This window comes from Pseudophryne corroboree, unplaced genomic scaffold, assembly GCF_028390025.1.
Source record: "Pseudophryne corroboree isolate aPseCor3 unplaced genomic scaffold, aPseCor3.hap2 scaffold_166, whole genome shotgun sequence".
Lineage (NCBI taxonomy): Eukaryota > Metazoa > Chordata > Amphibia > Anura > Myobatrachidae > Pseudophryne > Pseudophryne corroboree.
In genome coordinates this window covers 169,595-240,157 of record NW_026968296.1, presented here as the reverse complement: position 1 = coordinate 240,157, position 70,563 = coordinate 169,595, and the positions used below count along the sequence as shown (strand labels likewise).

The window sequence follows — 70,563 nt, the reverse complement described above, 5'->3', positions numbered from 1 at the left end:
ATATACATCTATACATACATGCGCTAACACCTGGACATACACTGATGTACCCACACCTAATATCCATACATACACGCCCTGACACCTGGACATACACCAACATTCCCACACCTGCATCTATACATACACATGCTGACACCTGGACATACACCAACATACAAGCACCTGCATCTATATATACACGCGCTGACAAATGGACATACACCGAAGTACCCACACTTGCATCTATACATACATGCACTGACATCTGGACATACAAGCACCTGCATCTATACATACATGCGCTGACACCTGAACCTACACTGACCTTCCCACACCTGCATCTATACATACACATTCTGACACCTGGACATACACAGACGTACCCACACCTGCATCTATACATACACGCGTTGACACCTGGACGTACACTGACATACACACACCTACATCTATATATGCATGGATGCAAATGTGGGTACGTCTGTATACGTCCAGGTGTTAGCATGTGTATGTATAGATGTTAGGTGTGGGTACATCAGTGTATGTCCAGGTGTCAGCACATGTATGTATAGATTCACATGTGGGTAAGCCGGTGTACGTCCACGTGTCAGCATGTGTAGGTATAGATGCAGGTGTGTGTACGTTTAGGGGTCAGCGTGTTAATGTATAGATGTTGGTGTGTGTATGTCAGTGTACGTACAGATATAGGTGTGTGTGTGTGTGTGTGTGTGTGTGTGTGTGTGAATGTATGTATGTATGTATGTATGTATATGTATAGAGGAAGGTGTGATACATACATATATCACACACACGATAGATAGATAGATAGATAGATAGATAGATAGATAGATAGATAGAACACATACATACAAGATAGATACATACATACATACATGATAGATACATATATATACACACACATACGATAGATAGATAGATAGATAGATAGATAGATAGATAGATAGATAGATAGATAGATAGATAGATAGATAGATAGATATATATATCACAAACATATATGATTCATACATATATCACACACACATACATGATACATACATGAGAAAGACCTGGGATGGTGATGAGGCCAGGGCCCCCTGCTGATGTTGCGTTGAGGAAGGCAGTGTTCCAGGGCGGATGCCAGTCGGGGAGAGCGCCGCGCAGCCCGGGAAAAATACTGCTGAGGAGCTACATCTGGAAGAGCCCCTGGGAGGGAGAGTGCCACATGCCTCATCCTGCGCGGCAGACTCTGCAGGCCTGCACATGGGAAGGGAGGTCTCTGGCCACATGTACTCACCCTTCTGCTGAAGCCCCGCTGCTGTCCCCATCAGCGCTCTCCAGCGGGGAGCGGGGCCAGGATGAACCTCAACCTGTGAGAACTATCTTCATGATCAATAGATCTCATATGCAAGATAAGTATGTGTTGGGATAGGGCTGGGGAGGGTGTCTGCTCGGGCACACCGCCGTCAAGTTAAGGAGATTTAACTGAGGAAGCACAAGGGAACTCTCGTCTGGGGACAACAACTGCAGGGAGACCACATCTTTTCAGATGAACATGGGAGGGCGGAAGGCTGCCTAATACTGAAGCACCCTCAGACATTAAACCATATGCAACAACTATTGCAAGCATTCCTGGGGGAAGGTCTGCAGCAGACGGATTTGCATACGGTGATGTCATCCAAGCAGTGGGCCAAAGTTGGCTGGAACCCTCATCTGTATATGAAAAGAGAAAAGGGGCATGCAGGGCATGGCGGCCTTTTGCGGCGCTTGGATAACCCGAAGTTTGCATTAAACACCCCCACCCTCCTTCGGTGTGGGGCTCATGTTGGCCATGCCCAAGCCCCTGAAGCATTCAAGCTGATTTCTTGCAGCAGCTGGGCACTGTAACAGCGTCAGAGCTGCTCTACAAGACAAGTAAAAGGGTGTGGGCCCTGCAGCACCACCTGTAGTTTGCATACACACATATATAGGACAGCATCTCTTATATGCCCCAGGGTCAATAAAATAGTATCCTTGTCTAGGCTATCCATCCCCTCAGATAAGGTATTTGTCCATGCCGCTACAGCACTACACACCCAGGCCGACGCAATTGCCGGTCTGAGTAAGGTACCTGAATGTGTATAAATGGACTTCAGGGTAATCTCCTGTTTGCGGTCAGCACACTTTTTGAGGGTAGCCGTATCCTGGGACGGGAGGGCTACCTTCTTGGATAAGCGTGTTAATGCTTTGTCCACCCTAGGGGAGGATTCCCATCGTAACCTATCCGTTGATGGGAAAGGATACGCCATAAGAATCCTTTTGGAAATCTGCAGTCTTTTATCTGGAGATTCCCAAGCTTTTTCACATAACTCGTTCAGCTCGTGTGAGGGGGGAAAGGTTACCTCAGGCTTCTTTCCCTTGTACATATGTACGCTCTTGTCAGCGACAGGGGGTTCCTCTGTGATGTGCAAAACATCTTTTATTGCCATAATCATAAATCGAATGGATTTTGCCAATTTTGGCTGTAACTTTGCATCATCGTAATCGACACTGGAGTCAGAATCCGTGTCGGTATCTGTGTCAACAATCTGGGATAGTGGGCGCTTATGAGACCCTGACAGTCCCTGCAACATAGGATCAGGCATGGGTTGAAACCCTGACTGTCCCAAAGCTTCTGCCTTGTCTAATCTTTTGTGCAATGAGTTTACACTAGCATTTAAAACATTCCACATATCCATCCAATCAGCTGTCGGCGGAGACACCACATTCATTTGCTCCCGCTCCTCTCTAATATAGCCTTCTTCCTCAGACATGTCGACACACGTGTACCGAGACACTTCACACACAGGGAATGCTTTTTCTGAAGACAGTTTCCCCACAAGGCCCTTTGGAGAGACAGAGAGAGAGTATGCCAGCACACCCCCCAGCGCTATATAACCCAGGAATAAAACAGTAACTTAATGTTTGCCCAGTAGTGCTGCTGTATGTAATTTGCGAATTATGTGCCCCCCCCCCTCTTTTCAACCCTCTTGTCTAACGTGGTATAAGCAGGGTAGAGTCCGGGGAGCTTCCTCTCAGCGGTGCTGTGGAGAAAAAATGGCGCTGGTGAGTGCTGAGGGAGAAGCCCCGCCCCCTCGGAGGCGGGCTTCTGTCCCGCTTAAACTGTAAAATTGGTGGGGGCTTATACATATATAAAGTGCCCAGCTGTATATATGTTATATTTTTGCGAAAGAGGTTTATATTGCTGCCCAGGGCACCCCCCCTGCGCCCTGCACCCTTACAGTGACCGGAGTATGTGAGGTGTATGGGAGCAAAGGCGCACAGCTGCAGTGCTGTGCGTTACCTCAGTGAAGATCATGAAGTCTTCTGCCGCCTCTGAAGTCTTCTTTTCTTCTCATACTCACCCGGCTTCTATCTTCCGGCTCTGCGAGGGGGACGGCGGCGCGGCTCTGGGACGGACGGCGAGGGTGAGATACTGCGTACCAATCCCACTGGAGCTAATGGTGTCCAGTAGCCTAAGAAGCAGGACCTTGCAACTCAGAGAGTAGGGCTGCTTCTCTCCCCTCAGTCCCTCGATGAGGGAGTCTGTTGCCAGCAGTGCTCCCTGAAAATTAAAAACCTAACAAAATACTTTCTGTCAGAAAGCTCAGGAGAGCTCCTGAAAAGCACCCAGTCTCCACTGGGTACAGTATCAAACTGAGGTCTGGAGGAGGGGCATAGAGGGAGGAGCCAGTGCACACCCAGAACTAAAGTCTTTCTTAAAGTGCCCATGTCTCCTGCGGAGCCCGTCTATCCCCATGGTCCTTACGGAGTCCCCAGCATCCTCTAGGACGTTAGAGAAAATAGGATTTTAATACCTACCGGTAAATCCTTTTCTCTTAGTCCGTAGAGGATGCCTGGCACCCGTCCCAGTGCGTACTGTGTCTGCAGTTATTAAATGGCCCTTAACTCCAGAACATTTATGTGGAGATGAAAACATCCAAGGAAGACTTGACCATCTTCCTTGGATGTTTTCCCCCTGTGTGACTGCTCTCCAGCCTCAGAGGGTTGCATCCGTGGTCCCTAGGATCCCGTCCTGGATCCCGAACCATCGCCCCTCTAGGTGGTGAGAACTGTGCAGCCACCAATGGAGTGAGATTCTGGTCTTGGAAGACAGGATTATCCTCCGGTGCATGTGTAGGTGGGATCCGGACCACTTGTCCAACAGGTCCCACTGGAACACTCTGTCATGGAACCTGCCAAACTGAATGGCCTCGTAGGCCGCAACCATCTTCCCCAGCAACTGAATGCATTGATGGATTAACACTCTTGCTGGTTTCAGAATTTGTTTGACCAGACTCTGGATCTCCAGAGCCTTTCCACTAGAAGAAAACCTCTTCTGTGTCCAGTATCACTCCCAAAAACAACAACCGCGTCATTGGGACCAACTGCGATTTTGGCAAGTTTAGGAGCCAACCATGTTGTTGAAGAACTGTCAGGGAGAGTAGATGTTTTGCACCAACTGGTCCCTGGATCTCGCCTTTATCAGGAGATCATCCAAGTACGGGATAATTGTGACTCCTTGCTTGCGAAGGAGAACCATCATTTCCGCCATCACCCTGGTGAAAATCCTCGGAGCCGTGGACAGACCAAACGGCAACGTCTGAAATTGGTAATGACAATCCTGAATTGCAAACCTCAGGTAGCTTGATGCAGTGGCTAAATGGGAACATATAAGTAGGCATCCTTTATGTCTACCAAAACCATGAAATCTCCTTTATCCCCCGGACTGGAAATCACTACCCTGAGAGATTCCATCTTGAAATTGAATTTCTTTAGGTAGAAATTAAGGGATTTCAGATTTAAGATTGGTCTGACTGAGCCGTCCGGCTTCGGGACCACGAAGAGGCTTGAATAAAAACCTTCTCCCTGCTGACTAAGGCTGATTTGAACAATCGGTGAGGGGGAACGTCTTGAAACCCCAGTTTGTACCCTTGGGACACTATTTGTAAAGCCCACGAGTCCAGGTCCGAATGAATCCAGAACTGACTGAAGAGTTTTAGACGTGCCCCCCACTGGTGCGGGCTCCTGCAAGAGAGCCCCAGCGTCATGCAGTGGATTTGGCAAAAGCAGAGGACGATCTCTGCTCCTGCGATCTTGAAGAGGCTACAGACCTCTTCCCTCTTTTCCTTCCTCTACCTGCAAAGAAAGGGGAAGATGTTTCTCACAAAATCGTTGCCCCAATGCATCATTGAAATTCAAGCTGGAAAGATGATTTTAATATATCACTTGTACATTTTGTATTGCTCTTCTGGTGACAATGTAGTTTGTTTTTGTCAATTACCATTTTAATAATAGGGTAAAGAAAATTAAGTGGATTTTTGAAAGAAAACAATACTGTCAATATACTATTAAACAAATTAAAATGGTAAAAGTTATTGTACTTTAAGTAAAAATAAAAGAGCTAAAATATCAATCCCAATTTTGGATTACTTTAATTAAAAAAAATGCATATAGCAGAGGATAGTTTCAATCTGCCTACCTCTGGGTTCTCGGCCCAGCATGCTTCCATTGCAGTACTCTGCTGCACATGTAAGTGCAAGAGATCCTGAAGCACTCACTCATCATGGGAAAGTACCAATGTGTTTCTTCGTTGGTTGATGGAAGAAACATCTTACAAAAACTCTCCAGATTATTGACTTTTTAAAGTTTTTCTAGGAAACGTTTTAGATGAATGCTTATTAGCCCTTGTCAGTATATACTTTCGCAATGTGTCTCTGTGGCGCAATCAGTTAGTGTGTATGGCTATTAACCAAAAGGTTGGTGGTTCAATCCCACCCAGGTACGTAATTGACCTTGTTATCAGATTTTGGTGATCTTTAAGTAGACAAGTCAAAATTTCAAACCCCCTGTTATGGTATAGGGTACCTGGCCTTCTCTGATGTAATCAGAGTTAGATTTGATTCAGTGATTTTATAAAAACAGCTAGGAAGCACAATTTAGCAGTGGGTTGCAGAGAAAAAGAAATATGCTGGCAAAAAAATCCATTTGAGTGATTAAACAGCTCTTCATTTTCTGGCTTTATTTTTATGCTAACAAATTTGTTCTCTGAAAAGTGTCCACAAAGCCAAGTCTCTGATTAACACCTTTGTAGGGATGGTTTTTCACCTATTACTAAATTAAACTTGCTTCATTGGAAAGGCAGCAAGATGCATCCTCATTTCAATGTCTACTGAAATAATACAGGTTGACACCAGGAAACATTAACGCCACTGCATCCTTGCTGCTTTCTCATGTGGAAGTCTGTTTAATGTGAAAACAAGGTGATATCTAATTAGCACACAGGTAAGGAATTAAGAAAATCTTTATTTAAGGGTGAAGATGTTTCCCACAAAATCGTTGCCCCAATGCATCATTGAAATTCAAGCTGGAAAGATGATTTTAATATATCACTTGTACATTTTGTATTGCTCTTCTGGTGACAATGTAGTTTGTTTTTGTCAATTACCATTTTAATAATAGGGTAAAGAAAATGAAGTGGATTTCTGAAAGAAAACAATACTGTCAATATACTATTAAAACAAATTAAAATGGTAAAAGTTATTGTACTTTAAGTAAAAATAAAAGAGCCAAAATATCAATCCCAGTTTTGGATTACTTTAATTAACAAAAAAAATGCATATAGCAGGGGATAGTTTCAATCTGCCTACCTCTGGCTTATGGGCCCAGCATGCTTCCATTGCATTACTCTGCTGCACATGTAAGTGCAAGAGATCCTGAAGCACTCACTCATCATGGGAAAGTACCAATGTGTTTCTTCGTTGGTTGATGGAAGAAACATCTTACAAAAACTCTCCAGATTATTGACTTTTTAAAGTTTTTCTAGGACACGTTTTAGATGAATGCTTATTAGCCTTTGTCAGTATAAACTTTTGCAAAGTGTCTCTGTGGCGCAATCAGTTAGTATGTACGGCTATTAACCAAAAGGTTGGTGGTTCAATCCCACCCAGGGACCTAATTGACCTTGTTATCAGATTTTGGTGATCTTTAAGTAGACAAGTCAAATTTCATACCCACTGTTATGGTGTAGGGTACCTGGCCTTCTCTGATGTAATCAGAGTTAGATTTGATTCAGTGATTTTATAAAAACATCTAGGAAGCACAATTTAGCAGTGGGTTGCAGAGAAAAAGAAATATGCTGGCAAAAAAATCAAATTGCGTGATTAAACAGCTCTTCATTTTCTGGCTTTATTTTTATGCTAACAAATTTGTTCTCTGAAAAGTGTCCACAAAGCCAAGTCTCTGATTAACACCTTTGTAGGGATGGTTTTTCACCTATTACTAAATTAAACTTGCTTCATTGGAAAGGCAGCAAGATGCATCCTCATTTCAATGTCTACTGAAATAATACAGGTTGACACCAGGAAACATTAACGCCACTGCATCCTTGCTGCTTTCTCATGTGGAAGTCTGTTTAATGTGAAAACAAGGTGATATCTAATTAGCACACAGTTAAGAAATTACGAAAATCTTTATTTAAGGGTGAAGATGTTTCTCACAAAATCGTTGCCCCAATGCATCATTGAAATTCAAGCTGGAAAGATGATTTTAATATATCACTTGTACATTTTGTATTGCTCTTCTGGTGACAATGTAGTTTGTTTTTGTCAATTACCATTTTAATAATAGGGTAAAGAAAATGAAGTGGATTTCTGAAAGAAAACAATACTGTCAATATACTATTAAAACAAATTAAAATGGTAAAAGTTATTGTACTTTAAGTAAAAATAAAAGAGGCAAAATATCTATCCCAGTTTTGGATTACTTTAATTAACAAAAAAAAATGCATATAGCAGAGGATAGTTTCAATCTGCCTACCTCTGGGTTATGGGCCCAGCATGCTTCCATTGCTGTACTCTGCTGCACATTTAAGTGCAAGAGATCCTGAAGCACTCACTCATCATGGGAAAGTACCAATGTGTTTCTTCGTTGGTTGATGGAAGAAACATCTTACAAAAACTCTCCAGATTATTGACTTTTTAAAGTTTTTCTAGGAAACGTTTTAGATGAATGCTTATTAGCCTTTGTCAGTATTTACTTCTGCAAAGTGTCTCTGTGGCGCAATCAGTTAGTGTGTACGGCTACTAACCAAAAGGTTGGTGGTTCAATCACACCCAGGGACGTAATTGACCTTGTGATCAGATTTTGGTGATCTTTAAGTAGACAAGTCAAAATTTCAAACCCCCTGTTATGGTGTAGGGTACCTGGCCTTCTCTGATGTAATCAGAGTTAGATTTGATTCAGTGATTTTATAAAAACAGCTAGGAAGCACAATTTAGCAGTGGGTTGCAGAGAAAAAGAAATATGCTGGCAAAAAAATCCAATTGAGTGATTAAACAGCTCTTCATTTTCTGGCTTTATTTTTATGCTAACAAATTTGTTCTCTGAAAAGTGTCCACAAAGCCAAGTCTCTGATTAACACCTTTGTAGGGATGGTTTTTCACCTATTACTAAATTAAACTTGCTTCATTGGAAAGGCAGCAAGATGCATCCTCATTTCAATGTCTACTGAAATAATACAGGTTGACACCAGGAAACATTAACGCCACTGCATCCTTGCTGCTTTCTCATGTGGAAGTCTGTTTAATGTGAAAACAAGGTGATATCTAATTAGCACACAGGTAAGGAATTAAGAAAATCTTTATTTAAGGGTGAAGATGTTTCTCACAAAATCGTTGCCCCAATGCATCATTGAAATTCAAGCTGGAAAGATGATTTTAATATATCACTTGTACATTTTGTATTGCTCTTCTGGTGACAATGTAGTTTGTTTTTGTCAATTACCATTTTAATAATAGGGTAAAGAAAATTAAGTGGATTTTTGAAAGAAAACAATACTGTCAATATACTATTAAAACAAATTACAATGGTAAAAGTTATTGTACTTTAAGTAAAAATAAAAGAGCAAAAATATCAATCCCAGTTTTGGATTACTTTAATTAACAAAAAAAAAATGCATATAGCAAAGGATAGTTTCAATCTGCCTACCTCTGGGTTATGGGCCCAGCATGCTTCCATTGCAGTACTCTGCTGCACATGTAAGCGCAAGAGATCCTGAAGCACTCACTCATCATGGGAAAGTACCAATGTGTTTCTTCGTTGGTTGATGGAAGAAACATCTTACAAAAACTCTCCAGATTATTGACTTTTTAAAGTTTTTCTAGGAAACGTTTTAGATGAATGCTTATTAGCCTTTGTCAGTATTCACTTCTGCAAAGTGTCTCTGTGGCGCAATCAGTTAGTGTGTACGGATACTAACCAAAAGGTTGGGGGTTCAATCACACCCAGGGACGTAATTGACCTTGTGATCAGATTTTGGTGATCTTTAAGTAGACAAGTCAAAATTTCAAACCCCCTCTTATTGTGTAGGGTACCTGGCCTTCTCTGATGTAATCAGAGTTAGATTTGATTCAGTGATTTTATAAAAAACAGCTAGGAAGCACAATTTAGCAGTGGGTTGCAGAGAAAAAAAATATGCTGGCAAAAAAATCCATTTGAGTGATTAAACAGCTCTTGATTTTCTGGCTTTATTTTTATGCTAACAAATGTGTTCTCTGAAAAGTGTCCACAAAGCAAAGTCTCTGATTAACACCTTTGTAGGGATGGTTTTTCACCTATTACTAAATTAAACTTGCTTCATTGGAAAGGCAGCAAGATGCATCCTCATTTCAATGTCTACTGAAATAATACAGGTTGACACCAGGAAACATTAACGCCACTGCATCCTTGCTGCTTTCTCATGTGGAAGTCTGTTTAATGTGAAAACAAGGTGATATCTAATTAGCACACAGGTAAGGAATTAAGAAAATCTTTATTTAAGGGTGAAGATGTTTCTCACAAAATCGTTGCCCCAATGCATCATTGAAATTCAAGCTGGAAAGATGATTTTAATATATCACTTGTACATTTTGTATTGCTCTTCTGGTGACAATGTAGTTTGTTTTTGTCAATTACCATTTTAATAATAGGGTAAAGAAAATTAAGTGGATTTTTGAAAGAAAACAATACTGTCAATATACTATTAAAACAAATTAAAATGGTAAAAGTTATTGTACTTTAAGTAAAAATAAAAGAGCAAAAATATCAATCCCAGTTTTGATTACTTAAATTAACAAAAAAAAATGCATATAGCAAAGGATAGTTTCAATCTGCCTACCTCTGGGTTATGGGTCCAGCATGCTTCCATTGCAGTACTCTGCTGCACATGTAAGTGCAAGAGATCCTGAAGCACTCACTCATCATGGGAAAGTACCAATGTGTTTATTCGTTGGTTGATGGAAGAAACATCTTACAAAAACTCTCCAGATTATTGATTTTTTAATGTTTTTCTAGGAAACGTTCTAGATGTATGCTTATTAGCCTTTGTCAGTATGTACTTTTTGCAAAGTGTCTCTGTGGCGCAATCGGTTAGTGTGTTCGGCTATTAACCAAAAGGTTGGTGGTTCAATTCCACCCAGGGACGTAATTGACCTTGTGATCAGATTTTGGTGATATTTAAGTAGACAAGTCAAAATTTCAAACCCCCTCTTATTGTGTAGGGTACCTGGCCTTCTCTGATGTAATCAGAGTTAGATTTGATTCAGTGATTTTATAAAAACAGGTAGGAAGCACAATTTAGCAGTGGGTTGCAGAGAAAAAAAATATGCTGGCAGAAAAATCCAATTGAGTGATTAAACAGCTCTTTATTTTCTGGCTTTATTTTTATGCTAACAAATTTGTTCTCTGAAAAGTGTCCACAAAGCCAAGTCTCTGATTAACACCTTTGTAAGGATGGTTTTTCACCTATTACTAAATTAAACTTGTTTCATTGGAAAGGCAGCAAGATGCATCCTCATTTCAATGTCTACTGAAATAATACAGGTTGACACCATGAAACATTAACGCCACTGCATCCTTGCTGCTTTCTCATGTGGAAGTCTGTTTAATGTGAAAACAAGGTGATATCTAATTAGCACACAGGTAAGGAATTAAGAAAATCTTTATTTAAGGGTGAAGATGTTTCTCACAAATTTGTTGACCCAATGCATCATTGAAATTCAAGCTGGAAAGATGATTTTAATATATCACTTGTACATTTTGTATTGCTCTTCTGGTGACAATGTAGTTTGTTTTTGTCAATTACCATTTTAATAATAGGGTAAAGAAAATGAAGTGGATTTTTGAAAGAAAACAATACTGTCAATATACTATTAAAACAAATTAAAATGGTAAAAGTTATTGTACTTTAAGTAAAAATAAAAGAGACAAAATATCAATCCCAGTTTTGGATTACTTTAATTAACAAAAAAAATGCATATAGCAGAGGATAGTTTCAATCTGCCTACCTCTGGGTTATGGGCCCAGCATGCTTCCATTGCAGTACTCTGCTGCACATGTAAGTGCAAGAGATCCTGAAGCACTCACTCATCATGGGAAAGTACCAATGTGTTTCTTCGTTGGTTGATGGAAGAAACATCTTACAAAAACTCTCCAGATTATTTAATTTTTAAAGTTTTTCTAGGAAACGTTTTAGATGAATGCTTATTAGCCTTTGTCAGTATGGACTTTTGCAAAGTGTCTCTGTGGCGCAATCAGTTAGTATGTACGGCTATTAACCAAAAGTTTGGTGGTTCAATCCCACCCAGGGACCTAATTGACCTTGTTATTAGATTTTGGTGATCTTTAAGTAGACAAGTCAAAATTTCAAACCCCCTGTTATGGTGTAGGGTACCTGGCCTTCTCTGATGTAATCAGAGTTAGATTTGATTCAGTGATTTTATAAAAACAGCTAGGAAGCACAATTTAGCAGTGGGTTGCATAGAAAAAAAATATGCTGGCAGAAAAATCCAATTGAGTGATTAAACAGCTCTTTATTTTCTGGCTTTATTTTTATGCTAACAAATTTGTTCTCTGAAAAGTGTCCACAAAGCCAAGTCTCTGATTAACACCTTTGTAAGGATGGTTTTTCACCTATTACTAAATTAAACTTGCTTCATTGGAAAGGCAGCAAGATGCATCCTCATTTCAATGTCTACTGAAATAATACAGGTTGACACCAGGAAACATTAACGCCACTGCATCCTTGCTGCTTTCTCATGTGGAAGTCTGTTTAATGTGAAAACAAGGTGATATCTAATTAGCACACAGGTAAGGAATTAAGAAAATCTTTATTTAAGGGTGAAGATGTTTCTCACAAAATCGTTGCCCCAATGCATCATTGAAATTCAAGCTGGAAAGATGATTTTAATATATCACTTGTACATTTTGTATTGCTCTTCTGGTGACAATGTAGTTTGTTTTTGTCAATTACCATTTTAATAATAGGGTAAAGAAAATTAAGTGGATTTTTGAAAGAAAACAATACTGTCAATATACTATTAAAACAAATTAAAATGGTAAAAGTTATTGTACTTTAAGTAAAAATAAAAGAGCCAAAATATCAATCCCAGTTTTGGATTACTTTAATTAACAAACAAAAAAATGCATATAGCAGAGGATAGTATCAATCTGCCTACCTCTGGGTTATGGGCCCAGCTTGCTTCCATTGCTGTATTCTACTGCACATGTAAGTGCAAGAGATCCTGAAGCACTCACTCATCATGGGAAAGTACCAATGTGTTTCTTCGTTGGTTGATAGAAGAAACATCTTACAAAAACGCTCCAGATTATTGACTTTTTTAAGTTTTTCTAGGAAACGTTTTAGATGAATGCTTATTAGCATTTGTCAGTATGTACTTTTGCAAAGTGTCTCTGTGGCGCAACCAGTTAGTGTGTACGGCTATTAACCAAAAGGTTGGTGGTTCAATCCCACCCAGGGACGTAATTGACCTTGTTATCAGATTTTGGTGATCTTTAAGTAGACAAGTCAAATTTCATACCCCCTGTTATGGTGTAGGGTACCTGGCCTTCTCTGATGTAATCAGAGTTAGATTTGATTCAGTGATTTTATAAAAACATCTAGGAAGCACAATTTAGCAGTGGGTTGCAGAGAAAAAGAAATATGCTGGCAAAAAAATCAAATTGCGTGATTAAACAGCTCTTCATTTTCTGGCTTTATTTTTATGCTAACAAATTTGTTCTCTGAAAAGTGTCCACAAAGCCAAGTCTCTGATTAACACCTTTGTAAGGATGGTTTTTCACCTATTACTAAATTAAACTTGCTTCATTGGAAAGGCAGCAAGATGGCATAGGCTACATAGGCTGGGGAGGGTGGCTGCTCGGGCACACCCCCGTCAAGTTAAGGAGATTTAACTGAGGAAGCAGAAGCACAAGGGAACTCTCGACTGGGGACAACAACTGCAGGGAGACCACATCTTTTCAGATGAACATGGGAGGGCGGAAGGCTGCCTAATACTGAAGCACCCTCAGACATTAAACCATATGCAACAACTATTGCAAGCATTCCTGGGGGAAGGTCTGCAGCAGACGGATTTGCATACGGTGATGTCATCCAAGCAGTTGGCCAAAGTTGGCTGGACTTCCCCATCTCTACCTCCTAAGGCTACCATCACTAAGCGTAACATTGAAACTATTGACACCACATTCCTTTCCTCCCTGTTTGACTCACTTCTCTCTCCTATTCTCTCTCTCTCATGCCCTGAACAAGCCACTTCCACATACAGTGCTTCCCTTACTTCTGCTCGTGACTCTGTTGCTCCACCAACCACTATTCACCCTTGCAAATTAACACCTCAACCCTGGCACACCAAATGCACCAGATATCTGCAAAAATGCTCATGTACTGCTGAGCGACACTGGAGGAAATCACGCTCTAAGGCAAAAAACACACCCTAGCGATCAGGTCTGAATTACCCACAATGTGCATATTTGCAGAGCAACAAGCTACAGGGAGCCTTCCACCCCACCCCCCACCCCCTTCCCCATGGGAAGGGGGGGGGGTTGTTTGGGTTAGCTGGACATTCCCCAAAAAAGTGACTGTCCTGCAAAAATTGGGATAGTTGGGAGGTATGTTCAAATACATTTATTGTTTTGCATGCAGGGTAAATACTGGCTTCTTTGACATTTAGCCACAAATGCTGCACAGCTGAATTACAGTATTACACTGCAATTAACAGTTATGCTAGGACATTCCCCCTCCCAAATCTACCTCTCTCTGCATGTTACATCTGTCCCACAGTGGCGTGCGGTGAGGTCAGTGGCTAGTGAGGCACTACAGCCATAATGTCCGCCGAATCCTGCCGATGACCCTTAGCCAATGCCCGCTACTGCCTCTGAGCCGATACCCGCTGCCACCGCCAATGGCTTACAAACTCGCCCACAATCAACTGACCCAGCCCTCCACCACTAATTTCTATCTCAGTCCGATGCCGCCAATGCCCGCTGCCTGCCTGCTCATTGTTCTCGTTATATATTATAAATTTTTAAAGAAAAAAAAAATGAGTGTTTGGGACTGGGAAGGGTGAGGGAGGAGGAAATGAATGCAATTTTGTTGTCTAGGGCTTCCATTAACTTAAAGGAGAAGGGTCTGAATGGGTTAAAAAAAATGCGTGAGGTCCCCCCTCCTTAGTATAACCAGCCTCGGGCTCTTTGAGCCGGTCCTGGTTATTTAAATACTGGGGGAAAAATTGGACAGGGGTTCCCCGTATTTAGACAACCAGCACCGGGCTCTTAGACCGGTCCAGGTTCCAAAAATACGTGGGACAATAGATGTAGGGGTCCCCCATATTTTTAAAACCAGCACCGGGCTCCACTAGCCAGAGAGAAAATGCCACAGCCGGGGGACACTTTTATGTAGGTCCCTGCGGCCCTGGCATTACCCCTCCAACTAGTCACCCCTGGCCGGGGTTCCCTGGAGGAGTGGGGACCCCTTAAATCAAGAGGTTCCTCCCGTTGAGGCACCCAAGGGCCAGGGTGAAGCCCGAGGCTGTCCCCAGCACCCCTGGGTGGTGGGTGCCGGGCTGATAGCCATGTGTGTAAAAAAAGAATATTGTTTTTTCGTTGTGGAACTACAAGGCCCAGCAAGCCTCCCCCGCTTGCTGGTACTTGGAGAACCTCAAGTACCAGCAGGCGGGGAAATAACGGGCTTGCTGGTACCTGTAGTTCTACAACAACAAAAAATACCCAAATAAAAACACAAACACACACAGCGTGACAGTAAAATTATTGAGACAGGCTGTAGCATGTGGGTGCATGTAACCCTATAAAAGTGATGGATTGGGTGACTATTACAATACCCACTTTTGCTGTCTGAAAAATGATGGATTTATAGATTGCTCTGCCGAGACATGTTTTTTTCTAAAATGCACCACAGGTATGGATGGATAGTATACTTGACGACACAGAGGTAGGTAGAGCAGTGGCCTACTGTACCGTACTGCTATATATTATATTATTTATTATTATTATTATCCTTTATTTATATGGCGCCACAAGGGTTCCGCAGTGCCCAATTACAGAGTACATAAACAAATAATCAAACAGGAAAACAGCAACTTACAGTTGACGACAATATAGGACAAGTACAGGGTAAATAAACATAGCTACATCAGCAGATGACACTGGAATAAGTATCAGGTGGCAGAAGACTGCTGGATTTGGTGCAGCTGAAGATTATTAAAGTAAGAAAAGAGTAAGCACATGAGGGAAGAGGGCCCTGCTCGTGAGAGCTTACATTCTAAAAGGGAGGGGTAGACAGACAGGGGTGAGACAGATGGGGTACATAGAGAGCATGGAACAGAGGTTTAGGATGAGATTTGGCTGGGTTTGGTGAAGAAGTGGGTCTTGAGAGCCCGTTTGAAGTTTTGTAGAGAGGTGGAGAGTCTGAGGGGGAGAGGTAGGGAATTCCAGAGAAGTGGTGCAGCACGTGAAAAATCTTGGAGGTAGGAGTGGGAGGAAGTAATCCGTAGGCAGGAGAGTCGGTGTGCATTAGCAGAGCGAAGAGGACGGGTGGGAGTGTAAAGCGAGATAAGATCAGAGATGTAGATGGGAGAGGAGTGGGTGAGGGCTTTGTAAGCAAGTGTGAGAAGCTTGAAATGGATTCTGAAAGGGAAGGGGAGCCAGTGAAGGACTAGTAAGAGAGGAGAGGTGGACGTAGTGCGTTTGGTGAGGAAAATGAGCCGGGCAGCAGCATTGAGGATAGATTGGAGTGGAGAGAGGTATTTGTCAGGAATGCCAGTCAGGAAGAGATTACAGCAGTCCAGTCTGGAGATGACCAGTGAGTGGATAAGAGTCTTAGTAGCATCCTGGGTCAGAAAAAGTCTGATCCTGGAAATATTTTTTAGATGAAAACGGCAGGTTTGTGAGAGGTGCTGAATGTGTGGTTTGAAGGAGAGGGAGGAGTCAAGGATTACTCCAAGACAGCGCGCTTGGGGGGTAGAGGAGATAGTAGTGCCATCAATAGATAATGAGATTGTAGGAGGTGAGATTATGCGGGAGGGAGGGAAGATGATCAGCTCGGTCTTAGACATGTTAAGTTTAAGAAAGCGCTGGGACATCCAGGAAGAGATAGCAGAGAGACAGTTGGAGATACGAGTGAGGAGAGTAGGGGAGAGGTCTGGAGAGGAAAGATAGATTTGAGTGATATTGGAAACCAAGAGATGATATTGGAAACCAAAAGAACTAATGAGCTTACCTAGTGAGGACGTATAGAGAGAGAAGAGGACCAAGGACAGAACCTTGGGGTACCCCTACAGTTAGTGGAAGTGAGGGGGAGGTGGAGTCATGAGAGGAGACAGAGAATGAACGGTCAGAAAGGTAGGACGACAACCAAGAGAGGGCAGTGTTACGCAGACCAATGGAGTGAAGGATTTGCAGTAGGAGAGGATGGTCCACAGTGTCAAAAGCAGCAGAGAGATCAAGTAGAATAAGTAGAGAGTAGTGTCCCTTAGATTTAGCAGCATGGAGGTCATTGCATACTTTTGTAAGGGCAGTTTCAGTGGAGTGGAGAGGACGGAAGCAAGACTGGAATGGGTCAAGCAGTGAGTGTGAGGAAAGAAAGGAAGTAAGGCGGTTGTAGACAATACGCTCAAGGAGTTTGGAGGCAAAAGGGAGGAGAGAGATGGGTCGGTAGTTGGAGAGAGTGTTTGGATCAAGGGTAGGTTTTTTAAGAATAGGAGAGATGAGAGCGTGCTTGAAGCCAGAGGGGACAGTGCCTGATGAGAGGGAGAGATTGAGAAGGTGGGAAAGATGGGAACAAGCAGAAGAAGAGAGGTGGCAAAGGAGGCGGGAGGGGATAGGGTCAAGTGGGGAGGTGGTGAGGGGACAGGAACGAATGAGGGCCATGACTTCCTCTCCAGATGCATGGGAGAAAGATGACAGAGTTGGTGCGAGGGATGGGGAGGGTTGGTAAGGGATGGGAGAAGGCTGGTTACTGATAGTCTGGTGTGATGTGATGTCCTGACGTATGGAGTCAATTTTGGATGTGAAGTAAGTGGCAAAGTCAAGAGCAGAGAGTGAGGAAGGGAGACGAGGTGGAGGTGGGCAGAGGAGTGAGTTGAGAGTGGCAAAGAGGCGCCGGGGGTTGGAAGACTGGGAGGAGATGAGGTTCTTGAAGTATGACTGTTTAGCAAGAGAAAGGGCAGCACTGAAGGATGAGAGCATAAGTTTGAAATGGAGGAAGTCTGCCTTAGAGCGTGATTTCCTCCAGTGTCGCTCAGCAGTACATGAGCATTTTTGCAGATATCTGGTGCATTTGGTGTGCCAGGGTTGAGGTGTTAATTTGCAAGGGTGAATAGTGGTTGGTGGAGCAACAGAGTCACGAGCAGAAGTAAGGGAAGCACTGTATGTGGAAGTGGCTTGTTCAGGGCATGAGAGAGAGAGAATAGGAGAGAGAAGTGAGTCAAACAGGGAGGAAAGGAATGTGGTGTCAATAGTTTCAATGTTACGCTTAGTGATGGTAGCCTTAGGAGGTAGAGATGGGGAAGTCCAGCCAACTTTGGCCAACTGCTTGGATGACATCACCGTATGCAAATCCGTCTGCTGCAGACCTTCCCCCAGGAATGCTTGCAATAGTTGTTGCATATGGTTTAATGTCTGAGGGTGCTTCAGTATTAGGCAGCCTTCCGCCCTCCCATGTTCATCTGAAAAGATGTGGTCCCCCTGCAGTTGTTGTCCCCAGTCGAGAGTTCCCTTGTGCTTCTGCTTCCTCAGTTAAATCTCCTTAACTTGACGGGGGTGTGCCCGAGCAGCCACCCTCCCCAGCCTATGTAGCCTATGCCATCTTGCTGCCTTTCCAATGAAGCAAGTTTAATTTAGTAATAGGTGAAAAACCATCCTTACAAAGGTGTTAATCAGAGACTTGGCTTTGTGGACACTTTTCAGAGAACAAATTTGTTAGCATAAAAATAAAGCCAGAAAATGAAGAGCTGTTTAATCACGCAATTTGATTTTTTTGCCAGCATATTTCTTTTTCTCTGCAACCCACTGCTAAATTGTGCTTCCTAGATGTTTTTATAAAATCACTGAATCAAATCTAACTCTGATTACATCAGAGAAGGCCAGGTACCCTACACCATAACAGGGGGTATGAAATTTGACTTGTCTACTTAAAGATCACCAAAATCTGATAACAAGGTCAATTACGTCCCTGGGTGGGATTGAACCACCAACCTTTTGGTTAATAGCCGTACACACTAACTGGTTGCGCCACAGAGACACTTTGCAAAAGTACATACTGACAAATGCTAATAAGCATTCATCTAAAACGTTTCCTAGAAAAACTTAAAAAAGTCAATAATCTGGAGCGTTTTTGTAAGATGTTTCTTCTATCAACCAACGAAGAAACACATTGGTACTTTCCCATGATGAGTGAGTGCTTCAGGATCTCTTGCACTTACATGTGCAGTAGAATACAGCAATGGAAGCAAGCTGGGCCCATAACCCAGAGGTAGGCAGATTGATACTATCCTCTGCTATATGCATTTTTTTGTTTGTTAATTAAAGTAATCCAAAACTGGGATTGATATTTTGGCTCTTTTATTTTTACTTAAAGTACAATAACTTTTACCATTTTAATTTGTTTTAATAGTATATTGACAGTATTGTTTTCTTTCAAAAATCCACTTAATTTTCTTTACCCTATTATTAAAATGGTAATTGACAAAAACAAACTACATTGTCACCAGAAGAGCAATACAAAATGTACAAGTGATATATTAAAATCATCTTTCCAGCTTGAATTTCAATGATGCATTGGGGCAACGATTTTGTGAGAAACATCTTCACCCTTAAATAAAGATTTTCTTAATTCCTTACCTGTGTGCTAATTAGATATCACCTTGTTTTCACATTAAACAGACTTCCACATGAGAAAGCAGCAAGGATGCAGTGGCGTTAATGTTTCCTGGTGTCAACCTGTATTATTTCAGTAGACATTGAAATGAGGATGCATCTTGCTGCCTTTCCAATGAAGCAAGTTTAATTTAGTAATAGGTGAAAAACCATCCTTACAAAGGTGTTAATCAGAGACTTGGCTTTGTGGACACTTTTCAGAGAACAAATTTGTTAGCATAAAAATAAAGCCAGAAAATAAAGAGCTGTTTAATCACTCAATTGGATTTTTCTGCCAGCATATTTTTTTTTCTATGCAACCCACTGCTAAATTGTGCTTCCTAGCTGTTTTTATAAAATCACTGAATCAAATCTAACTCTGATTACATCAGAGAAGGCCAGGTACCCTACACCATAACAGGGGGTTTGAAATTTTGACTTGTCTACTTAAAGATCACCAAAATCTAATAACAAGGTCAATTAGGTCCCTGGGTGGGATTGAACCACCAAACTTTTGGTTAATAGCCGTACATACTAACTGATTGCGCCACAGAGACACTTTGCAAAAGTCCATACTGACAAAGGCTAATAAGCATTCATCTAAAACGTTTCCTAGAAAAACTTTAAAAATTAAATAATCTGGAGAGTTTTTGTAAGATGTTTCTTCCATCAACCAACGAAGAAACACATTGGTACTTTCCCATGATGAGTGAGTGCTTCAGGATCTCTTGCACTTACATGTGCAGCAGAGTACTGCAATGGAAGCATGCTGGGCCCATAACCCAGAGGTAGGCAGATTGAAACTATCCTCTGCTATATGCATTTTTTTTGTTAATTAAAGTAATCCAAAACTGGGATTGATATTTTGTCTCTTTTATTTTTACTTAAAGTACAATAACTTTTACCATTTTAATTTGTTTTAATAGTATATTGACAGTATTGTTTTCTTTCAAAAATCCACTTCATTTTCTTTACCCTATTATTAAAATGGTAATTGACAAAAACAAACTACATTGTCACCAGAAGAGCAATACAAAATGTACAAGTGATATATTAAAATCATCTTTCCAGCTTGAATTTCAATGATGCATTGGGTCAACAAATTTGTGAGAAACATCTTCACCCTTAAATAAAGATTTTCTTAATTCCTTACCTGTGTGCTAATTAGATATCACCTTGTTTTCACATTAAACAGACTTCCACATGAGAAAGCAGCAAGGATGCAGTGGCGTTAATGTTTCCTGGTGTCAACCTGTATTATTTCAGTAGACATTGAAATGAGGATGCATCTTGCTGCCTTTCCAATGAAGCAAGTTTAATTTAGTAATAGGTGAAAAACCATCCCTACAAAGGTGTTAATCAGAGACTTGGCTTTGTGGACACTTTTCAGAGAACAAATTTGTTAGCATAAAAATAAAGCAAGAAAATTAAGAGCTGTTTAATCACGCAATTTGATTTTTTTGCCAGCATATTTCTTTTTCTCTGCAACCCACTGCTAAATTGTGCTTCCTAGATGTTTTTATAAAATCACTGAATCAAATCTAACTCTGATTACATCAGAGAAGGCCAGGTACCCTACACCATAACAGGGGGTATGAAATTTGACTTGTCTACTTAAAGATCACCAAAATCTGATAACAAGGTCAATTACGTCCCTGGGTGGGATTGAACCACCAACCTTTTGGTTAATAGCCGTACACACTAACTGATTGCGCCACAGAGACACTTTGCAAAAGTCCATACTGACAAAGGCTAATAAGCATTCATCTAAAACGTTTCCTAGAAAAACTTAAAAAAATCAATAATCTGGAGAGTTTTTGTAAGATGTTTCTTCTATCAACCAACGAAGAAACACATTGGTACTTTCCCATGATGAGTGAGTGCTTCAGGATCTCTTGCACTTACATGTGCAGCAGAGTACTGCAATGGAAGCATGCTGGGCCCATAACCCAGAGGTAGGCAGATTGAAACTATCCTCTGCTATATGCATTTTTTTGTTTGTTAATGAAAGTAATCCAAAACTGGGATTGATATTTTGGCTCTTTTATTTTTACTTAAAGTACAATAACTTTTACCATTTTAATTTGTTTTAATAGTATATTGACAGTATTGTTTTCTTTCAAAAATCTACTTAATTTTCTTTACCCTATTATTAAAATGGTAATTGACAAAAACAAACTACATTGTCACCAGAAGAGCAATACAAAATGTACAAGTGATATATTAAAATCATCTTTCCAGCTTGAATTTCAATGATGCATTGGGGCAACGATTTTGTGAGAAACATCTTCACCCTTAAATAAAGATTTTCTTAATTCCTTACCTGTGTGCTAATTAGATATAACCTTGTTTTCACATTAAACAGACTTCCACATGAGAAAGCAGCAAGGATGCAGTGGCGTTAATGTTTCATGGTGTCAACCTGTATTATTTCAGTAGACATTGAAATGAGGATGCATCTTGCTGCCTTTCCAATGAAGCAAGTTTAATTTAGTAATAGGTGAAAAACCATCCTTACAAAGGTGTTAATCAGAGACTTGGCTTTGTGGACACTTTTCAGAGAACAAATTTGTTAGCATAAAAATAAAGCCAGAAAATAAAGAGCTGTTTAATCACTCAATTGGATTTTTCTGCCAGCATATTTTTTTTCTCTGCAACCCACTGCTAAATTGTGCTTCCTACCTGTTTTTATAAAATCACTGAATCAAATCTAACTCTGATTACATCAGAGAAGGCCAGGTACCCTACACAATAAGAGGGGGTTTGAAATTTTGACTTGTCTACTTAAATATCACCAAAATCTGATCACAAGGTCAATTACGTCCCTGGGTGGAATTGAACCACCAACCTTTTGGTTAATAGCCGAACACACTAACCGATTGCGCCACAGAGACACTTTGCAAAAAGTACATACTGACAAAGGCTAATAAGCATACATCTAGAACGTTTCCTAGAAAAACATTAAAAAATCAATAATCTGGAGAGTTTTTGTAAGATGTTTCTTCCATCAACCAACGAATAAACACATTGGTACTTTCCCATGATGAGTGAGTGCTTCAGGATCTCTTGCACTTACATGTGCAGCAGAGTACTGCAATGGAAGCATGCTGGACCCATAACCCAGAGGTAGGCAGATTGAAACTATCCTTTGCTATATGCATTTTTTTTTGTTAATTTAAGTAATCAAAACTGGGATTGATATTTTTGCTCTTTTATTTTTACTTAAAGTACAATAACTTTTACCATTTTAATTTGTTTTAATAGTATATTGACAGTATAGTTTTCTTTCAAAAATCCACTTAATTTTCTTTACCCTATTATTAAAATGGTAATTGACAAAAACAAACTACATTGTCACCAGAAGAGCAATACAAAATGTACAAGTGATATATTAAAATCATCTTTCCAGCTTGAATTTCAATGATGCATTGGGGCAACGATTTTGTGAGAAACATCTTCACCCTTAAATAAAGATTTTCTTAATTCCTTACCTGTGTGCTAATTAGATATCACCTTGTTTTCACATTAAACAGACTTCCACATGAGAAAGCAGCAAGGATGCAGTGGCGTTAATGTTTCCTGGTGTCAACCTGTATTATTTCAGTAGACATTGAAATGAGGATGCATCTTGCTGCCTTTCCAATGAAGCAAGTTTAATTTAGTAATAGGTGAAAAACCATCCTTACAAAGGTGTTAATCAGAGACTTGGCTTTGTGGACACTTTTCAGAGAACAAATTTGTTAGCATAAAAATAAAGCCAGAAAATAAAGAGCTGTTTAATCACTCAATTGGATTTTTCTGCCAGCATATTTTTTTTCTCTGCAACCCACTGCTAAATTGTGCTTCCTACCTGTTTTTATAAAATCACTGAATCAAATCTAACTCTGATTACATCAGAGAAGGCCAGGTACCCTACACAATAAGAGGGGGTTTGAAATTTTGACTTGTCTACTTAAATATCACCAAAATCTGATCACAAGGTCAATTACGTCCCTGGGTGGAATTGAACCACCAACCTTTTGGTTAATAGCCGAACACACTAACCGATTGCGCCACAGAGACACTTTGCAAAAAGTACATACTGACAAAGGCTAATAAGCATACATCTAGAACGTTTCCTAGAAAAACATTAAAAAATCAATAATCTGGAGAGTTTTTGTAAGATGTTTCTTCCATCAACCAACGAATAAACACATTGGTACTTTCCCATGATGAGTGAGTGCTTCAGGATCTCTTGCACTTACATGTGCAGCAGAGTACTGCAATGGAAGCATGCTGGACCCATAACCCAGAGGTAGGCAGATTGAAACTATCCTTTGCTATATGCATTTTTTTTTGTTAATTTAAGTAATCAAAACTGGGATTGATATTTTTGCTCTTTTATTTTTACTTAAAGTACAATAACTTTTACCATTTTAATTTGTTTTAATAGTATATTGACAGTATAGTTTTCTTTCAAAAATCCACTTAATTTTCTTTACCCTATTATTAAAATGGTAATTGACAAAAACAAACTACATTGTCACCAGAAGAGCAATACAAAATGTACAAGTGATATATTAAAATCATCTTTCCAGCTTGAATTTCAATGATGCATTGGGGCAACGATTTTGTGAGAAACATCTTCACCCTTAAATAAAGATTTTCTTAATTCCTTACCTGTGTGCTAATTAGATATCACCTTGTTTTCACATTAAACAGACTTCCACATGAGAAAGCAGCAAGGATGCAGTGGCGTTAATGTTTCCTGGTGTCAACCTGTATTATTTCAGTAGACATTGAAATGAGGATGCATCTTGCTGCCTTTCCAATGAAGCAAGTTTAATTTAGTAATAGGTGAAAAACCATCCCTACAAAGGTGTTAATCAGAGACTTTGCTTTGTGGACACTTTTCAGAGAACAAATTTGTTAGCATAAAAATAAAGCCAGAAAATGAAGAGCTGTTTAATCACTCAAATGGATTTTTTTGCCAGCATATTTTTTTTCTCTGCAACCCACTGCTAAATTGTGCTTCCTAGCTGTTTTTTATAAAATCACTGAATCAAATCTAACTCTGATTACATCAGAGAAGGCCAGGTACCCTACACAATAAGAGGGGGTTTGAAATTTTGACTTGTCTACTTAAAGATCACCAAAATCTGATCACAAGGTCAATTACGTCCCTGGGTGTGATTGAACCACCAACCTTTTGGTTAGTAGCCGTACACACTAACTGATTGCGCCACAGAGACACTTTGCAGAAGTAAATACTGACAAAGGCTAATAAGCATTCATCTAAAACGTTTCCTAGAAAAACTTTAAAAAGTCAATAATCTGGAGAGTTTTTGTAAGATGTTTCTTCCATCAACCAACGAAGAAACACATTGGTACTTTCCCATGATGAGTGAGTGCTTCAGGATCTCTTGCACTTACATGTGCAGCAGAGTACTGCAATGGAAGCATGCTGGGCCCATAACCCAGAGGTAGGCAGATTGAAACTATCCTTTGCTATATGCATTTTTTTTGTTAATTAAAGTAATCCAAAACTGGGATGGATATTTTTGCTCTTTTATTTTTACTTAAAGTACAATAACTTTTACCATTTTAATTTGTTTTAATAGTATATTGACAGTATTGTTTTCTTTCAAAAATCCACTTAATTTTCTTTACCCTATTATTAAAATGGTAATTGACAAAAACAAACTACATTGTCACCAGAAGAGCAATACAAAATGTACAAGTGATATATTAAAATCATCTTTCCAGGTTGAATTTCAATGATGCATTGGGGCAACGATTTTGAGAGAAACATCTTCACCCTTAAATAAAGATTTTCTTAATTCCTTACCTGTGTGCTAATTAGATATCACCTTGTTTTCACATTAAACAGACTTCCACATGAGAAAGCAGCAAGGATGCAGTGGCGTTAATGTTTCCTGGTGTCAACCTGTATTATTTCAGTAGACATTGAAATGACGATGCATCTTGCTGCCTTTCCAATGAAGCAAGTTTAATTTAGTAATAGGTGAAAAAACATCCCTACAAAGGTGTTAATCAGATACTTGGCTTTATGGACACTTTTCAGAGAACAAATTTGTTAGCATAAAAATAAAGCCAGAAAATGAAGAGCTGTTTAATCACTCATTTGGATTTTTTTGCCAGCATATTTCTTTTTCTCTGCAACCCACTGCTAAATTGTGCTTCCTAGCTGTTTTTTTTATAAAATCACTTAATCAAATCTAACTCTGATTACATCAGAGAAGGCCAGGTACCCTACACCACAAGAGGGGGTTTGAAATTTTGACTTGTCTACTTAAAGATCACCAAAATCTGATAACAAGGTAAATTACGTCCCTGGGTGGGATTGAACCACCAACTTTTTGGATAATAACCGAACACGCTAACTGATTGCGCCACAGAGACACTTTGCAGAAGTAAATACTGACAAAGGCTAATAAGCATTCATCTAAAACGTTTCCTAGAAAAACTTTAAAAAGTCAATAATCTGGAGAGTTTTTGTAAGATGTTTCTTCCATCAACCAACGAAGAAACACATTGGTACTTTCCCATGATGAGTGAGTGCTTCAGGATCTCTTGCACTTACATGTGCAGCAGAGTACAGCAATGGAAGCATGCTGGGCCCATAACCCAGAGGTAGGCAGATTGAAACTATCCTCTGCTATATGCATTTTTTTTTGTTAATTAAAGTAATCCAAAACTGGGATTGATATTTTGCCTCTTTTATTTTTACTTAAAGTACAATAACTTTTACCATTTTAATTTGTTTTAATAGTATATTGACAGTATTGTTTTCTTTCAAAAATCCACTTAATTTTCTTTACCCTATTATTAAAATGGTAATTGACAAAAACAAACTACATTGTCACCAGAAGAGCAATACAAAATGTACAAGTGATATATTAAAATCATCTTTCCAGCTTGAATTTCAATGATGCATTGGGGCAACGATTTTGTGAGAAACATCTTCACCCTTAAATAAAGATTTTCTTAATTCCTTACCTGTGTGCTAATTAGATATAACCTTGTTTTCACATTAAACAGACTTCCACATGAGAAAGCAGCAAGGATGCAGTGGCGTTAATGTTTCCTGGTGTCAACCTGTATTATTTCAGTAGACATTGAAATGAGGATGCATCTTGCTGCCTTTCCAATGAAGCAAGTTTAATTTAGTAATAGGTGAAAAACCATCCCTACAAAGGTGTTAATCAGAGACTTGGCTTTGTGGACACTTTTCAGTGAACAAATTTGTTAGCATAAAAATAAAGCCAGAAAATGAAGAGCTGTTTAATCACTCAATTGGATTTTTTTGCCAGCATATTTCTTTTTCTCTGCAACCCACTGCTAAATTGTGCTTCCTAGCTGTTTTTATAAAATCACTGAATCAAATCTAACTCTGATTACATCAGAGAAGGCTAGGTACCCTACACAATAAGAGGGGGTTTGAAATTTTGACTTGTCTACTTAAATATCACCAAAATCTGATCACAAGGTCAATTACGTCCCTGGGTGGGATTTAACCACCAACCTTTTGGTTAATAGCCGTACACACTAACCAATTGCGCCACAGAGACACTTTGCAAAAAGTACATACTGACAAAGGCTAATAAGCATTCATCTAGAACGTTTCCTAGAAAAACTTTAAAAAGTCAATAATCTGGAGAGTTTTTGTAAGATGTTTCTTCCATCAACCAACAAAGAAACACATTGGTACTTTCCCATGATGAGTGAGTGCTTCAGGATCTCTTGCACTTACATGTGCAGCAGAGTACTGCAATGGAAGCATGCTGGGCCCATAACCCAGAGGTAGGCAGATTGAAACTATCCTTTGCTATATGCATTTTTTTTGTTAATTAAAGTAATCCAAAACTGGGATGGATATTTTCGCTCTTTTATTTTTACTTAAAGTACAATAACTTTTACCATTTTAATTTGTTATAATAGTATATTGACAGTATTGTTTTCTTTCAAAAATCCACTTAATTTTCTTTACCCTATTATTAAAATGGTAATTGACAAAAACAAACTACATTGTCACCAGAAGAGCAATACAAAATGTACAAGTGATATATTAAAATCATCTTTCCAGGTTGAATTTCAATGATGCATTGGGGCAACGATTTTGTGAGAAACATCTTCACCCTTAAATAAAGATTTTCTTAATTCCTTACCTGTGTGCTAATTAGATATCACCTTGTTTTCACATTAAACAGACTTCCACATGAGAAAGCAGCAAGGATGCAGTGGCGTTAATGTTTCCTGGTGTCAACCTGTATTATTTCAGTAGACATTGAAATGAGGATGCATCTTGCTGCCTTTCCAATGAAGCAAGTTTAATTTAGTAATAGGTGAAAAACCATCCTTACAAAGGTGTTAATCAGAGACTTGGCTTTGTGGACACTTTTCAGAGAACAAATTTGTTAGCATAAAAATAAAGCCAGAAAATAAAGAGCTGTTTAATCACTCAATTGGATTTTTCTGCCAGCATATTTTTTTTCTCTGCAACCTACTGCTAAATTGTGCTTCCTAGCTGTTTTTATAAAATCACTGAATCAAATCTAACTCTGATTACATCAGGGAAGGCCAGATACCCACACCATAACAGGGGGTTTGAAATTTTGACTTGTCTACTTAAATATCACCAAAATCCAATCACAAGGTCAATTACATCCCTTGGTGGGATTGAACCACCAACCTTTTGGTTAATAGCCAAACACACTAACCGATTGCGCCACAGAGACACTTTGCAAAAAGTACATACTGACAAAGGCTAATAAGCATTCATCTAGAACGTTTCCTAGAAAAACTTTAAAAAGTCAATAATCTGGAGAGTTTTTGTAAGATGTTTCTTCCATCAACCAACGAAGAAACACATTGGTACTTTCCCATGATGAGTGAGTGCTTCAGGATCTCTTGCACTTACATGTGCAGCAGAGTACTGCAATGGAAGCATGCTGGGCCGAGAACCCAGAGGTAGGCAGATTGAAACTATCCTCTGCTATATGCATTTTTTTTAATTAAAGTAATCCAAAATTGGGATTGATATTTTAGCTCTTTTATTTTTACTTAAAGTACAATAACTTTTACCATTTTAATTTGTTTAATAGTATATTGACAGTATTGTTTTCTTTCAAAAATCCACTTAATTTTCTTTACCCTATTATTAAAATGGTAATTGACAAAAACAAACTACATTGTCACCAGAAGAGCAATACAAAATGTACAAGTGATATATTAAAATCATCTTTCCAGCTTGAATTTCAATGATGCATTGGGGCAACGATTTTGTGAGAAACATCTTCACCCTTAAATAAAGATTTTCTTAATTCCTTACCTGTGTGCTAATTAGATATCACCTTGTTTTCACATTAAACAGACTTCCACATGAGAAAGCAGCAAGGATGCAGTGGCGTTAATGTTTCCTGGTGTCAACCTGTATTATTTCAGTAGATATTGAAATGACGATGCATCTTGCTGCCTTTCCAATGAAGCAAGTTTAATTTAGTAATAGGTGAAAAAACATCCCTACAAAGGTGTTAATCAGATACTTGGCTTTATGGACACTTTTCAGAGAACAAATTTGTTAGCATAAAAATAAAGCCAGAAAATGAAGAGCTGTTTAATCACTCAATTGGATTTTTTTGCCAGCATATTTCTTTTTCTCTGCAACCCACTGCTAAATTGTGCTTCCTAGCTGTTTTTTTTATAAAATCACTTAATCAAATCTAACTCTGATTACATCAGAGAAGGCCAGGTACCCTACACCACAAGAGGGGGTTTGAAATTTTGACTTGTCTACTTAAAGATCACCAAAATCTGATAACAAGGTAAATTACGTCCCTGGGTGGGATTGAACCACCAACCTTTTGGATAATAACCGAACACGCTAACTGATTGCGCCACAGAGACACTTTGCAAACGCACATTCTGACAAACGCTAATAAGCATTCAATTAGAACGTTTCCTAGAAAAACTTTAAAAAGTCAATAATCTGGAGAGTTTTTGTAAGATGTTTCTTCCATCAATCAACGAAGAACATTCAAGCTGATTTCTTGCAGCAGCTGGGCACTGTAACAGGTCCAGAGCTGCTCTGTAAGGCAACTAAAAGGGTGTGGGCCCTGCAGCACTACCTATAGTTCGCATTGTGCGTTGGAAGGCACAAAGTAAGCAGACGGGAGGAGTCAGGATAGTGCGCAAGGGCATAGAAGGGAGCGGCTCAAGAAAAGAGAAGTGGAAACAGACAGCAAACTAGGCTGGAGAGAGACCTGAGACAAAGAGATCTGAATTATACGAGAGCTGACCAGGGGAAACACAAATTATGCAGTCGAGTTTCCCACATTTGGGGAAATCGCTGGAGCAGCACACACAGAGTGCAATGGGTGAGCCTTGCCCTGGGAGAAGCACCTTCATGATCATAGTATCTCACCTGGCAGGTAAGTAGGAGTTGGGCAAGAGCTGAGGAGGGTCGCTGCTCGGGCACCCCCCTGTCAAGTGAAGGAGATCCAACTGAGGCAGCACAAGAGAACTCTCGAAAGAAGAACAAGGCTAGAGGAAGATCTGAGACACAGAAATCTGGCTTTTACCAGAGCTGACTAGAGGAAAGCACAAACACAGTCCCCCACTACCACAAATAATGCAGTCAAGTTTCCCACATTTGGGGAAATCACAGGGGTCAGCATACCCAGAATGCAATGAATGAACCTCACCCTGGGAGAACAATCTTCATGACCATGGTATCTCCTATGCAAAATAAGTATGATTTGGGATAGGGCTGGGGAGGGCCGCTGCTCAGGCACATCTCTGTCAAGTAAAGGAGATTCAACTGAGGCAGCACAAGGGAACTCTCATCTGGGGACAACAACTGCAGGGAGAACACATATTTTCAGATGAACATGGGAGGGCAGAAGGCTGCCTAATACTGAAGCACCCCCAAACAACAAACCAAATGCAACAACTAGTACAAGCATTCCTGGGGGAAGGCCTGCAGCAGATGGATTTGCATATGGTGATGTCATCCAAGCAGTGGGTCAAAGTTGGCTTCAACCCTCGTCTGCATATGAAAAGAGAAAAGGGGCGTGCAGGGCATGGCGGCCTTTTGCGGCGCTTGGATGACCCCTAGTTCGCATTAAACACCTCCACCCTACTTCGGTGTGGGGCTCATGTTGGCTATGCCCCAGCACCTGAAGCATTCAAGCTGATTACTTGCAGCAGCTGGGCACTGTAATAGCTCCAGAGCTGCTCTGTAAGGCAAGTAAAAGGGTGTGGGCCCTGCAGCACTACCTGTAGTTCGCATTGTGCGTTGGAAGGCACAAAGTAAGCAGATGGGAGAAGTCAAGATAGTGCGCAAGGGCATAGAAGGGAGCGGCTCAAGAAAAGAGAAGTTGAAACAGACAGCAAACTAGGCTGGAGAGAGACCTGAGACAAAGAGATCTGACGAGAGCTGACCAGGGGAAACACAAATTATGCAGTCAAGTTTCCCACATTTGGGGAAATCGCAGGAGCAGCACACCCAGAGTGCAATGGGTGAGCCTTGCCCTGGGAGAAGCACCTTCATGATCATAGTATCTCACCTGGCAGGTAAGTAGGAGTTGGGCTAGAGCTGGGGAGGGTCGCTGCTCGGGCACCCCCCTGTCAAGTGAAGGAGATCCAACTGAGGCAGCACAAGGGAACTCTCGAAAGAAGAACAAGGCTAGAGGAAGATCTGAGACAAAGAAATCTGACTTTTACCAGAGCTGACCAGAGGAAAGCACAAACACAGTCCCCCACTACCACAAATAATGCAGTCAAGTTTCCCACATTTGGGGAAATCACAGGGGTCATCATACCCAGAATGCAATGAATGAACCTCACCCTGGGAGAACAATCTTCATGACCATGGTATCTCCTATGCAAAATAAGTATGATTTGGGATAGGGCTGGGGAGGGCCGCTGCTCAGGCACATCTCTGTCAAGTAAAGGCGATTCAACTGAGGCAGCACAAGGGAACTCTCATCTGGGGACAACAACTGCAGGGAGAACACATATTTTCAGATGAACATGGGAGGGCAGAAGGCTGCCTAATACTGAAGCACCCCCAAACAACAAACCAAATGCAACAACTAGTGCAAGCATTCCTGGGGGAAGGCCTGCAGCAGATGGATTTGCATATGGTGATGTCATCCAAGCAGTGGGTCAAAGTTGGCTTCAACCCTCGTCTGCATATGAAAAGAAAAAAGGGATGTGCAGGGCATGGCGTCCTTTTGTGGCGCTTGGATGACCCTTAATTCACATTAAACATCTCCACCCTCCTTCGGTGTGGGGCTCATGTTGGCTATGCCCCAGCCCCTGAAGCATTCAAGATGATTTCTTGCAGCAGCTGGGCACTGTAACAGCTCCAGAGCTGTTCTGTAAAGCATGTAAAAGGGTGTGGGCCCTGCAGCACTACCTGTAGTATGCATTGTGCGTTGGAAGGCACAAAGTAAGCAGACGGGAGAGGTCAGGATAGTGCGCAAGGGCATAGAAGGGAGCGGCTCAAGAAAAGAGAAGTGGAAACAGACAGCAAACTAGGCTGGAGAAAGACCTGAGACAAAGAGATCTGAATTATATGAGAGCCAACCAGAGGAAACACAAATTATGCAGTCAAGTGTCCCACATTTGGGGAAATCGCAGGAGCAGCACACCCAGAGTGCAATGGGTGAGCCTTGCCCTGGGAGAAGCACCTTCATGATCATAGTATCTCACCTGGCAGGTAAGTAGGAGTTGGGCTAGAGCTGGGGAGGGTCGCTGCTCGGGCACCCCCCTGTCAAGTGAAGGAGATCCAACTGAGGCAGCACAAGGGAACTCTCGAAAGAGGAACAAGGCTAGAGGAAGATCTGAGACAAAGAAATCTGACTTTTACCAGAGCTGGCCAGAGGAAAGCACAAACACAGTCACCCACTACCACAAATAATGCAGTCGAGTTTCCCACATTTGGGGAAATCACAGGGGTCATCATACCCAGAATGCAATGAATGAACCTCACCCTGGGAGAACAATCTTCATGACCATGATATCTCCTATGCAAAATAAGTATGATTTGGGATAGGGCTGGGGAGGGCCGCTGCTCAGGCACATCTCTGTCAAGTAAAGGCGATTCAACTGAGGCAGCACAAGGGAACTCTCATCTGGGGACAACAACTGCAGGGAGAACACATATTTTCAGATGAACATGGGAGGGCAGAAGGCTGCCTAATACTGAAGCACCCCCAAACAACAAACCAAATGCAACAACTAGTGCAAGCATTCCTGGGGGAAGGCCTGCAGCAGATGGATTTGCATATGGTGATGTCATCCAAGCAGTGGGTCAAAGTTGGCTTCAACCCTCGTCTGCATATGAAAAGAAAAAAGGGATGTGCAGGGCATGGCGGCCTTTTGCGGCGCTTGCATGAACCCTAATTCGCATTAAACACCTCCACCCTCCTTAGGTGTGGGGCTCATGTTGTCTATGCCCCAGCACCTGAAGCATTCAAGCTGATTTCTTGCAGCAGCTGGGCACTGTAACAGCTCCAGAGCTGCTCTGTAAGGCAACTAAAAGGGTGTGGGCCCTGCAGCACTACCTGTAGTTCGCATTGTGCGTTGGAAGGCACAAAGTAAGCAGACGGGAGAAGTCAGGATAGTGCGCAAGGGCATAGAAGGAAGCGGCTCAAGAAAAGAGAAGTGGAAACAGACAGCAAACTAGGCTGGAGAGAGACCTGAGACAAAGAGATCTGAATTATACGAGAGCCGACCAGAGGAAACACAAATTATGCAGTCAAGTGTCCCACATTTGGGGAAATCGCAGGAGCAGCACACCCAGAGTGCAATGGGTGAGCCTTGCCCTGGGAGAAGCACCTTCCTGATCATAGTATCTCACCTGGCAGGTAAGTAGGAGTTGGGCTAGAGCTGGGGAGGGTCGCTACTCGGTCACCCCCCTGTCAAGTGAAGGAGATCCAACTGAGGCAGCACAAGGGAACTCTCGAAAGAAGAACAAGGCTAGAGGAAGATCTGAGACAAAGAAATCTGACTTTTACCAGAGCTGACCAGAGGAAAGCACAAACACAGTCCCCCACTACCACAAATAATGCAGTCGAGTTTCCCACATTTGGGGAAATCACAGGGGTCATCATACCCAGAATGCAATGAATGAACCTCACCCTGGGAGAACAATCTTCATGACCATGATATCTCCTATGCAAAATAAGTATGATTTGGGATAGGGCTGGGGAGGGCCGCTGCTCAGGCACATCTCTGTCAAGTAAAGGCGATTCAACTGAGGCAGCACAAGGGAACTCTCATCTGGGGACAACAACTGCAGGGAGAACACATATTTTCAGATGAACATGGGAGGGCAGAAGGCTGCCTAATACTGAAGCACCCCCAAACAACAAACCAAATGCAACAACTAGTGCAAGCATTCCTGGGGGAAGGCCTGCAGCAGATGGATTTGCATATGGTGATGTCATCCAAGCAGTGGGTCAAAGTTGGCTTCAACCCTCGTCTGCATATGAAAAGAAAAAAGGGATGTGCAGGGCATGGTGGCCTTTTGCGGCGCTTGCATGACCCCTAATTCGCATTAAACACCTCCACCCTCCTTAGGTGTGGGGCTCATGTTGGCTATGCCCCAGCACCTGAAGCATTCAAGCTGATTTCTTGCAGCAGCTGGGCACTGTAACAGCTCCAGAGCTGCTCTGTAAGGCAAGTAAAAGGGTGTGGGCTCTGCAGCACTACCTGTAGTTCGCATTGTGCGTTGGAAGGCACAAAGTAAGCAGATGGGAGAAGTCAGGATAGTGCGCAAGGGCATAGAAGGGAACGGCTCAAGAAAAGAGAAGTGGAAACAGACAGCAAACTAGGCTGAAGAGAGACCTGAGACAAAGAGATCTGAATTATATGAGAGCCGACCAGGGGAAACACAAATTATGCAGTCAAGTTTCCCACATTTGGGGAAATCACAGGGGCAGCACACCCAGAGTGCAATGGGTGAGCCTTGCCCTGGGAGAAGCACCTACATGATCATAGTATCTCACCTGGCAGGTAAGTAGGAGTTGGGCTAGAGCTGGGGAGGGTCGCTGCTCGGGTACCCCCCTGTCAAGTGAAGGAGATCCAACTGAGGCAGTACAAGGGAACTCTCGAAAGAGGAACAAGGCTAGAGGAAGATCTGAGACAAAGAAATCTGATTTTTACCAGAGTTGACCAGAAGAAAGCACAAACACAGTCCCCCACTACCACAAATAATGCAGTCGAGTTTCCCACATTTGGGGAAATCACAGGGGTCAGCATACCCAGAATGCAATGAATGAACCTCACCCTGTGAGAACAATCTTCATGACCATGGTATCTCCTATGCAAAATAAGTATGATTTGGGATAGGGCTGGGGAGGGCCGCTGCTCAGGCACATCTCTGTCAAGTAAAGGAGATTCAACTGAGGCAGCACAAGGGAACTCTCATCTGGGGACAACAACTGCAGGGAGAACACATATTTTCAGATGAACATGGGAGGGCAGAAGGCTGCCTAATACTGAAGCACCCCCAAACAACAAACCAAATGCAACAACTAGTGCAAGCATTCCTGGGGGAAGGCCTGCAGCAGATTGATTTGCATATGGTAATGCCATCCAAGCAGTGGGTCAAAGTTGGCTTCAACCCTCATCTGCATATGAAAAGAGAAAAGGGGCGTGCAGGGCATGGCGGCCTTTTGCGGCGCTTGGATGACCCCTAGTTCGCATTAAACACCTCCACCCTCCTTCGGTGTGGGGCTCATGTTGGCTATGCCCCAGCCCCTGAAGCATTCAAGCTGATTTCTTGCAGCAGCTGGGCACTGTAACAGCTCCAGAGCTGCTCTGTAAGGCAAGTAAAAGGGTGTGGGCCCTGCTGCACTACCTGTAGTTTGCATTGTGCATTGGAAGGCACAAAGTAAGCAGACGGGAGAAGTCAGGATAGTGCGCAAGGGCATAGAAGGGAGCGGCTCAAGAAAAGAGAAGTGGAAACAGACAGCAAACTAGGCTGGAGAGAGACCTGAGACAGAGATCTGAATTATACGAGAGCCGACCAGGGGAAACACAAATTATGCAGTCAAGTGTCCCACATTTGGGGAAATTGCAGGAGCAGCACACCCAGAGTGCAATGGGTGAGCCTTGCCCTGGGAGAAGCACCTTCCTGATCATAGTATCTCACCTGGCAGGTAAGTAGGAGTTGGACTAGAGCTGGGGAGGGTCGCTGCTCGGGCACCCCCCTGTCAAGTGAAGGAGATCCAACTGAGGCAGCACAAGGGAACTCTCGAAAGAGGAACAAGGCTAGAGGAAGATCTGAGACAAAGAAATCTGACTTTTACCAGAGCTGACCAGAGGAAAGCACAAACACAGTCCCCCTCTACCACAAATAATGCAGTCGAGTTTCCCACATTTGGGGAAATCACAGGGGTCAGCATACCCAGAAAGCAATGAATGAACCTCACCCTGGGAGAACAATCTTCATGACCATGGTATCTCCTATGCAAAATAAGTATGATTTAGGATAGGGCTGGGGAGGGCCGCTGCTCAGGCACATCTCTGTCAAGTAAAGGAGATTCAACTGAGGCAGCACAAGGGAACTCTCATCTGGGGACAACAACTGCAGGGAGAACACATATTTTCAGATGAACATGGGAGGGCAGAAGGCTGCCTAATACTGAAGCACCCCCAAACAACAAACCAAATGCAACAACTAGTACAAGCATTCCTGGGGGAAGGCCTGCAGCAGATGGATTTGCATATGGTGATGTCATCCAAGCAGTGGGTCAAAGTTGGCTTCAACCCTCATCTGCATATGAAAAGAGAAAAGGGGCGTGCAGGGCATGGCGGCCTTTTGCGGCGCTTGCATGACCCCTAATTCGCATTAAACACCTCCACCCTCCTTCGGTGTGGGGCTCATGTTGGCTATGCCCCAGCCCCTGAAGCATTCAAGCTGATTTCTTGCAGCAGCTGGGCACTGTAACAGCTCCAGAGCTGCTCTGTAAGGCAAGTAAAAGGGTGTGGGCCCTGGAGCACTACCTGTAGTTCGCATTGTGCGTTGGAAGGCACAAAGTAAGCAGACGGGAGAAGTCAGGATAGTGCGCAAGGGCATAGAAGGGAGCGGCTCAAGAAAAGAGAAGTGGAAACAGACAGCAAACTAGGCTGGAGAGAGACCTGAGACAAAGAGATCTGAATTATATGAGAGCCGACCAGGGGAAACACAAATTATGCAGTCAAGTTTCCCACATTTGGGGAAATCAAAGGGGCAGCACACCCAGAGTGCAATGGGTGAGCCTTGCCCTGGGAGAAGCACCTACATGATCATAGTATCTCACCTGGCAGGTAAGTAGGAGTTGGGCTAGAGCTGGGGAGGGTCGCTGCTCGGGCACCCCCCTGTCAAGTGAAGGAGATCCAACTGAGGCAGCACAAGGGAACTCTCGAAAGAAGAACAAGGCTAGAGGAAGATCTGAGACAAAAAAATCTGACTTTTACCAGAGCTGACCAGAGGAAAGCACAAACACAGTCCCCCACTACCACAAATAATGCAGTCGAGTTTCCCACATTTGGGGAAATCACAGGGGTCATCATACCCAGAATGCAATGAATGAACCTCACCCTGGGAGAACAATCTTCATGACCATGATATCTCCTATGCAAAATAAGTATGATTTGGGATAGGGCTGGGGAGGGCCGCTGCTCAGGCACATCTCTGTCAAGTAAAGGCGATTCAACTGAGGCAGCACAAGGGAACTCTCATCTGGGGACAACAACTGCAGGGAGAACACATATTTTCAGATGAACATGGGAGGGCAGAAGGCTGCCTAATACTGAAGCACCCCCAAACAACAAACCAAATGCAACAACTAGTGCAAGCATTCCTGGGGGAAGGACTGCAGCAGATGGATTTGCATATGGTGATGTCATCCAAGCAGTGGGTCAAAATTGGCTTCAACCCTCGTCTGCATATGAAAAGAAAAAAGGGATGTGCAGGGCATGGCGGCCTTTTGCGGCGCTTGCATGACCCCTAATTCGCATTAAACACCTCCACCCTCCTTAGGTGTGGGGCTCATGTTGGCTATGCCCCAGCACCTGAAGCATTCAAGCTGATTTCTTGCAGCAGCTGGGCACTGTAACAGCTCCAGAGCTGCTCTGTAAGGCAAGTAAAAGGGTGTGGGCCCTGCAGCACTACCTGTAGTTCGCATTGTGCGTTGGAAGGCACAAAGTAAGCAGATGGGAGAAGTCAGGATAGTGCGCAAGGGCATAGAAGGGAGCGGCTCAAGAAAAGAGAAGTGGAAACAGACAGCAAACTAGGCTGAAGAGAGACCTGAGACAAAGAGATCTGAATTATATGAGAGCCGACCAGGGGAAACACAAATTATGCAGTCAAGTTTCCCACATTTGGGGAAATCAAAGGGGCAGCACACCCAGAGTGCAATGGGTGAGGCTTGCCCTGGGAGAAGCACCTACATGATCATAGTATCTCACCTGGCAGGTAAGTAGGAGTTGGGCTAGAGCTGGGGAGGGTCGCTGCTCGGGCACCCCCCTGTCAAGTGAAGGAGATCCAACTGAGGCAGCACAAGGGAACTCTCATCTGGGGACAACAACTGCAGGGAGAACACATATTTTCAGATGAACATGGGAGGGCAGAAGGCTGCCTAATACTGAAGCACCCCCAAACAACAAACCAAATGCAACAACTAGTGCAAGCATTCCTGGGGGAAGGCCTGCAGCAGATGGATTTGCATATGGTGATGTCATCCAAGCAGTGGGTCAAAGTTGGCTTCAACCCTCGTCTGCATATGAAAAGAAAAAAGGGATGTGCAGGGCATGGCGGCCTTTTGCGGCGCTTGCATGACCCCTAATTCGCATTAAACACCTCCACCCTCCTTAGGTGTGGGGCTCATGTTGTCTATGCCCCAGCACCTGAAGCATTCAAGCTGATTTCTTGCAGCAGCTGGGCACTGTAACAGCTCCAGAGCTGCTCTGTAAGGCAAGTAAAAGGGTGTGGGCCCTGCAGCACTACCTGTAGTTCGCATTGTGCGTTGGAAGGCACAAAGTAAGCAGACGGGAGAAGTCAGGATAGTGCGCAAAGGCATAGAAGGGAGCGGCTCAAGAAAAGAGAAGTGGAAACAGACAGCAAACTAGGCTGGAGAGAGACCTGAGACAAAGAGATCTGAATTATACGAGAGCCGACCAGAGGAAACACAAATTATGCAGTCAAGTGTCCCACATTTGGGGAAATCGCAGGAGCAGCACACCCAAAGTGCAATGGGTGAGCTTTGCCCTGGGAGAAGCACCTTCCTGATCATAGTATCTCACCTGGCAGGTAAGTAGGAGTTGGGCTAGAGCTGGGGAGGGTCGCTGCTCGGGCACCCCCCTGTCAAGTGAAGGAGATCCAACTGAGGCAGCACAAGGGAACTCTCGAAAGAAGAACAAGGCTAGAGGAAGATCTGAGACAAAGAAATCTGACTTTTACCAGAGTTGACCAGAAGAAAGCACAAACACAGTCCCCCACTACCACAAATAATGCAGTCGAGTTTCCCACATTTGGGGAAATCACAGGGGTCAGCATACCCAGAATGCAATGAATGAACCTCACCCTGGGAGAACAATCTTCATGACCATGGTATCTCCTATGCAAAATAAGTATGATTTGGGATAGGGCTGGGGAGGGCCGCTGCTCAGGCACATCTCTGTCAAGTAAAGGAGATTCAACTGAGGCAGCACAAGGGAACTCTCATCTGGGGACAACAACTGCAGGGAGAACACATATTTTCAGATGAACATGGGAGGGCAGAAGGCTGCCTAATACTGAAGCACCCCCAAACAACAAACCAAATGCAACAACTAGTGCAAGCATTCCTGGGGGAAGGCCTGCAGCAGATGGATTTGCATATGGTGATGTCATCCAAGCAGTGGGTCAAAGTTGGCTTCAACCCTCGTCTGCATATGAAAAGAAAAAAGGGATGTGCAGGGCATGGCGTCCTTTTGTGGCGCTTGGATGAACCCTCCTTCGGTGTGGGGCTCATGTTGGCTATGCCCCAGCCCCTGAAGCATTCAAGCTGATTTCTTGCAGCAGCTGGGCACTGTAACAGCTCCAGAGCTGCTCTGTAAGGCAAGTAAAAGGGTGTGGGCCCTGCAGCACTACCTGTAGTTTGCATTGTGCATTGGAAGGCACAAAGTAAGCAGACGGGAGAAGTCAGGATAGTGTGCAAGGGCATAGAAGGGAGCGGCTCAAGAAAAGAGAAGTGGAAACAGACAGCAAACTAGGCTGGAGAGAGACCTGAGACAAAGAGATCTGAATTATACGAGAGCCGACAAGGGGAAACACAAATTATGCAGTCAAGTGTCCCACATTTGGGGAAATTGCAGGAGCAGCACACCAAGAGTGCAATGGGTGAGCCTTGCCCTGGGAGAAGCACCTTCATGATCATAGTATCTCACCTGGCAGGTAAGTAGGAGTTGGGCTAGAGCTGGGGAGGGTCGCTGCTCGGGCACCCCCCTGTCAAGTGAAGGAGATCCAACTGAGGCAGCACAAGGGAACTCTCGAAAGAGGAACAAGGCTAGAGGAAGATCTGAGACAAAGAAATCTGACTTTTACCAGAGCTGACCAGAGGAAAGCACAAACACAGTCCCCCTCTACCACAAATAATGCAGTCGAGTTTCCCACATTTGGGGAAATCACAGGGGTCAGCATACCCAGAATGCAATGAATGAACCTCACCCTGGGAGAACAATCTTCATGACCATGGTATCTCCTATGCAAAATAAGTATGATTTGGGATAGGGCTGGGGAGGGCCGCTGCTCAGGCACATCTCTGTCAAGTAAAGGAGATTCAACTGAGGCAGCACAAGGGAACTCTCATCTGGGGACAACAACTGCAGGGAGAACACATATTTTCAGATGAACATGGGAGGGCAGAAGGCTGCCTAATACTGAAGCACCCCCAAACAACAAACCAAATGCAACTACTAGTACAAGCATTCCTGGGGGAAGGCCTGCAGCAGATGGATTTGCATATGGTGATGTCATCCAAGCAGTGGGTCAAAGTTGGCTTCAACCCTCATCTGCATATGAAAAGAGAAAAGGGGCGTGCAGGGCATGGCGGCCTTTTGCGGCGCTTGGATGACCCCTAGTTCGCATTAAACACCTCCACCCTCCTTCGGTGTGGGGCTCATGTTGGCTATGCCCCAGCCCCTGAAGCATTCAAGCTGATTTCTTGCAGCAGCTGGGCACTGTAACAGCTCCAGAGCTGCTCTGTAAGGCAAGTAAAAGGGTGTGGGCCCTGCAGCACTACCTGTAGTTCGCATTGTGCGTTGGAAGGCACAAAGTAAGCAGATGGGAGAAGTCAGGATAGTGCGCAAGGGCATAGAAGGGAGCGGCTCAAGAAAAGAGAAGTGGAAACAGACAGCAAACTAGGCTGAAGAGAGACCTGAGACAAAGAGATCTGAATTATATGAGAGCCGACCAGGGGAAACACAAATTATGCAGTCAAGTTTCCCACATTTGGGGAAATCAAAGGGGCAGCACACCCAGAGTGCAATGGGTGAGGCTTGCCCTGGGAGAAGCACCTACATGATCATAGTATCTCACCTGGCAGGTAAGTAGGAGTTGGGCTAGAGCTGGGGAGGGTCGCTGCTCGGGCACCCCCCTGTCAAGTGAAGGAGATCCAACTGAGGCAGCACAAGGGAACTCTCGAAAGAAGAACAAGGCTAGAGGAAGATCTGAGACAAAGAAATCTGACTTTTACCAGAGCTGACCAGAGGAAAGCACAACACAGTCCCCCACTACCACAAATAATGCAGTCGAGTTTCCCACATTTGGGGAAATCACAGGGGTCATCATACCCAGAATGCAATGAATGAACCTCACCCTGGGAGAACAATCTTCATGACCATGATATCTCCTATGCAAAATAAGTATGATTTGGGATAGGGCTGGGGAGGGCCGCTGCTCAGGCACATCTCTGTCAAGTAAAGGCGATTCAACTGAGGCAGCACAAGGGAACTCTCATCTGGGGACAACAACTGCAGGGAGAACACATATTTTCAGATGAACATGGGAGGGCAGAAGGCTGCCTAATACTGAAGCCCCCCCAAACAACAAACCAAATGCAACAACTAGTGCAAGCATTCCTGGGGGAAGGCCTGCAGCAGATGGATTTGCATATGGTGATGCCATCCAAGCAGTGGGTCAAAGTTGGCTTCAACCCTCGTCTGCATATGAAAAGAAAAAAGGGATGTGCAGGGCATGGCGGCCTTTTGCGGCCCTTGGATGACCCCTAATTCGCATTAAACACCTCCACCCTCCTTCGGTGTGGGGCTCATGTTGGCTATGCCCCAGCACCTGAAGCATTCCAGCTGATTTCTTGCAGCAGCTGGGCACTGTAACAGCTCCAGAGCTGCTCTGTAAGGTAACTAAAAGGGTGTGGGCCCTGCAGCACTACCTGTAGTTCGCATTGTGCGTTGGAAGGCACAAAGTAAGCAGACGGGAGAAGTCAGGATAGTGCGCAAGGGCATAGAAGGGAGCGGCTGAAGAAAAGAGAAGTGGAAACAGACAGCAAACTAGGCTGGAGAGAGACCTGAGACAAAGAGATCTGAATTATACGAGAGCCGACCAGAGGAAACACAAATTATGCAGTCAAGTGTCCCACATTTGGGGAAATCGCAGGAGCAGCACACCCAGAGTGCAATGGGTGAGCCTTGCCCTGGGAGAAGCGTGTACATTTTCGGTATCGCCTGCCTAGAGAAATGGAACCTAGATGGCATTTGGTACCGGGGACACAGTACCTCAATCAAGTCTCTAGTTGCCTCTGAATTAACGATGGATACCGGAACCACGTTTCTCACCACCCAGGCTGACAAGACCTGAGTTATCCGCTTTGCAGCAGGATGACTGCTGTGATATTTCATCTTCCTCGCAAAGGACTGCTGGACAGTCAATTGCCTACTGGAAGTAGTACAAGTGGTCTTCCGACTTCCCCTCTGGGATGACGATCGACTCCCAGCAGCAACAACAGCAGCGCCAGCAGCAGTAGGCGTTACACTCAAGGATGCATCGGAGGAATCCCAGGCAGGAGAGGACTCGTCAGACTTGCCAGTGACATGGCCTGCAGGACTATTGGCTCTCCTGTCTAAGGAGGAAATTGACACTGAGGGAGTTGGTGGTGTGGTTTGCAGGAGCTTGGTTACAAGAGGAAGGGATTTAGTGGTCAGTGGACTGCTTCCGCTGTCACCCAAAGTTTTTGAACTTGTCACTGACTTATGATTAATGCGCTGCAGGTGACGTATAAGGGAGGATGTTCTGAGGTGGTTAACGTCCTTACCCCTACTTATTACAGCTTGACAAAGGCAACACACGGCTTGACACCTGTTGTCCGCATTTGTGTACAGGATGCATACCTTCATGTCCAAATTTATCCATCTCATCAGTCGTACCTCAGATTTGCGGTACAGGACTGTCATTGCCAATTTCAGACGTTGCTGTTTGGTCTCTCCACGGCCCAGAGAATTTTCACCAAGGTAATGGTGGAAATGATGGTTCTCCTGCTCAAGCAATGTGTCACAATTATCCCGTACTTGAGCGATCTCATAAAAGCGAGATCAAGAGAGCCGTTGCTGAACAGCGTATCACTTTCACTGAAAGTGTTACAGCAACACGGCTGGATTTTCAATATCCCAAAGTCGCAGTTGGTTCCTACGACTCGTCTGTCTTTCTTGGGCATGATTCTGGACACAGACCAGAAGAGGGTTTATCTCCCGATAGAAAAGGCCCAGGAACTCATGACTCTTGTCAGGAACCTATTGAAACCAAAACTTGTGTCAGTGCATCACTGCACTCGAGTCCTGGGAAAGATGGTGGCATCATACAAAGCCATTCCATTCGGCAGGTTCCATGCGAGGACTTTCCAATGGGACCTACTGGACAAGTGGTCTGGGTCACATTTACAGATGCATTGGTTGATCACCCTGTCCCCCAGGGTCAGGGTATCACTCCTGTGGTGGCTGCAGAGTGCTCACCTTCTCGAGTGACGCAGATTCGGCATTCAGGACTGGATCCTGGTGACCACAGGTGCAAGCCTCCAAGGTTGGGGAGCAGTCACACAGGGAAGAAATTTCCAAGGTCTTTGGTCAAGTCAAGAGACTTGTCTTCACATCAACATCCTGAAACTAGGGGCCATATACAATGCCCTACGTCAAGCGGAGACCTTACTTTGCGACCAACCGGTTCTGATCCAGTCAGACAACGTCACCGCAGTGGCTCATGTAAACCGCCAAGGTGGCACAAGGAGCAGAGTGGCGATGGCACAAGCTACCTTTGCATTTTTCTCCCAAACGAAGGACACTAGAATGAAAATTTTAAAGCCTCCTGTTAGTGCTTCATCTACACGGTATAGCCCTGAATTTTCCAATGCGTAGCTCTTTGCAAAAGAGAGATATTGGCAAGGAAAAGCTGTCTTGTACCTTTGCATTTTTCTCCCAAACGAAGGACACTAGAAAGAAAATTTTAAAGCCTCCTGTTAGGCCATCATCTACACGGCATAGCCCTGAATTTTCCAATGCGTAGCTCTTTGCAAAAGAGAGATATTGGCAAGGAAAAGCTGTCTTGTACCTTTGCATTTTTCTCCCAAACGAAGGACACTAGAAAGAAAATTTTAAAGCCTCCTGTTAGGCCATCATCTACACGGCATAGCCCTGAATTTTCCAATGTGCAGCTCTTTGCAAAAGAGAGATATTGGCAAGGAAAAGCTGTCTTGTACCTTTGCATTTTTCTCCCAAACGAAGGAAACTAGAATGAAAATTTTAAAGCCTCCTGTTAGTGCTTCATCTACACAGTATAGCCCTGAATTTTCCAATGAGTAGCTCTTTGCAAAAGAGAGATATTGGCAAGGAAAAGCTGTCTTTCAACTCTTCCACAACTGAAAAACAGATAGTGTTCCCAAGCCTTCCATCCTGTAATATCTTCAGTCTTTCGTCAATGAAGAAAACAATCCCTCCAGCAGACTCTTCAACCACGATACAAGATCACAGCCAAAAGGGCGAGAAGCAACTACACTTGCGTTTAACCAAAATGGCTAAAACTTAGTGGAGGAAAGTGCAGTGCACCAAAACATAAGCTGACACAATCATGGAGAATGCGCCAGCATATATGCTCTTCTATCTATATTTTGCAAACCTGCTCTTGTCCCCTCCAGCTGCTCCATGTAGATTTGACGCCTGGCAAGGTGCATAACCCACTGACAAGCAGGCACACTCCTGCATGAGTTTTCACTCTCACTAGCAGGATGATACACATTCATTTGCATGTGCTCCACCTCTGACACACCGCCCACCCAACCACCCAGTCACCAGAGCCACCCACAAGCCAACTGGCTCCGTGATTTAATTTGCACAGTGCAGTCATCCAGGCAGCATGTCCTTCTCAATGGAATAATCTCTGGTTCCATGGAATCTTCCGCATTGGAATGCTGCGGAACAAAAAGGATTTAAACATTCAGCTTGCTAGCATTCAATGTACCTGCGGCTTGGCTCTAGCACATGGGTCTTCATCCTGTGGCCCTCCAGCTGCTGTGAAACTACACATCCCAGCATGCCCTGCCACAGTTTTGCTATTAAGGTATGCTAAAACTGAGGCAGGGCATGCTGGTATATGTAGTTCCACAGCAGCTGGAGGGTCGCAGGTTGAAGACCCATATTCTAGCATGCCTGTTCTATGATGCATGTTCCGTGATGTCACAATCAGCTTGGAATGGGGTGTCTAGCATGCATTTGCTGACAGCCACTTGAGGGAGACACACATCAGGAGATGCAGCATATCGGAGGTCTTCGATGCCTTTCCAGCAAATGCACACCACCAGCTGCTGGTCTGGACACAAAACAATACCCACAATTGAAGGCTCAAAATGCCCAACTACAGGATTAATGTAAGTAGTGAATTTAGGAATGAATTTAGAAGTAGGAAATTAAGTTAGTTCACAAGTACATTCAAATTCCGATCTAAAGTCTAGGTAGGCCTCACGTCCTGGCAGCCCCCAGCATTTAAAAATGCCTTGATTAGAGGTAGGGAATTAAATGTAGATAAGAAGTAGACACAAAATAACACTCCACAGAGCAATTATCAGGTGTCTTTATCAATTGTTGCATTTAAAAAATCAAGCAATTAGGGAACACAATGTTGCGACAATGTAACCCTATTTGCAAAATAGTACTAAATAAGTTTGTCGATGTAAGACATTTGCAAAGGCGCAAACAAAACACGCTGGAAAATGCAACCGAATCTGTTTTTGGAGGTTAGAATAGATGCAGGATCAAGTAGCTCAATGGGTAGGGTGTTTGATTAGAATTCAACAGGTTATAGATTTGAATCCTGGGTATGATAGTTTGAGGTGTTATTTAATAAAGTATGTTTATATATTAGTCACACATGGCTTACTTGTACAAATGGCATGTCACCAGTTAGTGCTGACTGCTGATATGCCATTTGCACAAACACGCCATGTGTGACTGTATATGCATTTAAGGAGGGCACCCCGGCAATACCACAAACCATTGAGTGTCAAGTATACTAGATATATCTTCATATCTCATGTGCTTTCTCTGAGACCAATCTTGTTATGCCCCTTCCCCACAAGGCATGCGCCTTTTGTCCATATTGCAAAAATGGGGAGGGGAGGGGGGGGGCATATAATTCTCTGTCACAGGGCACCAAAAAGTCTAGTTATGGCTCTGGTATGCATTATGTAATCTGGCAGACCATATCTCCAACACTGGCTGGTTGGAATAGAAATCCGGTTATCTATGTGAGCAAATGACCATCAACGATTTACTCTCAAACACTAGAAAATGGACAAACATGGTCCCCTAAACAAATTGGTTAAATTTTGGGTTTAACCAATTTGTGTAATGACCATTTTTGACCACTTTTCTAGTGTTTGGGAGCAAATGGTTAATTGACATTTGCTACTATACATTACCAGATTTTCATTCCATCCATCCAGACTGGATAGATAGCCTGACAGATAATTGTGTAGTGTACGCCCAGGATAACTGTCAGTTGTGCTTTCTTTTATGACGGCACATAAATGGGTGGGCAGATCCAGAGCAAGCACTGCCCACTCATGCATAGTTGTCAACTGATGTGAAGTTCCAGGGGGCAATCTCAGTTATAAAGAAAAGTATCTGGAAATTGTCCCTAGTTTAAAAAAAAAATAAAAAAAAAATTGATCAACTCCATTTATTTAGTATGATATCCCAGCAGTCAGAACAACATACTTTATTAAATAACACATCTCAAACTACCATACCCAGGATTCAAACCTATAACCTGTTGAATTCTAATCAAACACCCTACCTATTGAGCTATTTGATCCTGCATAAAAATTGTGAACATTATATGAAGCTATTGGTACTTTGCAAAAAAAAAGTATCAGCATTACAACGCAGCAGATCCATGCAGTTTGCAGCCACACACTACATGTATCTGCTCAGCCACAATGCTGATTATTTCTTCACAAAGTACAAGGTGAGCTCCAAACAGAATTCTCTAGCTTAGAATTATACCTTTCTATGCCAAACCTAGAAGTCGGGCCCCCCACCCTGGGATCCCCCAGAGGGAGGCCTGCACCGTCATGCGGCAGGCTTGTCCGTTTTGGAAGCAGGCTGATGGGCAGCCCAGGCTTGCTTCAGTCTGGGCTTGGCAGGTATGGAAGCATGAGCTTGCTTTGGGTATGCCTGACCTTGGGTACGCTTTACCTGAGGGATGAAAGGGCCAAGGGAAAGTACTTTTAGCCTTCTGCGTGGTAGGAGTCATACGAGGTAGGCAAGCTGTTTTAGCAGTAGCCAGATCAGCTACAATCTTATTGAGGTCTTCTCCAAAGAGAGTGTCTCCCTTGAAAGGAAGCACCTCCAGGGTTTTCTTGGAATCCATATCCACCGACCAGGATCTCAACCAGCTGTATAAAGTATTACCTTGGAACTGGCTCTCCACTCCCCATTATCATGGCTTCCTCCGCCAGTGTCCAGACTCGCTTGCTGAAGCTCGGCCACTTCTTCCTAGCAGCAGGCTCCTGGATCACTGGGCAGCAGAGGTGCTTGGGAGCCGGAAGGGGGCGGAGCAATCAGGCAGGCAGTTGCAGTGCTGCCCAGCTATCTGTGGTGTGAGAAGAAGCAGGGGCACCCCACCGCTGGCAGTGCTGCAGCTAGCGGTGGTGGCAGCGGCGAGGCTGCTGGGCTGGGTCTTGAAAAAGGTGGAAAGAAGGGTGTTACGGCATGGAATGTACAAACTGCGAGACCCTGCTGGTAGCGCCTTTGTCTATTTAGTAGGAAGGGCACGTAACAGCCGGGGGGCAATGGAGGAAGCCCCTTTAGGGCTGGAGCCCCTTCAGGGCTGGAGCCCGGCGGCAACTGACTCCGTTGTCTCTGGCAGTTCTGCCCCTGGACTAGAGGAATGGTCAAGAACATGGCAACATTTAATGCCAAAAAATGCAAAATCATACACGTCTCAAAAATGCAAAGGCTAACTATAATATTAAGGGCATTATAATGGCAAGAGGAAAGCTATCTAAGTATTACTATTTCAGGTGAGCAATGTAACAAAGCAATAGGAAAGGCAAGTCAGATGCTTGTTTGCATAGGTTAAAGAACCAGTAGCAGAAAAAAGTAATACAGGTTGAGTATCCCATATCCAAATATTCCGAAATACGGAATATTCCGAAATACGGACTTTTTTGAGTGAGACTGAGATAGTGAAACCTTTGTTTTTTGATGGCTCAGTGTACACAAACTTTGTTTAATACTCAAAGTTATTAAAAATATTGTATTAAATGAACTTCAGACTGTGTGTATAAGGTGTATATGACACATGAATGAATTCTGTGAATGTACACACACTTTGTTTAATGCACAAAGTTATAAAAAATATTGGCTAAAATGACCTTCAGGCTGTGTGTATAAGGTGTATATGAAACATAAATGCATTCTGTGCTTAGATTTAGGTCCCATCACCATAATATCTCGTTATGGTATGCAATTATTCCAAAATACAGAAAAATCCGATATCCAAAATTCCTCTGGTCCCAAGCATTTTGGATAAGGGATACTCAACCTGTAATGCCACTGTATAGGTCCTTGGTACAGCCACATTTAGAATCCTGTGTTCAGTTCCAGAAGCCATATCTCCAGAAGGCTGTAAATACATTAGGGCAACTAAAATTGTGCATGGCCTACATCACAAAACTTACCTGGAAATACAAAAAAATGTTGATGTGTATAGTTTGGAGAAGGGAAGAGGGAACATACAGTAATAGAAACATTTAAATATATAGGGAGGAATGTAATAGGGTGTGAGAATCAGAAAGTGAGAGATTTTGTGTTTTTTCCTGTTTTTTTTTTTTTTTATTGTTTGTTTTTTAAAGTGGCAATCCTTTACATGGCAAAACCAGGTTGATATTTGCCATGTAAAGGATTGCCACCGTGGGCATGTGTAGAAGGGGCACTGCTACTGTTGGCATTATGTGTGTAAGCTGCACTGATATGGTGGTTATGTGTATAAAGGGCACTGCGACTGTGGGTATTATTATTATTATTATTATTATTATTACATGCGGTGTAATGACAATAAGATAGTGCTACTGTGTGGCGTATTTTGATTTGGGGTGCTATTGTGTGGCCATGCCCCTTCCTTGTGATACCACACCTTCTTTTTTTAAGGAGCGCACTGTCCCTTTATTAAGTATTGGAGAGAGGGCCCAAATTAATAGTTTGCAGGGAGGCGCCAAACACCCTAGCACTGGCCCTTTGGTAGGGGACAGGATTTGCTTCTGCTTGTGCACATATGTTATGATTGCCAGCCAACAGCACTGGTTTTGCCTATAACACTAACTATAAATATTTTGAATTGGTCCTGGACCACCAATCCAAGGCACCCCTGCAAGTGTCCTGAGGCACCCCAGGGTGCAGTTTGAGAACCACTGGTCTAGTGAGTACCCAGGATAATTATTGTAGCTGGTCTGCGGGTAACAGCTCTCAGATCCACTTCTAGAAAAAATGCAGCAATGTAATTTGAGTGACAAACTGCAGAGATGAACCCTTTCTGTGACTGCTGCACAGGGATCACACAAACTCTATTCATAGGGCTGACTTCACTTAGGGGAGATGTTCTCACCCCGCAAAGAAGTGCGAGTATATACCGCACTTACGGTACCATTGGATTTACAGATATTTTCTTGCAATACACTATGGGGGTCATTCTGAGTTGATTGCTCGCTAGCAGTTTTTAGCAGCCATGCAAACGCATTGTCGCTGCCCACTGGAGAGTGTATATTCACTTTGGAGAAGTGCGAACACTTGAGCAGCAGAGCGCCTGCAAAATCGTTTCAAAATAAGACCAGCACTGTAGTTACACTTCGTGTGCGTTGATTCTAACAACCGAGGGACGGCTTTTGATGTCACACACCCATCCAGCGAATGCCCAGCCACGTCTGCATTTCTTCTGCCACGCCTGCATTTTTCCAAGCACTCCCTGAAAACGGTCAGTTGACACCCAGAAACGCCCTCTTTCTGTCAATCTCCTTGTGGCCTGTTCTGTGATTGGAATAATCGCTAGAACTAGTGCAAAACCGCAATGGACTTTGTACCCGTACGATGCGCATGCACATTACGGAGCATGCGCATGCACAGATTAGCCATTTTTTTTCAACTGATTGCTACGCAGCGAACAACGGCAGCAAGCGATCAACTCGGAATGACCCCCTATATACATAGAAACATGGATTTTTACTGCAGGAATTATGGTTAGTTTAGGGGTATCGGTTAGGGTCAACAGAGGTGTAGCTAGGGGTCCAAGCGCCCCTGGCAAAGTAAGGGACTGGCGCCCCCCCTTTCGATAAAGCATTGCAGTCCATTGGCGGTTACCATGTTGGAGCCACAGCAACTGACCCCCTCCCCCACACGCTGCCCTACATCATCGGCTGGGATTCACTGTTGGTGTGAAGCCACTGGGAACATTCTGGTAGCATTAGCAGCAGTCTGTGTCATAGATAGGGAAGGCAGAAGGTTAACTAGCTAATAGCAGTCTGTTGGCAGCAGAGGCTGGGCGGGGGGCTGAGAATGAGCCAATGCTGATCAGTGTCCAGTCTGCTCAGACAAAAATATTTTGTGATCAGGGCTGGTTCTAGACCAAAGGAGCCAATGGCAAAAATTTCCTTTGGCACCCCCCCCCCCCACACACACACATACACACACACACACACACACACACACACACACACACCAAAAAAGAACATATCCCAGTTTAACATAACGCTATGTGGTGCAAGGTGTGGAGCTGGTCACTTGTATCAGACCTCTGACATTTGCCTTTTCACCCATATTGCATACTTTTTCTTGCAGGTTGTGTCTTAATTCAAGAAGTGTTCTAAGTACTTCAGCTTAGTATCTTTACTGACCCCTCTTTACCCCACACTACATAACTGACCCCTCTATACCCTACACTACATCACTGACCTTTCTATAACCATCACTGCATTACTGACCCCTCTATACAGTACACTGACCTCTATATACCTGCTAGTACATCCCTGATGCCTATATTCCCTAAGCTAAATCCCTGACGCCTCTATTCCCTACGCTACATCCCTGACGCCTCTATTCCCTATGCTACATCCCTGACGCCTCTATACCCTACGCTACATCCCTGATGCCTCTATTCCCTACGCTACATTCCTGATGCCTCTATAACCTACGCTACAACCCTGACGCCTCTATACCCTACGCTACATCCCTGACGCCTCTATACAGTACAATGCATTACTGATCCCTCTAGACCATACATCCTCATTACATCAGAGAGATAGTGAAACACTGGAAAAAATAAGGATAAAGTGGACTACAGAAACTGATGCTCTAAACAAAGGAGAGAGAGAGAAAAGCACAAGGGAAAGTGGGCAATCGGAACACCATAGAGAGAGGAGAGATAGAAATGCCTGAAAAAGTAAAGGGGGTTGGGTATGGCATCCGGCGCTCGGGATTCCAGCAGTCACATGATACCTAATCCTAATCCTAACCCTCTGGGGGGGTGGCGGATAGGGCTAACCCTCAGGGGGTGGCAGCTAGGACTAACCCCCCCCCCCCTCCTAGTGCCTTCCCTAACACCCCCTCCCCCGGTCCTAACCCTCCCTCCAATACTCGCCTTCGGGATGTTGGCTGTCTGTGTGCCGGCACCAGTCTCCCAAGTGGTGTCAGGATTCCAACATCGGTCAAATGACCGCCGGTATACCGTCTGCCGGGATGGTAAATGTATCCTGAGGACAGGTAGTGAGTGTGGAGGGATAGGTGGTTCAGTAAAATGTAACAGCTCAAACTGCGATCATTCACTGATAAATTGATTTATAGCTCTCCCTTTTTAACCATTGCAGTCATAAAAGCAATGTTTTTTAAACTTTTAAATAAAGCTTGTTAGCATCCCCAGCACACTGTATATGCTGGGAGATGTAGTTCTCAATATGAAAACATTTAATTACTGTATGAACTCTAATTCCCCAACTGAAACCTCTCACAAACACACACTCCTAAATCTAGTACACACACACACACACACACACACACACACACACACACACACACACACACACACACACACACACATTTCCCCAGTACTGACAACTCTCATCACTTCCACACACTGACAACTCCCTCCTGCTCCTCTCCCCACTGACACTGACAGCTCCCTCACAGTCACACACATCCTCCACCCCCCCACCCCCCCCCCCCCACACACACACTGATAGCACACATGCACAAATCCCCCCCTCCTCGACACTAACTGTCACGGACTGCTTGGGCAGCAGGGGGCAGGCTCTGACTTGAAGTGCTGAAATTCAACAGCTCTCTCGAACTTGCAAGGCATGGCTGTGCAGCTGTCTCCAGCCATCTCCTTGCCCACTGTGTAATTTGTGGCGTTCTCTGATGTTCCCCGCTCTGCCTCTACAACCGGCACATAATGTACAGCAGTGGTGACTCCTGAGTATGGGCCTGGAGAACTCCGCCTACCGGGGGGTAGGGATTAATAATTTCAAAGGGGCAGAGCTAGGAGTGAAGCAGTGGACAGCAGTTGAGGGGCGTTTCAAACTGTAACAGGGTTGGGACAATTTCAGTATCCTTCCCTCACCGTCTAATTGGTCAGTCCCACGCTGATTGCCATAGCGCCCTTTCGAGACTGCAGAACTCTATCCCTTAGCCACGGTTGGCACAGCTGGATGGTGCCCCTGGCAAGTGCCATCCTGGCCAAGGGGTAGATACGCCCCTGAGGGTCAGGGCCAGAAACAGAAATCTCGGGGCCCAGTACACTGATATCTCTGGGGCCCCCTCAACCCCCCCTTAACTTGGCAGAGGGATCTTTAAAAAAAAAATGGAGCCTTTGACTCGGACCGTCAGTGAGGCCGGCAGGTGGTTTTCATACTGGGCTATCCAGCTCTTCGGTGGCGGTGGCAGGGACATTCAGAAAAGGGCCAGCACAGCAACATGCATAATAATGGCAATACAGTATGGACCACAGGGACTGGACAAAGTGATGGGGTAAAAGGAGGGGGGAGGGTTTAGTTGGCCTGTTAATTGTTTTCCTGCTTAAATTGAGCAGTTGGTGGATACACTTTAAAAAGCAATATTGGCACTGTGGCCCCATTATTTCTGTTCTTAATACTTGGAGCCCTGAACAAGTGTCCCCTTTGTCCCCCCTGTCACCGGGCCTGTTCAGGCGTTACCTATGGAGAAGCTGCGACATGACATCCTAGGACACGATACTGCACCATGCATCACCATTATATTTCAGTGTGCCTTGTCAATATTTAAATCTTGTTCTGTGTGACGTGAGTTGTAAATGGTTGAAAATCTCTGTGCTACAGTATCGTCACCATGTAGTTATAACAACACCGCAAAACCACCAAAAGACGTGTTTTGGTAGAGGGACTGCTGGAGGGGCCCATTGGGGCCCCCAGTTTGCTACCCCACCCCAGTATACCTGTGCTGTAGCCAGTGGAAGGGGCACTATCTTCCCGGTGATCTCTTCGGGAAGATGGTGCCGCACATAGAAAGCAAAGACTCTGGCTGCACTCTCCTGCCCTCGCTCTAAGCAAGGTGATCGGGCCACAAAAGGACCCCTGTCGGACCCCTGCCGGACCCCGGCCTGTGGGCCACAAAAGGATGCATTGGGGGCGGCATGCGGCCCATGGGTTTGACACCCCTGCCCTAGAGTATCAAAATTTGTTTCACGGCACCCCTAGGCCAAAGTTTTTTTTATTGAGAAATTCAGAAAAAAATATAAAATTAAGTAAATTGTGTTTATAGCATGTCATCCTCAGGTTCAGTTATGTTGTGAGGGAATGGTTTTGCCAATTTAATAAAGTATAAATAATTTTAATTGGTCCTGGACCACCAAACTATGCTACCAGTGCAAGAACCCCAGTTTGGAAACTACTGCAATAAAATAAACCTTTTTTGTTTTTTTTAAACTACATGTAATACACCTTAGAGCTCAGTTCCTAAAAGGTTTTAAACCCTTGCATACAGTAAACTACACATATTTAAAAATCCTACACCGGGCACAAGTGCTCACGGGCCAATTTCATGGCAGTCTCGGATAGGAGGGCATTGTGGATTCACCAAGGGAATGCTGATGCTGACTCCAAGAAGAAAGGGAGTCTCTTCCCTATGAAGGTGAAGCCTTGTTTGGCGACGGCCTAGTTAATTTGATCTCGGCAGCTCCCGCAGGTAAGTCATCCTTCTTGCCCTATGTTCCCTCTCAACGGATGAAGACGCATCATTATCTGACGCAGTCATTTCGGCCCAATAGATATGCAAGAAGTTAAGATTCCCCTTTCTTTGCAGGTAGAGGAAGGAAAAGAGGGAAGAGGTCTGTAGCCTCTTCAAGATCGCAGGAGCAGAGATCGTCCTCTGCTTCTGCCAAATCCACTGCATGACGCTGGGGCTCTCTTGCAGGAGCCCGCACCAGTGGGGGGCACGTCTAAAACTCTTCTGTCAGTTCTAGATTCATTCGGACCTGGACTCGTGGGTTTTACAAATAGTGTCCCAAGGGTACAAACTGGGGTTTCAAGACGTTCCCCCTCACCGATTGTTCAAATCAGCCTTAGTCAGCAGGGAGAAGGTTTTTATTCAAGCCTCTTCGTGGTCCCGAAGCCGGACGGCTCAGTCAGACCAATCTTAAATCTGAAATCCCTTAATTTCTACCTAAAGAAATTCAATTTCAAGATGGAATCTCTCAGGGTAGTGATCTCCAGTCCGGGGGATAAAGGAGATTTCATGGTTTTGGTAGACATAAAGGATGCCTACTTATATGTTCCCATTTAGCCACTGCATCAAGCTACCTGAGGTTTGCAATTCAGGATTGTCATTACCAATTTCAGACGTTGCCGTTTGGTCTGTCCACGGCTCCGAGGATTTTCACCAGGGTGATGGCGGAAATGATGGTCCTCCTTCGCAAGCAAGGAGTCACAATTATCCCGTACTTGGATGATCTCCTGATAAAGGCGAGATCCAGGGACCAGTTGGTGCAAAACATCTACTCTCCCTGACAGTTCTTCAACAACATGGTTGGCTCCTAAACTTGCCAAAATCGCAGTTGGTCCCAATGACGCGGTTGTTGTTTTTGGGAGTGATACTGGACACAGAAGAGGTTTTCTTCTAGTGGAAAGGCTCTGGAGATCCAGAGTCTGGTCAAACAAATTCTGAAACCAGCAAGAGTGTTAATCCATCAATGCATTCAGTTGCTGGGGAAGATGGTTGCGGCCTACGAGGCCATTCAGTTTGGCAGGTTCCATGCCAGAGTGTTCCAGTGGGACCTGTTGGACAAGTGGTCCGGATCCCACCTACACATGCACCGGAGGATAATCCTGTCTTCCAAGACCAGAATCTCACTCCATTGGTGGCTGCACAGTTCTCACCACCTAGAGGGGCGATGGTTCGGGATCCAGGACGGGATCCTAGGGACCACGGATGCAACCCTCCGAGGCTGGAGAGCAGTCACACAGGGGGAAAACATCCAAGGAAGATGGTCAAGTCTTCCTTGGATGTTTTCATCTCCACATAAATGTTCTGGAGTTAAGGGCCATTTAATAACTGCAGACACAGTGCGCACTGGGACGGGTGCCCAGCATCCTCTACAGACTAAGAGAAAAGGATTTACCGGTAGGTATTAAAATCCTATTTTCTCTAACGTCCTAGAGGATGCTGGGGACTCCGTAAGGACCATGGGGATAGACGGGCTCCGCAGGAGACATGGGCACTTTAAGAAAGACTTTAGTTCTGGGTGTGCACTGGCTCCTCCCTCTATGCCCCTCCTCCAGACCTCAGTTTGATACTGTACCCAGTGGAGACTGGGTGCTTTTCAGGAGCTCGCCTGAGCTTTCTGACAGAAAGTATTTTGTTAGGTTTTTAATTTTCAGGGAGCACTGCTGGCAACAGACTCCCTCATCGAGGGACTGAGGGGAGAGAAGCAGCCCTACTCTCTGAGTTGCAAGGTCCTGCTTCTTAGGCTACTGGACACCATTAGCTCCAGTGGGATTGGTACGCAGGATCTCACCCTCGCCGTCCGTCCCAGAGCCGCGCCGCCGTCCCCCTCGCAGAGCCGGAAGATAGAAGCCGGGTGAGTATGAGAAGAAAAGAAGACTTCAGAGGCGGCAGAAGACTTCATGATCTTCACTGAGGTAACGCACAGCACTGCAGCTGTGCGCCTTTGCTCCCATACACCTCACATACTCCGGTCACTGTAAGGGTGCAGGGCGCAGGGGGGGCGCCCTGGGCAGCAATATAAACCTCTTTCGCAAAAATATAACATATATACAGCTGGGCACTTTATATATGTATAAGCCCCCACCAATTTTACAGTTTAAGCGGGACAGAAGCCCGCCTCCGAGGGGGCGGGGCTTCTCCCTCAGCACTCACCAGCGCCATTTTTTCTCCACAGCACCGCTGAAAGGAAGCTCCCCGGACTCTACCCTGCTTATACCACGTTAGACAAGAGGGTTGAAAAGAGGGGTGGGGGGGGCACATAATTCGCAAATTACATACAGCAGCACTACTGGGCAAACATTAAGTTACTGTTTTATTCCTGGGTTATATAGCGCTGGGGGGTGTGCTGGCATACTCTCTCTCTGTCTCTCCAAAGGGCCTTGTGGGGAAACTGTCTTCAGAAAAAGCATTCCCTGTGTGTGTAGTGTGTCGGTACACGTGTGTCGACATGTCTGAGGAAGAAGGCTATATTAGAGAGGAGCGGGAGCAAATGAATGTGGTGTCTCCGCCGACAGCTGATTGGATGGATATGTGGAATGTTTTAAATGCTAGTGTAAACTCATTGCACAAAAGATTAGACAAGGCAGAAGCTTTGGGACAGTCAGGGTTTAAACCCATGCCTGATCCTATGTTGCAGGGACTGTCAGGGTCTCATAAGCGCCCACTATCCCAGATTGTTGACACAGATACCGACACGGATTCTGACTCCAGTGTCGATTACGATGATGCAAAGTTACAGCCAAAATTGGCAAAATCCATTCGATTTATGATTATGGCAATAAAAGATGTTTTGCACATCACAGAGGAACCCCCTGTCGCTGACAAGAGGGTACATATGTACAAGGGTAAGAAGCCTGAGGTAACCTTTCCCCCCTCACACGAGCTGAACGAGTTATGTGAAAAAGCTTGGGAATCTCCAGATAAAAGACTGCAGATTTCCAAAAGGATTCTTATGGCGTATCCTTTCCCATCAACGGATAGGTTACGATGGGAATCCTCCCCTAGGGTGGACAAAGCATTAACACGCTTATCCAAGAAGGTAGCCCTCCCGTCCCAGGATACGGCTACCCTCAAAGAGTGTGCTGACCGCAAACAGGAGATTACCCTGAAGTCCATTTATACACATTCAGGTACCTTACTCAGACCGGCAATTGCGTCGGCCTGGGTGTGTAGTGCTGTAGCGGCATGGACAAATACCTTATCTGAGGGGATGGATAGCCTAGACAAGGATACTATTTTATTGACCCTGGGGCATATAAGAGATGCTGTCCTATATATGTGTGTATGCAAACTACAGGTGGTGCTGCAGGGCCCACACCCTTTTACTTGTCTTGTAGAGCAGCTCTGAAGCTGTTACAGTGCCCAGCTGCTGCAAGAAATCAGCTTGAATGCTTCAGGGGCTTGGGCATGGCTAACATGAGCCCCACACCGAAGGAGGGTGGGGGTGTTTAATGCAAACTTGGGGTTATCCAAGCGCCGCAAAAGGCCGCCATGCCCTGCATGCCCCTTTTCTCTTTTCATATACAGATGAGGGTTCCAGCCAACTTTGGCCCACTGCTTGGATGACATCACCGTATGCAAATCCGTCTGCTGCAGACCTTCCCCCAGGAATGCTTGCAATAGTTGTTGCATATGGTTTAATGTCTGAGGGTGCTTCAGTATTAGGCAGCCTTCCGCCCTCCCATGTTCATCTGAAAAGATGTGGTCTCCCTGCAGTTGTTGTCCCCAGACGAGAGTTCCCTTGTGCTTCCTCAGTTAAATCTCCTTAACTTGACGGGGCTGTGCCCGAGCAGCCGCCCTCCCCAGCCCTATCCCAAAACATACTTATCTTGCATATGAGATCTCTTGATCATGAAGATAGTTCTCTCAGGTTGAGGTTCATCCTGGCCACGCTCCCCGCTGGAGATCGCTGATGGGGACAGCAGCGGGGCTTCAGCAGAAGGGTGAGTATGTGTGGCCAGAGACCTCCCTTCCCATGTGCAGGCTTGCAGAGTCTGCCGCGCAGGATGGGGCATGTGGCACTCTCCCTCCCAGGGGCTCTTCCAGATGTAGCTCCTCAGCAGTATTTTTCCCGGGCTGTGCGGCGCTCTCCCCGACTGGCATCCGCCCTGGAACACTGCCTTCCTCAACGCAACATCAGCAGGGGGCCCTGGCCTCATCACCATCCCAGGTCTTTCTCATGTATGTATCATGTATGTGTGTGTGATATATGTATGAATCATATATGTTTGTGATACATATATATATTCCATAGACAAAAAACCTTACGGTTTCACATGTCCCATTAAGGCTTCTTAGACATGATCGAAATTTCAGAAACCTGTTGTAACTCTTCCACTCAAACTCCAAAAAGCAATGAAATTCCGATCATTAAGGCTGACGCCTTAATGGACGTGTTCCTTGCGCAATACAGATATGGTATGCCATCACAGCCTGTGGGTAAGTGCAGATTCAGCACTCTCACAGAGTGAGATTGCTGTCACTCACACAATGGTGGAGCTGCTAATTCACAGATTTGTGTGCTCATTGGAATACACACATGCAGTCTATGCAACTGAAGGTCTGAGCAGTTTTGTGGTGCTCCCATCCCACACAGTGCCCACAACCATCCCATTCAGTCAACACAACAAAGCCACCTTGTTACAACATCCTTCTAACTCCATACATCCATCTCACTTAGTATACACATTTAGCTCCCTCAAACATCTTGGTTAATTGCTAAACTATAATACCCCATCTACGGTCTATGCATCTACACTTACTTCCCCTATACACCCCCATGCTGCCCGGTCTTCCCCAATCCCTACTGCTGTGTTCTCCCATCTGTGCTAGTCTGTACTAACTTATCTGTACCATCTGTCTTTCCCCACCTGTGCATTGTCTGTACCACCGTTTCCTTCTCTCTGTGCTGCTCAGTGTTTCCTTCTTCAACGTCACTCTGCCTCCTCCAGTACATGGCACACTGTCTTCTCTCCCATCTGCACCAGTTTTCTACCCATCCATGCCAGTGTTTTCAACCCATCTGCACCATTTCCCCCATCTGCACCGCTCTGTCTCCCTTCCCATACTTGCTGCTTAATCTACCCCCTATCCACACCACTCTTACCCTATTCATGTAGCTGACATCCTGAAGGTAAATTTAGTGGATCCTGCGCTCTTGGCAGGGGGATAACCGCCACAGCCCACCCCCCAGTGGTCCGGAAACGCCTCCGTTGTGCAGACCATGCCCTGCCAATGGCATTCTAACGCTGTTTGCACGCCCCCCTCCTTCCCCGCAACCACATCTGCCAATCAATCAGGCAGGGTGATAGCATCTCACTGGGCTCCTGGGGTACGCACGCGCAGTGCGGCCATTGCACGTGCGCACCTCACAAACTAATTCAGACTGCAATCGCTGCTGCTGCTGCGGTCTGAATTACCCCCTGTGTTTCTCTGTCCCCCCCATTAGTGCTGCTTAGTGTTCCCTCTATCCACACACTTCTGTTCCCCCATCCACACCGCTCTCCTCCCTCCAATCAACAACACTCTTACCTCATCTGAGTAGCTTTGTCTTCCGCTCAGACCTTCAGTTGCATAGACTGCATGTGTGTATTCCAATGAGCACACAAATCTGTGAATTAGCAGCTCCACCATTGTGTGAGTGACAGCAATCTCACTCTGTGAGAGTGCTGAATCTGCACTTACCCACAGGCTGTGAAGGCATACCATATCTGTATTACGCAAGGAACACGTCCATTAAGGCGTCAGCCTTAATGATCGGAATTTCATTGCTTTTTGGAGTTTGAGTGGAAGAGTTACAACAGGTTTCTGAAATTTCGATCATGTCTAAGAAGCCTTAATGGGACATGTGAAACCGTAAGGTTTTTTGTCTATGGAATTTCATCGCTTTTTAAAAAAAAAAAAATTTTTATTCAGAAATGTAAAATTTCACTGTAAGAATAAACATTTGATTTTTTAAATGTTTAATGAAAATGTTCGTATAACATCACTGTTCTGTGCAAAATTATTTTATTAACCAAACCAAATTGTTTAAGGTCCGTACACACTTAACGATTTAATGAGCGACGTCGCTCATTTTATCGTTAAGTGTGTATGCAGCCAGCGACAAACGATGCGCGGCCCCGCGGGTCGGCAACAATCTTCGCTGTCGGTAGGGCATGCAGGAAGGATGTGGACTGTCGTCCACGACCTTCATGCAGGGCTGGCGGGGGCGTGACGTCACTGAGCGATATGAGCGGTCATATCGCTCAGTGTGTACAGTCGGCCGCCGGCCGGCCCGGGAGGGGAAACATTAGACGATGTAGCTCACAGAGCGACATCGTTTAATGTGTACGGGCCTTTAGACTTTGGTCAAAATATTTTGCTGCCTTTGCAGCTGATGCAGGGAGGGGGGTAGGCGGCAGCAGCCTGTAACTGAGGCTGGAGGTAGGCGTGAAATGCATTGCTTGTACGTGTGAGTGCGTGGTGTCAGGTGCTGCGCGTGTATATGTGTGTGTGTGTCAGGTGCTGCCTGTGTATGTGTGTGTCAGCTCCTGTGTGTATGTGTGTGTCAGGTGCTGCGTGTATATATGAGTGTGTCTGATGGTGCGTGTGTATGCGTCAGCTGCCGCACGTGTGTGTGTGTGTGTCAGGTGTTGCGGGTGTATATGTGTGTGAGTATCAGGTGCTCCGCGTGTGTACAAGTGTATGTCTGGTGCTGTGCATGAATACGTATGTCTGTGTCAGGTGATGCGCGTGTACATGAGTGTGCGTCAGGTGCTGCACGTGTACATGAGTGTGCATTAGGTGCTGCGCGTGTACATGAGTGTGCGTCAGGTGCTGCGTGTGTACATGAGTGTGCGTCAGGTGCTGCGCGTGTACATGTGTGTGCGTCAGGTGCTGCGCGTGTACATGTGTGTGCCTCAGGTGCTGCACGTGTCTATGTGTGTGTGAGTAAGACACTGCGTGTGTATGTGTGTGTCTGATGGTGTGCGTGTATATGTATGTGTCAGGTGCTGCGTGTATATGCATGTGTCAGGTGCTGCGTGTATATGCATGTGTCAGGTGCTGCGTGTATATGCATGTGTCAGGTACTGCGTGTATATGCATGTGTCAGGTGCTGCGTGTATATGCATGTGTCAGGTGCTGCGTGTATATGCATGTGTCAGGTGCTGCGTGTATATGCATGTGTCAGGTGCTGCATGTTTATTTTATTGTGTCTGATGGTACATGTGTGTGTCAGGTGCCGCACGTGTATATGTGTGTGTGTCAGGTGTTGCGCGTGTATGTGTGGGTCAGGTGCTGCATGTTTATTTTATTGTGTCTGATGCTACGTGTGTGTGTGTCAGGTGCCGCACGTGTATGTGTGTGTGTCAGGTGTTGCGCGTGTATGTGTGGGTCAGGTGCTGCATGTTTATTTTATTGTGTCTGATGCTACGTGTGTGTGTGTCAGGTGCCGCACGTGTATGTGTGTGTGTCAGGTGTTGCGCGTGTATGTGTGTGTCAGGTGCCGCGCGTGTATGTGTGTGTCAGGTGCCGTTCCCCTTCTTCCCATCCCAGCTCTCTCTGTAGAATACAGCTCTGCACCCAGAGAGAGGGAAAGACTAGGGGGCTGATCACTGCACTGCTCACTTTTTGGTCATGAGTTCGGCCTCCTGTTTCTTCCAGTGCTGTGTTCCTGCAGCCTAGCCCTCCCTGTTGTGCCAGAGAATCAGCCCTTCCTTCCCCTGACAGAGAGAGAGAGCCCGAGGCAGAGACACTCTTCCCGTAGCTGGCCTACCCCCAGTACTTCAGCACTGGCCATGCGGCAGTCAACAAAGGAGACCAGCAGGGGGTTCTGGCAGCATCAGCTGTGGCCGCAGCTGGATCGGGGAGGCCTGCAGTGTCTGAGGTGGGCAACACTTCCTCCGCCGCTGTCACCTTCCCCTGCCGGAGAGAAAGCCAGAGACATACCCTTCCCGCAGCTGGGATACCCCTAGTACCTCAGCGCTGGACAGGCAGAAGTCTATGGAGGGGACCGGCAGGGGTTTCGGGCCGCAGCAGTAGCAGCGGCCGCAGTCAGATGAGGGAGGCCTGCAGGGTCAGAACTGGGCAGCACTTCCACCAACACTGTCACCTCTGTGCTGGGCATGTACACCAGTCCGTACGGACGGAGGTGTCCACAACAGGCAGCAGTATAATGAGTCAGACAAACTCATTACACGCTGCCCACTGCTGCGCCGCATGCCCTCGATGGAGGAAGCCTAGATGCGGTCCCCAGCGGCAGCGAGGGAGAAGGGTGATCACATCACCCTTCAACCCGGCACCTCACAATCAGCTGGGGATCTGCAGTAGCTTCATCTCTCTCTTCCTCTCCCTCTCTGACAGCACAGCAGCCCCTCTGGGTCCCATGTAGCTCTGCCCCCCTGCTCACAGTTCACTCGGCCTCTCCTGATTAAAAAGAAAATAAGAGCCTGACCTGCTGCTCAGATGCGAGGAGGGGACGGGCGGTAGGTCCTCTGTGAGTACACTACACAGTCAAAATTAACTCTGACTCCTCACAACAGTGTGGACTGCAGGCGACGTCAGATGCCAATTTGGGTGTGCTTGCCGCACTACCTGCCCATCAAGCCCAACGTGGCATTTTGTATTAGGAACCCTATAACAGCATTCCGACATCCCTCCCTATGACGCTGCCATCCATACACTGCCGCTCTCATACATCCGTACACCGCCACTCATATACATCCGCACACTGCCGCTCTCACACAACTGTACACTGTTGCTCTCACATACATCCATACACTGCCGCTCTTATACAACCGTACAACCCCTCTCTCATACATCCGTACAACCCCGCTCTCATACATCCGTACAACCCCGCACTCTTACAGCCGCACTCTTACAGCCGTACTCTTACAGCCGTACTCTTACAGCCGCACACTGCCGCACTCTTACAGCAGCACACCGCCGCACGCATACAGCCGCACACCATCGCACTCATACAGCCGCACACCGACGCAGTTATACAGCCGTACATTACCGCTCTCATACATCCGCACACTGCCGCTCTCATACATCCGCACACTGCCGCTCACATCTATACATACATAGCCTCCATACAACTACACATCCAATCCCCGCGCAAGGGAACACTGAAATCACTATCACTTTTCCCCGGGGTGTGACCACAGCCAGCCACTACTCCGGCCACCTTCTTGTGACACCAAAATGCATCTTACCTATCATCAGGGTGGTGCTGCTGCTGGGGGCAGGTTGCTGCCTCAGTCTCCTAGTTGGTGCTGCGATTGGAGGGGGTACTGCTTCCCTGTGCTGCCACTGTCTCCCGGATCATCGTGCCGCTGGCTGAATTGCAGCTTGACGCTACTGCTGCCGGGAGTAACAGCTTCCTGACTGTTGTTGCTGGTGGCTGCCTACTGCTCATTGCCGCCGAAACACTGACCGGCTCGGCAGTGATGCTGGCGGAGGAGTAGTGGCGGTGGGGTGGTGCCTGCTCCCTTCCCTCGAGCATGCCGCAGTGTAAAAAAATAAATAATAGAGAGCATACCAGGGTGAGAGTCTGTATGGATCACAGTGATTACACGGGGCACAGCATAAGGACACCTTGCTGTGAGGGGCTCTGCCCACACAGATTGCTGCACCCTCTCTGATGTCAGCCGCTGCCATCTCGTTCTCTGGGCGGCCAGTTCCAGTGTGAGGTAGGAGAGGAAGAGAACACACAGGTGTTAGGCGCCGTGGTCCGCGATGTCCTCGCGGCCCGGCGCCTAGCAACTAGGGACACCGAGCGTGCTAGCCGCCGGCTCCCTAGCAACGCTAGGACGCCGGGCGCGCTGAGCCGCCTGGACCCTAGCAACGGGGACGCCACGGACGGACTGCGCTCCCCTTGCAGGGTCAATCAAGTGAACTACACACACACACTTGTCTTCTGGTCGTGCAGCAAGGCAGCTGCACGGCATTGTGCTAATCAGGCTCTGAACTTCTGATTGAAGGACTCCCTGCTAAATACCTTCTCAGTGCTTCACACAGACGCCGGTAATAGCTTCCTGCATGCTGCTTTGGTTTGCTGACGTCTGTTCCAGTTCTGCTGTGTCCGGTCATTCCTGTCCTCAGAGTTCCTGAATCTTAGTGTTGTCATCTCTTCCAAAGGAGTCTTCCAGTCCTCATTTACCCGCAACAGTCGCTAGAGGATCTCGTGTGGTTTTCGTGAGTGGCGGCTCTGCCGCGTGCTGCGGCCTAGGCCGCTTTATTTTGTATTCTGTGTTGGTGCATTTGCGGAGGTTTACTCTCCCACACTCCTCTCCGGAACTCGCCGGTGACGGGTAGAAGAGTGGACAAGTGGGTATTTTGGTTGTCCTTTTCCCTGGCGGTTTTCCGCACATACTCTAGTTTAAAGTTAGTTTTGAGCCCCTGGCTTTGTTGTTTAGTAGAGGGCCCCTTGTTATCACCCTGTCTCGGATTTCTCTTTGTCTCCCATTAAGACCTGAGGGGGCATCGGAGTTGGGCAGACGTAATCCGCCCTTCAAACGCGGCTGCCATGGGCCCAAGCAACCATAGTCTCGCAAGAGATTTCTGACAGCACGGGCGAGACAACGGAGATAGGGCGCCAGGGGCTATTCCCGTTCCCACTCCCTTTCCAAGCATTACGTTCCAGTACTCAGGTCCTTGCTATAAGATATCCCCAGACCAGAGTATTGGAATCATAACAACAGGACAGCAGCCCTGATATATAACAGAGGTGGAAGTTCTATAGGCAGCAGAGACGGAGACCAGCCAGCCAGTCTCCCAGTGCCCTGATCACTACACGCCGCCAGCACAGCATTACAGGAGGGTCCTATAGTGCTGCCCTGAGCTAACAGGTGTGTGTACCAGTGTGCTGCGCCCTGGTGTCTCTGAGAGGGGTGAGGTCACCGTGCCGCTTTAGTATATGGCTTTTCCTTAGTACTGTAAGTTACAGCCCTGCACTAGTAGTGGCAACTCTGCCCTATGTGAACCTGTGAGGTTATTTTCCTATTTACAGAATAACCGGGGAGAAGGCGGCCATATTGCGGCTCTCAAGAGAAGGCACTCTAGTACACCCCCTGCTGGCGGCCACTGCGCAGGCGCAACAAATTGAAATGCCCGATCTCTATAATGGGGCATATTTCTCTTAATTAAAAAAAACCTGTAACTTTCTGAAAAACCACAACCCCAAAAGGCACTTCACAGGGACATGCTCTATCTAATAAAACAAACCCCAAGTCATATATATATATATATATATATATATATATAATAAGATTTTACTCACCGGTAAATCTATTTCTCGTAGTCCGTAGTGGATGCTGGGACTCCGTAAGGACCATGGGGAATAGCGGCTCCGCAGGAGACTTGGCACAACTAAAGAGAGCTTTAGGACTACCTGGTGTGCACTGGCTCCTCGACCTATGACCCTCCTCCAGACCTCAGTTAGGATACTGTGCCCGGAAGAGCTGACACTAAGGAAGGATTTTGAATCCCGGGTAAGACTCATACCAGCCACACCAATCACACCGTACAACTCGTGATATTATACCCAGTTAACAGTATGACAACAACGGAGCCTCTGCACAGATGGCTCTCAACAATAACCCTTTTGTTAACAATAACTATGTACAAGTACATGGGATGGGCGCCCAGCATCCACTACGGACTACGAGAAATAGATTTACCGGTGAGTAAAATCTTATTTTCTCTGACGTCCTAAGTGGATGCTGGGACTCCGTAAGGACCATGGGGATTATATCAAAGCTCCCAAACGGGAGGGAGAGTGCGGATGACTCTGCAGCACCGAATGAGCGAACTCCAGGTCCTCCTCAGCCAGGGTGTCAAACTTGTAAAATCTTGCAAATGTGTTTGACCCCGACCAAGTAGCAGCTCGGCAAAGTTGTAAAGCAGAGACCCCTCGGGCAGCCGCCCAAGAAGAGCCCACCTTCCTCGTGGAATGGGCTTTTACTGATCTAGAATGCGGCAGTCCCGCCGCAGAATGTGCAAGCTGAATTGTGCTACATATCCAGCGAGCAATAGTCTGCTTTGAAGCAGGAGCACCCATCTTGTTTGGTGCGTAGAGGATAAACGGCGAGTCAGTTTTCCAATGTGTAGCTCTTTGCAAAAGAGAGATATTGGCAAGGAAAAGCTGTCTTGTACCTTTGCATTTTTCTCCCAAACGAAGGACACTAGAATGAAAATTTTAAAGCCTGCTGTTAGTGCATCATCTACACGACATAGCCCTGAATTTTCCAATGCGTAGCTCTTTGCAAAAGAGAGATATTGGCAAGGAAAAGCTGTCTTGTACCTTTGCATTTTTCTCCCAAACGAAGGACACTAGAATGAAAATTTTAAAGCCTCCTGTTAGTGCTTCATCTACACGGTATAGCCCTGAATTTTCCAATGCGTAGCTCTTTGCAAAAGAGAGATATTGGCAAGGAAAAGCTGTCTTGTACCTTTGCATTTTTCTCCCAAACGAAGGACACTAGAAAGATAATTTTAAAGCCTCCTGTTAGGCCATCATCTACACGACATATCCCTGAATTTTCCAATGTGCAGCTCTTTGCAAAAGAGAGATATTGGCAAGGAAAAGCTGTCTTGTACCTTTGCATTTTTCTCCCAAACGAAGGACACTAGAATGAAAATTTTAAAGCCTCCTATTAGTGCTTCATCTACACGGTATAGCCCTGAATTTTCCAATGCGCAGCTCTTTGCAAAAGAGAGATATTGGCAAGAAAAAGCTGTCTTGTACCTTTGCATTTTTCTCCCAAACGAAGGACACTAGAAAGATAATTTTAAAGCCTCCTGTTAGTGCTTCATCTACACGGTATAGCCCTGAATTTTCCAATGCGTAGCTCTTTGCAAAAGAGAGATATTGGCAAGGAAAAGCTGTCTTGTACCTTTGCATTTTTCTCCCAAACGAAGGACACTAGAATGAAAATTTTAAAGCCTCCTGTTAGGCCATCATCTACACGGCATAGCCCTGAATTTTCCAATGCGCAGCTCTTTGCAAAAGAGAGATATTGGCAAGGAAAAGCTGTCTTGTACCTTTGCATTTTTCTCCCAAACGAAGGACACTAGAATGAAAATTTTAAAGCCTCCTGTTAGTGCTTCATCTACACGGTATAGCCCTGAATTTTCCAATGCGCAGCTCTTTGCAAAAGAGAGATATTGGCAAGAAAAAGCTGTCTTGTACCTTTGCATTTTTCTCCCAAACGAAGGACACTAGAAAGATAATTTTAAAGCCTCCTGTTAGTGCTTCATCTACACGGTATAGCCCTGAATTTTCCAATGCGTAGCTCTTTGCAAAAGAGAGATATTGGCAAGGAAAAGCTGTCTTGTACCTTTGCATTTTTCTCCCAAACGAAGGACACTAGAATGAAAATTTTAAAGCCTTCTGTTAGTGCTTCATCTACACGGTATAGCCCTGAATTTTCCAATGCGCAGCTCTTTGCAAAAGAGAGATATTGGCAAGGAAAAGCTGTCTTGTACCTTTGCATTTTTCTCCCAAACGAAGGACACTAGAAAGATAATTTTAAAGCCTCCTGTTAGGCCATCATCTACACGACATAGCCCTGAATTTTCCAATGCGCAGCTCTTTGCAAAAGAGAGATATTGGCAAGGAAAAGCTGTCTTGTACCTTTGCATTTTTCTCCCAAACGAAGGACACTAGAATGAAAATTTTAAAGCCTCCTGTTAGTGCTTCATCTACACGGTATAGCCCTGAATTTTCCAATGCGCAGCTCTTTGCAAAAGAGAGATATTGGCAAGAAAAAGCTGTCTTGTACCTTTGCATTTTTCTCCCAAACGAAGGACACTAGAAAGATAATTTTAAAGCCTCCTGTTAGGCCATCATCTACACGACATATCCCTGAATTTTCCAATGTGCAGCTCTTTGCAAAAGAGAGATATTGGCAAGGAAAATCTGTCTTGTACCTTTGCATTTTTCTCCCAAACGAAGGACACTAGAAAGAAAATTTTAAAGCCTCCTGTTAGGCCATGATCTACACGACATAGCCCTGAATTTTCCAATGCGTAGCTCTTTGCAAAAGAGAGATATTGGCAAGGAAAAGCTGTCTTGTACCTTTGCATTTTTCTCCCAAACGAAGGACACTAGAATGAAAATTGTAAACCCTCCTGTTAGGCCATCATCTACACGACATAGCCCTGAATTTTCCAATGCGCAGCTCTTTGCAAAAGAGAGATATTGGCAAGGAAAAGCTGTCTTGTACCATTGCATTTTTCTCCCAAACGAAGGACACTAGAAAGAAAATTTTAAAGCCTCCTGTTAGACCATCATCTACACGACATAGCCCTGAATTTTCCAATGCGCAGCTCTTTGCAAAACAGAGATATTGGCAAGGAAAAGCTGTCTTGTACCATTGCATTTTTCTCCCAAACGAAGGACACTAGAAAGAAAATTTTAAAGCCTCCTGTTAGGCCATCATCTACACGACATAGCCCTGAATTTTCCAATGCGCAGCTCTTTGCAAAAGAGAGATATTGGCAAGGAAAAGCTGTCTTGTACCTTTGCATTTTTCTCCCAAACGAAGGACACTAGAAAGATAATTTTAAAGCCTCCTGTTAGGCCATCATCTACACGACATAGCCCTGAATTTTCCAATGCGCAGCTCTTTGCAAAAGAGAGATATTGGCAAGGAAAAGCTGTCTTGTACCATTGCATTTTTCTCCCAAACGAAGGACACTAGAAAGAAAATTTTAAAGCCTCCTTTAGACCATCATCTACACGACATAGCCTTGAATTTTCCAATGCGCAGCTCTTTGCAAAAGAGAGATATTGGCAAGGAAAAGCTGTCTTGTACCATTGCATTTTTCTCCCAAACGAAGGACACTAGAATGAAAATTTTAAAGCCTCCTGTTAGGCCATCATCTACACGACATAGCCCTGAATTTTCCAATGCGCAGCTCTTTGCAAAAGAGAGATATTGGCAAGGAAAAGCTGTCTTGTACCTTTGCATTTTTCTCCCAAACGAAGGACACTAGAATGAAAATTTTAAAGCCTTCTGTTAGTGCTTCATCTACACGGTATAGCCCTGAATTTTCCAATGCGCAGCTCTTTGCAAAAGAGAGATATTGGCAAGGAAAAGCTGTCTTGTACCTTTGCATTTTTCTCCCAAACGAAGGACACTAGAAAGATAATTTTAAAGCCTCCTGTTAGGCCATCATCTACACGACATAGCCCTGAATTTTCCAATGCGCAGCTCTTTGCAAAAGAGAGATATTGGCAAGGAAAAGCTGTCTTGTACCTTTGCATTTTTCTCCCAAACGAAGGACACTAGAATGAAAATTTTAAAGCCTCCTGTTAGTGCTTCATCTACACGGTATAGCCCTGAATTTTCCAATGCGCAGCTCTTTGCAAAAGAGAGATATTGGCAAGAAAAAGCTGTCTTGTACCTTTGCATTTTTCTCCCAAACGAAGGACACTAGAAAGATAATTTTAAAGCCTCCTGTTAGGCCATCATCTACACGACATATCCCTGAATTTTCCAATGTGCAGCTCTTTGCAAAAGAGAGATATTGGCAAGGAAAATCTGTCTTGTACCTTTGCATTTTTCTCCCAAACGAAGGACACTAGAAAGAAAATTTTAAAGCCTCCTGTTAGGCCATCATCTACACGACATAGCCCTGAATTTTCCAATGCGTAGCTCTTTGCAAAAGAGAGATATTGGCAAGGAAAAGCTGTCTTGTACCTTTGCATTTTTCTCCCAAACGAAGGACACTAGAATGAAAATTTTAAACCCTCCTGTTAGGCCATCATCTACACGACATAGCCCTGAATTTTCCAATGCGCAGCTCTTTGCAAAAGAGAGATATTGGCAAGGAAAAGCTGTCTTGTACCATTGCATTTTTCTCCCAAACGAAGGACACTAGAAAGAAAATTTTAAAGCCTCCTGTTAGACCATCATCTAAACGACATAGCCCTGAATTTTCCAATGCGCAGCTCTTTGCAAAACAGAGATATTGGCAAGGAAAAGCTGTCTTGTACCATTGCATTTTTCTCCCAAACGAAGGACACTAGAAAGAAAATTTTAAAGCCTCCTGTTAGGCCATCATCTACACGACATAGCCCTGAATTTTCCAATGCGCAGCTCTTTGCAAAAGAGAGATATTGGCAAGGAAAAGCTGTCTTGTACCTTTGCATTTTTCTCCCAAACGAAGGACACTAGAAAGATAATTTTAAAGCCTCCTGTTAGGCCATCATCTACACGACATAGCCCTGAATTTTCCAATGCGCAGCTCTTTGCAAAAGAGAGATATTGGCAAGGAAAAGCTGTCTTGTACCATTGCATTTTTCTCCCAAACGAAGGACACTAGAAAGAAAATTTTAAAGCCTCCTTTAGACCATCATCTACACGACATAGCCTTGAATTTTCCAATGCGCAGCTCTTTGCAAAACAGAGATATTGGCAAGGAAAAGCTGTCTTGTACCATTGCATTTTTCTCCCAAACGAAGGACACTAGAATGAAAATTTTAAAGCCTCCTGTTAGGCCATCATCTACACGACATAGCCCTGAATTTTCCAATGCGCAGCTCTTTGCAAAAGAGAGATATTGGCAAGGAAAAGCTGTCTTGTA

At 44.7% G+C, this 70,563-nt stretch overlaps 16 non-coding genes and 5 pseudogenes across 16 annotated transcripts; all 21 read right to left on the bottom strand.

The window, feature by feature from the left end:
* Window positions 1–29,481: 29,481 nt before the first annotated feature.
* On the bottom strand, window positions 29,482–29,644 carry LOC135001667 (U1 spliceosomal RNA). The gene has a single exon (XR_010203045.1). It is a non-coding gene; the product is annotated as a U1 spliceosomal RNA (small nuclear RNA).
* A 152-nt stretch (window positions 29,645–29,796) lies between these two features.
* LOC135001638 (U1 spliceosomal RNA) lies at window positions 29,797–29,960 on the bottom strand. The gene has a single exon (XR_010203018.1). It is a non-coding gene; the product is annotated as a U1 spliceosomal RNA (small nuclear RNA).
* A 671-nt stretch (window positions 29,961–30,631) lies between these two features.
* LOC135001656 (U1 spliceosomal RNA) lies at window positions 30,632–30,788 on the bottom strand. The gene has a single exon (XR_010203035.1). It is a non-coding gene; the product is annotated as a U1 spliceosomal RNA (small nuclear RNA).
* A 152-nt stretch (window positions 30,789–30,940) lies between these two features.
* LOC135001649 (U1 spliceosomal RNA) lies at window positions 30,941–31,104 on the bottom strand. The gene has a single exon (XR_010203028.1). It is a non-coding gene; the product is annotated as a U1 spliceosomal RNA (small nuclear RNA).
* A 671-nt stretch (window positions 31,105–31,775) lies between these two features.
* LOC135001663 (U1 spliceosomal RNA) lies at window positions 31,776–31,938 on the bottom strand. Its single transcript, XR_010203041.1, has one exon. It is a non-coding gene; the product is annotated as a U1 spliceosomal RNA (small nuclear RNA).
* A 152-nt stretch (window positions 31,939–32,090) lies between these two features.
* On the bottom strand, window positions 32,091–32,254 carry LOC135001655 (U1 spliceosomal RNA). The gene has a single exon (XR_010203034.1). It is a non-coding gene; the product is annotated as a U1 spliceosomal RNA (small nuclear RNA).
* A 671-nt stretch (window positions 32,255–32,925) lies between these two features.
* On the bottom strand, window positions 32,926–33,088 carry LOC135001659 (U1 spliceosomal RNA). Its single transcript, XR_010203038.1, has one exon. It is a non-coding gene; the product is annotated as a U1 spliceosomal RNA (small nuclear RNA).
* Window positions 33,089–33,240: 152 nt separating this feature from the next.
* On the bottom strand, window positions 33,241–33,404 carry LOC135001644 (U1 spliceosomal RNA). The gene has a single exon (XR_010203024.1). It is a non-coding gene; the product is annotated as a U1 spliceosomal RNA (small nuclear RNA).
* A 692-nt stretch (window positions 33,405–34,096) lies between these two features.
* On the bottom strand, window positions 34,097–34,238 carry LOC135001611 (U1 spliceosomal RNA; annotated as a pseudogene).
* Window positions 34,239–34,390: 152 nt separating this feature from the next.
* LOC135001652 (U1 spliceosomal RNA) lies at window positions 34,391–34,554 on the bottom strand. Its single transcript, XR_010203031.1, has one exon. It is a non-coding gene; the product is annotated as a U1 spliceosomal RNA (small nuclear RNA).
* A 669-nt stretch (window positions 34,555–35,223) lies between these two features.
* LOC135001664 (U1 spliceosomal RNA) lies at window positions 35,224–35,386 on the bottom strand. The gene has a single exon (XR_010203042.1). It is a non-coding gene; the product is annotated as a U1 spliceosomal RNA (small nuclear RNA).
* Window positions 35,387–35,538: 152 nt separating this feature from the next.
* LOC135001641 (U1 spliceosomal RNA) lies at window positions 35,539–35,702 on the bottom strand. Its single transcript, XR_010203021.1, has one exon. It is a non-coding gene; the product is annotated as a U1 spliceosomal RNA (small nuclear RNA).
* Window positions 35,703–36,394: 692 nt separating this feature from the next.
* On the bottom strand, window positions 36,395–36,536 carry LOC135001612 (U1 spliceosomal RNA; annotated as a pseudogene).
* Window positions 36,537–36,688: 152 nt separating this feature from the next.
* On the bottom strand, window positions 36,689–36,852 carry LOC135001643 (U1 spliceosomal RNA). The gene has a single exon (XR_010203023.1). It is a non-coding gene; the product is annotated as a U1 spliceosomal RNA (small nuclear RNA).
* Window positions 36,853–37,544: 692 nt separating this feature from the next.
* Window positions 37,545–37,686, bottom strand: LOC135001618 (U1 spliceosomal RNA; annotated as a pseudogene).
* Window positions 37,687–38,357: 671 nt separating this feature from the next.
* LOC135001658 (U1 spliceosomal RNA) lies at window positions 38,358–38,520 on the bottom strand. The gene has a single exon (XR_010203037.1). It is a non-coding gene; the product is annotated as a U1 spliceosomal RNA (small nuclear RNA).
* A 152-nt stretch (window positions 38,521–38,672) lies between these two features.
* LOC135001634 (U1 spliceosomal RNA) lies at window positions 38,673–38,836 on the bottom strand. Its single transcript, XR_010203014.1, has one exon. It is a non-coding gene; the product is annotated as a U1 spliceosomal RNA (small nuclear RNA).
* Window positions 38,837–39,509: 673 nt separating this feature from the next.
* LOC135001615 (U1 spliceosomal RNA) lies at window positions 39,510–39,645 on the bottom strand (annotated as a pseudogene).
* A 152-nt stretch (window positions 39,646–39,797) lies between these two features.
* LOC135001630 (U1 spliceosomal RNA) lies at window positions 39,798–39,961 on the bottom strand. The gene has a single exon (XR_010203010.1). It is a non-coding gene; the product is annotated as a U1 spliceosomal RNA (small nuclear RNA).
* Window positions 39,962–40,653: 692 nt separating this feature from the next.
* LOC135001617 (U1 spliceosomal RNA) lies at window positions 40,654–40,795 on the bottom strand (annotated as a pseudogene).
* A 152-nt stretch (window positions 40,796–40,947) lies between these two features.
* LOC135001654 (U1 spliceosomal RNA) lies at window positions 40,948–41,110 on the bottom strand. Its single transcript, XR_010203033.1, has one exon. It is a non-coding gene; the product is annotated as a U1 spliceosomal RNA (small nuclear RNA).
* Between the last annotated feature and the right edge of the window lie 29,453 nt (window positions 41,111–70,563).